The sequence below is a fragment of the Hibiscus syriacus genome, unplaced genomic scaffold, assembly GCF_006381635.1.
Source record: "Hibiscus syriacus cultivar Baekdansim isolate YM2019G1 unplaced genomic scaffold, ASM638163v2 tig00006365_pilon, whole genome shotgun sequence".
NCBI classification, from domain to species: Eukaryota; Viridiplantae; Streptophyta; class Magnoliopsida; order Malvales; family Malvaceae; genus Hibiscus; species Hibiscus syriacus.
Window position 1 is genome coordinate 112,856 of NW_024062093.1, and position 72,089 is coordinate 184,944.

Genomic DNA, 72,089 nt, shown 5'->3' on the forward strand with positions numbered 1-72,089 from the left:
TTAAAAATAACCTATGCACCACTGTGTTAAAATTAATTTTTAGAGTTTACAATAAAAAAGGTAAATTATGCATTTAGTACCTAAACTATTAGTTTTAGAGAATTTTAATATGTAAACTTTTATTTTTTTTTTCAAAACTATACTTAACGTTTAGTTTTTGTTTTATTTTGGTTCTCGCCGTTAAAAACTTAACCTGTTTATTATCTAAACTATCAATTTTGGTATATTTTAGTACCTAAATTTTCAATTCTGTTTAAAATTTAACATTAAATTTTGAACAAAGTATTAATGTCGGAACCGTCTTTCGGTTGGGCCCGGAATTGGGTTTCGACTTAGGAAAATAGATTAGGAGTCGCCACCGATCATTTATTTTTAAAGAAAATGAGTTGATCGGATACCTTATTTCTTACCTGATCTGCGTCTTACCAGAAATGTATCAGATTCAGGAGTCGGTTACAGTCAAGGAAGGGTTAGCACATTTGAACTTCCCTTTCGGTACTACGTAATTTTCAATTGTCTTTAATTAAGAAAGTTGTAAATTTAAATTAAAAGGTAAAATGACGATCCAAATTACTTACCTCTAACCGTTTTGAAAGTGTGCCCTTAAAGAATCAAGAAAAGCGTTAGAAAAACGAATGTGGTGCAGATAAATTGAAAATAAAGAAAGTAAAATAAAGAAGAGAAAAAAATAACAACAAATAAAATAAGGAAAAAAATCAAACAACATAATTAATATGGAGATAGTGAAACTGAAATGAACAAAAATAAAGACAAAATGGAATAAGATAAATAAAGAAACAAAGATAAATAAATAAAATACGAAAAAGTAAATTAATAAATAAAAAAATAAACAAAATAAACAAAAACAAGGGAAAAGAATATATATATATATATATATATATATATATATATATATATATATGTATATTAGCTTGTAGACTAAAAATAGAAAAAATATTAAAAAAATAAAATTATATATATATATATATATATAACATAACATATAAATAAAAATAAATAAATACTAATAATACATGTATGTAAAAATAAAATATAAAAAAATAATAATAATACTATAAAATATAAAAAAAAGATTTAAAATTAAAACTTAGAAAAATGACCAAATTATAAAAAAGGAAAAACGAGTGACAAAATTTAAAGCATTTCGAGGAGAATTTGAAATTTCAGGGGGTAAATTGAAAAGAAAGACGAATTGAGTGACCAAATTAGAACGAAATCGAGGTTTAAATATCGATTTAGGGTCAAAATAAAAGGCTTTGAAAACATAGGAGGACCAAAAGAGTGATTTACCCACTTTTATTAGAAAACACGCGGGTTTGGGGTGACAAATGGGTCAACACGCGGACTGTGAATGGGTTAATGGGTCAACTATTTAAGTTAAAATCTTTTAAACAAATCTCATTTCTCCTCTTAAAATCAAAACACCTTCCCCATTAACATGCTTTCCTCTCGCCCATTCAACCGTGTTCTTCATTTGAAGAACACGGCCACCACGAAATCTAGAAAACGGCCAATGGCCACTTCACGCCGCCTCGCCACCGCTTTTGATCGGCGTCAGTAGCCGATCACCGGCGGAAAAAATTGTTATTTTTTTCAATATCTCGAAAGCTCTTTCAAAATGGTTTCCAAAAATCAAAATGATTTTTATAAAAACTGCGCCTCGATGGCTAGATCTACGAGAGAAAATCTCGACCGAGCCCCCTCTGTTCATCGGCAAAAAAAACCTTTTCCTTTTTTTGAATCAAAAAAACGTCACAAAGACAAGCGGAGTCACATGCAAGCCAAGAATGCACCAAATAGAAGGTAAAGAAAAGAAAAGAAAAGAAAATACCTTTATTTGCTATGAAACATGTTACAAAAATGCCTAGGATACTCTTGTGTTTGCTTGTATTTTTGCAGTATTTCCTTGTGTTTTTTCAGTGTTCGATTACATTGAATATTTATAGCCTAAGATTTAACTGTTTGAGTTCTATTAAAACTCTAACTCTGTTATTTGTTGGTGTTGTCTTTCGAGATCCTTGCGCCGGAGGAATCGGAGTTGGTGGCGTGGGAGAAGCGTGAGGTCGTGGGGAGTTGAAAGGGAGAACAGAGCTAGAGTGAAGCATACTGCTAGGATTTCTGGAAACCCTAGCCCGCGTACATGTTTCTGTTGGGCTCTTTGGTCTGCGGATCTGGATCGGGTTGGAGTTGGACTAATGTTGGGCCACTAGGTCACATGTTTCATCTGCTGGGCCACTTGTAATATTTGGACCTGTAGAAAAAACAAAATGTAAATAAATATATGTATTATAATTTATAATATCATAATTTATAATTTCCACGGTCGAAATTAAGTGTCTTCAGCTGCCCCTCTTTGCTCATTATCGTAACGAAAATAGAGCAAAGATTAAAAGACACCAATTTCGGCCAAATCGAATGTCCTCTGTTGTATAGTTGAAACCCAATGCTGAAACTGGTTTGTCAATCACGAAATGACTCCCTTATCGTGAGGTTGAGTCGAAAATGGAAAATTTTGAGCCCAAAATCCTTCGGTATGAAGTTGAAATTGAACTCAAAGTATTAGGAAGTTGCTCATGGATCGTCTTCTAGCCCAAGACATTTCATCGTGAAGCTTAAACTTGACTTGAAGACTTCAATGTTGTTGTGTTACAGATGACTTATTCGTCGCGAAGTTGGGTCAATCTGTTGGGGTACGATACCCTTCGTTGTAAACTTGGAATTGTATATGGCCCCTTCGTCGTGAAGTTGAGCCTTGGAATTGGATATCCTTCGTCGTGATGTTGAAATCCAATGTAAGTTGTGTTGTTTCGAGGCCAATATCATTCACTGTGAAGTTGAAATTGACTCTGAAACTGGAAAGTTTATTGACAGACACTCCTTCTTTGTGTTGGATATCCTTCGTCGTTAAGCTGAAATCAAATCTAGAGATGAATGTTGCTTGTGTGCAAGATTCCCTTCATCGTGAAGTTGAAACCGCGGGCGGCCCCTCCGTCGTGAAGTTGAGCCTGGAATTGGATATCCTTTTTCGTGAAGTTGACATCCAAGTAAGTTGTATTGTTTTGAGTCCAATATCCTCTGTCGTGAAGTTGAAATTGGCTCTGAAACTGGGAAGCCCCTTCGTCGTGAAGTTGAGTCTCAAATGGCACGATATCCTCCATCGTGGAGTTGAAATCGTGTATATGTGGGTACGATATCCTCCGTTGTGGAGTTAAAATCGCAGATGGCCCCTTCATCGTGAAGTTGAGCCTTGACTTGAATATCCTTCATCGTGAAGTTGAAATCCAAGTATTATATGTTGCGGGTGGACACGATTCCCTTCGCTGTGAAGTTGAAACCGTGGATGACCCCCTTCATTGTGAAGTTTGGCTTCGAGCTAGATATCCTTCGTCGTGAAGTTGAAATCTATTATCGAGCAAATTGTGTCGTTTCGAGTCCAATCTCCTTCGCTGCGAAGTTGAAATTGGCTCTAGCTAAAACTTGCAAAGTGATGCATATATGCGATTGATGCAATGCTCTTAGGTATGCCTAAAATGCATATGCATCATATGTTATTTTGGGCTCTAGAGAGAAATCTCGATCTCTGGTTGCATGTCTGGAATCTTGAAGTTCTGATCCCTGATCTTGAATTCTTCAAATATTCAAATCTGATGTGCACATTCTATTTTTTCTTTGATTTGGGAAATGTTTCTCAACCATCTCAAGTATGTGCATGAGCCTTGATCAGCTTCCTGGTACCTGTACTTTTCAACGAATCTTTGTACAGTAATATGCGATTATCTTTTGCAAAATTAAATAAATCATTAGGTTTAAATTCAATCCAAGATGCTCAAAGGGAATTGATTTAAAGAAAAGAATTTCTTTATGCACAAGGAAAAAAGAACAAACGAATACATGACAAACATTATGAAAAATGAATACATGGTGAAGTATGAATGAATGTCTGAGATCTAGATAATGGGGGCACTTCTGAGCTGAAAAGTCATTAGGTGACCTTGAATGCAGCCTTTGTCAAGGAATCTTCGAAAATGCAACAACGTTCTGGGGAGTACAACCTTTCTCTGACTCTTTGAGTTTGTAGAAGATTCAGATGCTGGGATGTTTCCACTGTCTGAATTTCATGAATTATCCAAATCGCCCTTTCGGGTTTTCAACTTGGACCCATCCTTGGTTGTAATATACCCTTTTGGGGTTTTCATCTTGAACCCACCTTATTTTTTTCTCTTTTTTCTTTTTTTAATTTAGGGTGCCCTTTCGGGTTTTCACCCTAAACGTTTTTCTTTTTTTTGTTCTTTTCTTTTCTCTCTTTTTTTCTTTTTTTCGACTTAGGACATCCTCTCGGGTTTTCATCCTAAGCGAAGTATTTCTTGACTGCATCCGAATTGATGGGATGTGGCAGTTCAGGTCTGTCCATTTCAGCCAGGACAATGGCTCCTCTAGAAAAGGCCCTTTTCACGACATAAGGTCCTTCCCAATTTGGCATCCATTTTCCTCGGGAATCTTTCTGAACTGGCGAAATTCTCTTTAGCACCAGATCTCCTTCACAGAATATTCTCAGGTGCACCTTTTTTTCATGTGCTCAGATCATTCATTTCTGATAGATTTGACCATGATGAATGGCTTTTAGTCTATTTTCATCTATCAGGTTCAGTTGATCGTATCTGGATTGCACCCACTCTGCATCATCCAATTTGACTTTTGTCAAGACCCGGAGTGACGGAATCTCTACTTCAATGGGTAGCACTACTTCCATTCCATAATCTAGTGAAAATAGAGTTACCCCAGTCGAGGTTCGGTAAGCGAATAAAGCAAAAGGCAACTTTTCATGCCAGTCTTTGTAGGTCTTGGTCATTTTCTCCACTATCTTCTTAATGTTTTTTTGCTATTTCTACTGCTCCGTTCATCTTTAGTCTATATGCAGTAGAGTTGTGATACTTTATGTTGAATTGATCACAAGCAGCATCCATCATTTTGTTGTTCAAGTTTGTAGCATTATCAATAATGATCCTTTCAGGTAGACCATATCGACATATGATCTCTTTCTTCAGAAACTTGCAAATAGTGGACTGAGTAACACTGGCATACGATGCAAGTTTTACCCATTTTGTGAAGTAATCGATGGCTACAAGGATAAACCGGTGACCATTTGAAACCTTTGGATGTTTTTTCCCGATAACATCCATGCCCCACACAGAGAAAGACCATGGTGATGTCATCACATAAAGTGGATGAGGTGGAACCTTTATTTTATCTTCGTAAGTCTGACACTTATGACATCTTCTAGCATAGTTGATGCAATCACTTTCTAGTGTGAACCAAAAATAACCGTATATCATTATTTGCCTCGACATCATATGTCCATATGCATGTGTTCCGCAAACCCCATCATGAACTTCTTCCACTATCATCTTTGCTTCTTCAGCATCGACACACCTTAACAGGACTTGATTATGGCTTTTCTTGTACAAGACCTCCCCGTCAAGGACGTATCCAGCTGCCATCCTTCTAATGGTTCTTTTATCGGTTTCAGTGGCTTCCTCTGGATAACTTCGATGTTTGATATATTGAAGAATATAGTAGTACCAAGGTTTAATGTCTTTCACTTCTTCAATTTGGTAGCAATGAGCTGGGTACTCATATGACTGCATGCCAATTGCCATCATCTCAGATTCCCTGCTAGCCTTGAATGTAGCTACCAAGGTAGCTAAAGCGTCAGCCATTTGATTTTTTTCTCTAGGCACGTAGTGGAAGGTGACTTTATCAAACTCTTCGAGCAGATCCATTACTAGTTTTTGGTATTCTACCAGCTTTATATCCTTGGTTTCCCATTCTCCACGAAGCTGATAGATTACTAAGGTTGAGTCTTCGTATACCCGCAAGGTCTTTATATTTTGCCGCAACGCAGCCCGGATTCCCAAGACACAAGCTTCGTATTCTACCATATTATTGGTGCAATCAAAGTTCAGTCTTCTGGTAAATGGGTAGTGATTCCCTTATGAAGAGATCAGGATTGCCCTGATTCCATGTCCTAATGCATTTGATGCACCATCGAAATGCATTCTCCAGGAACTGTCTGTTGAAGTACTTGCTTCTTCTAAGGATATAGCCATTAAGTCTTCGTCTGGTAAATCAAAGTCCAATGCTTGTAATTCTCATCGGTTCTACTTGCTAAGAACCCTGATATAGAACTTCCTTTGATTGCTTTCTGGCTCACGTACTCGATGTCAAACTCAGACAAGAGCATCTTTCATTGGGCTAACCTTCCAGATAGAGTAGGTACACACATCATGTACTTTAAAGTATCTAACTTGGAAATCAACTAAGTAGTGTGATACAACATGTATTATCTGAGTCTTTTTGTAACCCAGACTAGAGCGCAGCAAACCTTCTCTATAGGAGGATATCTGACCTCGCAATTGGTGAACTTCTTGCTCAGATAATAGATGCCTCTTTCCTTCTTCCCGGATTTGTCATGTTGAACCGGTACACACCCCATTGAGTTCTCGAATATGGATAGGTACAAGAATAGAGGTTTGACTGGGATAGGGGACATCAGGATAGGAGTGTGAGATAAATACTCATTTACTTTTTTGAATGCAATCTGCTAGTTTTCATCCCATGTTCCTGGGTTGTTCTTTCAGAGAAGACGGAATATTGGGTCACATTTGTCAGTTAACTGAGATATGAACCGTGATATGTAGTTCAATCTGCCCAAAAAACCTCTGACCTATTTTTGTGTTCGTGGCAGAGGTAGACTCTAGATAGCCTTAACCTTATTGGGATTGACCTCGATGTATTTTCTGCTGACCACGAAGCCTAATAGCTTTCTGGATGTTACCCCAAAGGTACACTTACTAGGGTTCAATCGTAGCTGGAACTTCCTCAATCTCTGGAAGAGCTTTCTCAAGTTCTCGACATGTTCATTCTCGGTGTGTGCCTTGACAATCATGTTGTCGACATAAACCTTAATTTCTTTATGCATCATATTATGGAACATGGTCACCATAGCTCTCTGATATGTTACCCCAACATTCTTCAGTCCGAAGGGCATCACCTTGTAGCAGAAAGTTCCCCATATTGTGATGAACATGGTCTTCTCCAGTCTTCAGGATGCATCTTGATCTGGTTATATCCCGAAAATCCATCCATGAATGAAGAGAAAGTGTTCTCAGCTGTATTGTCCACCAATGTGTCAATGTGAGGTAGAGGGAAGTTATCTTTAGGGCTCGCCTTGTTAAGGTCCCGTTAATCGACGCACATGTGAACCTTCCCATCTTTCTTCGGAACTGGCACTATGTTGGCCACCCACTCCAGATACTTGGCCACTTGAAGGAAACTTGTATCGAATTGCTTCTTGACTTCTTCTTTAATTTTAAGGAGCATCTCAGGTCGCATCCTTCTCAGTTTCTGTTACACGAGTATGCACTCTGGCTTAATTGGCAGTTTATGAACTACCATATTTGTGTCTAGTCCCGGCATGTCTTGATATGACCAGGTGAACACATATGTGTACTCCTGAAGTAACACTATCAGGTTTTTTCTTGCTTCAGTCGAGAGAGTTGTGTCGATTTTAACCTCATTTCTGTCATCTTTAGTGCACAGATTCAAGATTTCGATCGCCTCCTCATGTGGCAATATTTTCTTTTCTTCTCTGTCTATCATTCTCAACAATTCGGTTAGTAAGTTTCAGTCCTCTTCACAGTCGCATTCATCAAATTCCTCGAGACAAATGACCGATTCAAAATCCACCTCCGGATCAGACTCATCAGTGCCTACATTATCGTTATCTGGGGACCTAAAGGAAGAGAAAAACGTGTATGCGTGAGAGGAAAATATCCCACACAGAACAGTCAAGAATTAAATTCGAAAGAAAATGGAAATGAAGTATTGAAATGAAGAAGATAGACAATGAATTCAAAAAGAAATAAAAGAAAATTTGTTTGCCATGGAAAGAGAAAAAGAATGTATCTTTTATTGAAATTAAACAAAATGTTTATTCACCCTTACAAAAGATCACCTATTGCCCCGAGTATAGGCAAATAGGGATAGTTTGAATATAACTCTTAAAGATTCTTGTAAACGACAAGTAATTCTTCCACCGACCAGCTACTAGGCACGAACCTAGGTGGTAGAGGGCATATCCCAGATCTATCTTCGTTGTCAACATCTTCTGTGGTCATGGAATTGATGCTCATATCTTCCAGAGATGCTTTTAAATCGGATGTGGTGGTCTCGAACACATAACCACCTCACTTTAATGTATGCTAAAGAGGCGAGAATGTCATAGGCTTCCATTGAAGTTCATTTCCAATCAAACTGGCTATCATTTTGTCCTAATTTTTCTGGACTTCCTTCCTCTTTTCTTGATAACTGGGCTGAAAACCAAGCCCAAATTGATCGAGTTTTGAAATAGAAAAGATAGGATTAATCCTTCCATACAAATATTTCCTAAAACCTCCCCCGATCCTGGCGCCTCTTCCCAAAGTATGTATGATCTCCATTCTGGTATACTTGGAAAGTCAGGGTTTAGGGATTCTTTTTCCTTTTGCCACGAATGTAGCATTCACAAACTCTAAGGAGTGGAATGAGCACTCCATCGCTTCCTCATCTACTTCGATGTATGGGACCTCCGTGGTCACACTTGCCACGATGTCTTTCTCGGCATTGATGATTACTAAGGCCCCGTCAATAACAAATTTAACCTTTTGATGCAGTGTGGACGGCATTGCACCTTCTTGATGAATCCATGGCCCCCCCAAAGATAGATGTAAGAAGGCATGATATCCATCACTATGAATTCGACATCATAAGTGGCATGTCTGATTGTCAATGGCACCTCGATCTTGCCAATAACCTCTCTCTTGGTCCCATCAAATGCTCAGACCACATTCTGGAAAGTTCTTATATGTGAGGTATCTATTGGCAGCCTTTTCAATGTGACTAAAGGCATTACGTTCAGGTCTGAGCCATTGTCGATTAAGACACTCGGTAAAGCGTGCCCCTGTTGAAAATATTTTGATGTTTCGATATAACAAATTAAGTTAAATGAATTTTAAGATTTTACAAAAGATTTTCTAAGTATATTTGATGTAATTATTCGAATATCAAAATATTACTCCAAGTTTTTCAAAGTTCATTTTAATCCTTACTAAAGTGTAAAATTGTGTTTTATACTTAAACGATTTTTAAACAATTTTACAAAGTATTTCGAGCCTTAATCGAGCCAAAAATATATTTTTTTAAAGGGTTTCAAGAAAAATCAGATTTTCCAGGGGGTACAGATTCCCCCCCAGGGGGTACCGATTTCCCCCCAGGGGGAACAGATTCCCCCCCAGAGGGTATCGATTCCCCCTGTCTAATGGTCGAAAAAAGATTGCACTTAGGGAACCGATTCCCCATGAGGGGGTACCGATTCCCCCCACGCTCCAAGCTGTTTTATTAATTATTTTTCATCTCCAAACGGCTCCAAAACATCCCCAACGACTATATATGACTTCAAACACATTCCAAGCTATAAATACAACCTAAGGACACTTGAAGATAAAATAGAACAACTATCAAAGCAATCAAACACAAGAGAAGAGTTTTTCATTCTTATTTCATCTTTCTCTTGTATATATTTAGTTCTTGTGAGCTCAATCTTGTAAACACCTACCTTAGAGAGGTTTTCTTGTTTATATTTCTTATCCTTTTATAAAGGGGAAAGGTTCTAGCTAATCCCGTGTAAAAGCTAGGGAAAGGTTCTAGTTTAGCCCGAAAAAACTAGGGAGTTTGTAAGGTTACTCTTTATCCTCAAAAGAAAGAACAAATTAGTGAATTTATTGGAAAATCCTTGGTGAGAAGCTAAGGTAGTGGACGTAGACTTTGATTGAGAAAGTCGAACCACTATAAATCGTTGTGCAATTCTCTATCTTTCAATCTCCTTACTCCCTAAACACAAAACCGTTCCGACCCCTCTTTGCAAACTGTTCCAGTTGTCGATTCAATCTTTCGAAAATCCTAACAATTGGTATCAGAGCCTAACTCGTTAAGAAGGTTTAACCACCTTGAGATGATCCTAGAAGAAGCTCTACCAATTCCCGACGCAACCGACAAAGAAATGACTTTTTCCTCCGGTGCTTATTATCTTGAAGAATATCCTATTATGGATTCACAACCGGTCAACAAGCCACCCTTCTTCAATGAAGCAAATTATGTACATTGGAAGAATAAGATGATGTACTTCATTCAATCATACAATCTAGGAGCTTGGTACTCAATCATGGACAACTACTCCTCTCCACCCGGCAAGTACAACGATTGGAGTAGAGAAGAGTAGAAAAATTTTCAGCTTAATTCTAAGGCTATACATATTCTATTTTATTCTTTAGGCCCAAATGAATATGGAAGAGTCTCATCTTGTTCCAGTGCCAAAGAGATTTGGGATAAGCTCCAATTCACTCATGAAGGAACCGACGAAAGTGAGGGAATCAAAGAAAAGTCTTCTCAACCATAGCTACGAGAACTTCAAGATGAAACCCGATAAAGACATCAAAGCTATGACGAATAGATTTTTCATGATTGTCAACGGTCTCAAGGGATATGGAGAAGTAATCCCAAATGAGAAGCTTGTGAGGAATATGATTTACTCTCTTCCAAAGGAGTGGCAATCAACGAAGACGGTCATTATCGAAGCAAGAAACCTAAAGTCTCTCACTCTCGACGAGCTAATTGGTTCCCTTCTCACTCATGAGATAATGGTGAAGGAAGATGAAGAAAGGGAACAGAAGAAAAACAAGAAGAAGAAGAAGAATTAGGACGTAGGCATCAATGAAAGTTATTAAGATTCAAGTGATGAGGTGGATGAAGACGATGATGAACAAAAAAAAAGAGATGGTCAAGCCCTTGAAGGAACTCAAGAGATTCATGATTTCCAAGGAAGTGAAACATGAATCAACCAAGAAGAAAAGTCCCCCGGTATGTTTCGATTGTCAAAGAAAGGGGCATGTCATGTATGAATGTCCTCTTCTAAAGAAAAAGGGGTAGAAGGCATTTGTTGCATCTTGGAGTGAAGAAGATGATTCCAATGATGAAGATGAAGTAGTCAACCTATGCCTCATGACCACTCAAGAAGAATTCGAGGTATCTTCTAACTCAAATGAATTTAATTTATTTACTTTTGATGAGTTACAAGATGCTTATAATAGGTTGTATTTGGGATTTGAGACCATGAATTCCAAATATACAAAATTAATTTCAAAACTCAAAAATAAAGATAATTTGATTTTGAAAGCAAAAGTTGATTTTGAAAAATCAAAATGAAATTTTGAAAAATAATTTAGAGCTTTCAAAAATCAAAATAAATGATTTAGAAAAAGAAAATTTTGAGTTAGGTGTTAAGTTTGAAAGCTTAATAAAAGAAAAAAGAATTAATTTCTAAAAACAACCTATTATATTTAAATATGGCAAAATGCTCACATTGTCATTATCATGGTCATATGGAACATACTTGTCCTTTGAAGAAAGGAAAACATTTTAAAATTAGGCAAGTATGGGTTCCAAAAGGAACAAGGGGCATTGTAACTAACGTTCAAGGATCCAAATCAATTTGGATACCAAAATCTACTTAAATGTCTCTTGTAGGTGTGTGGAAGCAATTGCGATGAAAATGATGATATTCAAGATGCTCTAGCCACACATGAAAAAGTATTGGGTAACCTCTAAGCTTAATACTTTTAATTTTGGATTATTTGGTTGCTCATTTGATTTTAAGCATGCATGAGTTTTGGTTTTAAATGATTATGCATCATTGTTTTAATCTCATGTATGTTGAAAAGATGATTATGATGAACATTTTAAAGTTGTAATGATTTTTTAGAATTTTTAGTTCATCATAATAAAATTTTGGTCAAAATTTGTTTTAATGCAAATGATATCTCTCTAACAATTGATATCAACTTTTCAAATACTTTGATTTTATAAATCTTTAAAAATTTGACCTAAATTTGAATGTTTATGCATGTGGTTTAAATAAAAATGATATCTCTCTAATAATTGATATCAAAAATTTTCAAATGCATAACATTTTTAGAAAACTTTATGCATATGATCTTAAATTCAACAATTGGTATTGCATAAAGTATTTTAGTCTTGGAAATATTGAATTTCATATTCTACTAACATGTTTGTTATTCTTTGTTGAAATTCAATTTTTGTTTAAGTGTCAAGATCCTAAAAGTAAAATTCTATTTGGAATGCATTTATTGAGGGGGAGCTTTGATTTTTTCAAATGATTTTTAAAATGTCAAATTTAGTACTTACTCTCCAAAGTTATTTGGAACTTCAAAGATTAGAGTTTCTTTGATTTAACAAAAAGGGGGAGAAGTGTTAAGGTGTTAAATGGGAGAAATGTTAAGGTGTTAAAGGGGAGACAAATGGGTCAACACGCGAGTTGTGAATGGGTTAGTGGGTCGACTATTTAAGTTAAAATATTTTAAACAAATCTCATTTCTCCTCTTAAAATCAAAACTCCTTCCCCATTAACATGTTTTCCTCTCTCCCATTCAACCGTGTTCTTCATGAAGAACACGGCCACCACGGAATCCAAAAAACGTCCAATGGCCACCCCACGCTGCCTCGCCGGCACCGATCAGTCATCGGCGGCAAAAATTGTTATTTTTATTTCTTTCAAAATCTCGAAAGCTCTTTCAAAATGGTTTCCAAAAATCAAAATGATTTTTATAAAAACCGCGCCTCGGGGGCTACATCTACGAGAGAAGATCTCGACCGAGCCCCCTCTATTCATCGGCGCAAAGAACCTTTTCCTTTTTTCGAATAAAAAACAACGTCACAAAGCCAAGCGGAGTCACATGCAAGCCAAGAAGGCACCAAATCGAAGGTAAAGAAAAGAAAAGAAAGAAAAAAAATACCTTTATTTGCTACTAAACTTGTTACAAAATGCATAGGATACTCTTGTGTTTGCTTGTATTTTCGCGGCATTTCCTTGTGTTTTTCATTGTTCGATTACATCGAATATTTATAGCCTAAGATTTAAGTGTTTGAGTTCTATTAAAACTCTAACTTCGTTATTTGTAGGTGGTGTCTTGCGAGATCCTTGCGTCGGAGGAATCGAAGTTGGTGGCGTGGGAGAAGCGTGCGGTCGTGGGAAGTTGAAGGGGAGAACGACGCTAGAGTGAAGCATACTGCTAGGGTTTTTGGAAACCCTAGCCCGCGTACATGTTTCTGCTAGGCTCTTTGGTCTACGCATCTGGATCATGTTGGAGTTGGACCAATGTTGGGCCACATGTTTCATTTGCTGGGTCACTTGTAATATTTGGACCGATAGAAAAAACAAAATGTAAATAAATATATGTATTATAATTTATAATATCATAATTTATAATTTCTACGGTTAAAATTAAGTGTCTTCAATTAAAATAAAACAATAATTTAATTTAATTATTAAAATAAATCAAAACTGATAATTTAATATAATTTACCCTTAAAAACAATAATATGATTAAAAAAATCACCAAAAACGTCAGGTGGGTCATTTTTGAACCGACCTAAAAGGGCCAAAAATCCAAGCGTGAGAAGGAAATGAAAGCGGTGGAACCAACAAAGCCACCATCGTAACCTAACCATAGTTAAGACCCTTTCTTTTTCTCTCCACTAACGCGTTAAAAGACGGGAAAACAAGGCACTTGGCAGCCACGTGTTGGAACCAGAGAGCGCCAAGATTTTAGAACTTGTTCTCTGACCCAAACACGTGGACTCACATATCGTAGCCAGTGTACTAGAAAAGAAGACGGGCCCCACGTATTGAGTGTTATTGGTGTAATATTTTTCTCATAAAATGGATGTTTCCTTGTTACACAAGGCAAATATACTACTACTGTAAACTCAAAAATAAATACTAAATCTTGTACATTATTTTTTTAAAATATTAATTATCATTAATAGGTATAATCTTTAAAATTAGTAAATGAATCAAAAATATATTTTTTATTAAATATAAAAATATTAAATTTTAAGATAAATATCAAGATTTGAATTTACATAAAATAAAATAATAAAAAAAATTAAATAAAAATGAAAAATATATATTTAAAATGAATAATAATAATAAAACATTTAAGATTAGAAAAGTTTTGGGTAAAAAGACTTTCATGTATTTAACCCTTAAATAAACGGAAAGTGTTAAATGGCTAATCCTAATTCTAGTCCCTTTATTATGCCAAATCTGAAATTAACCTCTTTACATAATTTGAAATCTCAAATTTTTATTATATTATTTATAGGTTTAAATTAGTAAATAATGATTAGATGATGCGATGAATCTTTTTACTGTTTTTCTGTTGTATAGTCTAAAATCGCATGGAAATAAAATCAATCATGTTACGCAAATAATAAATTCATATAAAAATTTCTTGTTTGAAATTTTAATATAGTTAATTTGAATCTATATTATCAGTTTGATGCTTTTGACAAAAAAAATGATTTTTCATAGAGTAAGTAATGCCAGACACTTAAAAATTGATTTAAAATTATCATTGAAAAAATAATTTTCAATCTAATCTCAATGACTCAATTTTTTAACTTTTATTGTATAAAATCATTTTTGGAGTGAAATTATATTTTTATCTTCAATTATCTAATTTGAATTTATAATACACTATCTAAAATGAACATTTTATCTTTTTAAATTACTTTTCAATTGTAATATTAAATAATTAAATTTTAAATTATATTAAAAAATACTTTTTTACAGTACTTTCTAATATCACTTTTCCAAAAAAAAAAGTCAAACTGGATTGTAAGAATAGAGGTCCGAACTATATTAAATTAGAATAGAAAAATTGAATCCCGAATAGTTTACAGAGTAAAGTGACCCAACCTGAAACTAGACCTAAAAAATCTTTCTACGTACAAAGAAAGAAATCTCTCCAAAATCAAGCTAATTAGTAATTGGGGGAATCATAATAAAATAATCCGTATTTTGCCGTTAATTAATAATTTGTATCAGTGTCACGTCACTGTTGAGAACCGAGGCAAATTCGGCCACTGAAATTGGGGCAATTGAGAACAGGCACCTTCCATTTCCTTTTTTTAAACCGCTGGGCCCACTGTCACACTACCCGTCTTCGCCGTTGATGCTATAAGTATGGCAACGAGGAAAGCCTCTTTTTCTCAAAACCCTCTTTTTAAAAATTCTAGATTCTTTACTTTTATGCTCTATTGATCTTTTGCATAATCTTCATAGTAAAGGACCTGCTTAGATTCTATACGTTCTTCACGTTTGTTTTCTTTTAAAGCTCTTTGGCACTTCGTGATCTACCGTCTACCGCTAATTTCAGGTATTCTCCTCTATATTAACGTTCTTACTTTCAATTTTCTTTACATTTTCAATGATTATTGCATTCTGTGAGTCTCTCTATGTCTCTTACTTTTCAGTTCTATTTGTTTTCCTTCTCTACGAGTCTTATGTGCATGATTTTGTGTGTTTTTCATTTTGAACTTTTGTTCCTGTTAATTTTGAAGTCCTCTCTCATGCTTTTGGTTGTGATCAAGTAATATTTGCGTTTCAGGCTCTGTTTTTTTTTCACTGAAATTTTCTACTACCTTTTACCTGTCCGTAGAATAATGGAACACTTTCAAAACGACGATCTTGAATATGTTGTCGATGACTTTTACGACTTCGATGATTTTGAACACGATGATTCCTTCTCTGGACCTGATCCTCTGCGGGACACCGCTGATTTTGACACGTGTGACTCCGACTTTGAAGACAATTTCGAATCAGTACGTTTTTTTGAAGGAAAAATCTTTCACGATTAAGCTTTGATTCTCTCGGTTTAGATTTTAGAATCTCTTTAACCTTCTGTATATACATGGGCATTCACTTGGAAACAGAACAAGCCAAAAACTGATACATCAGCTATGGAAGCAAGAAATGGGAAAGATATACAAGGAATACCTTGGGAGAGGCTTAATTTTACTAGGGATAAGTATCGTGAGTCGAGATTGAAACAGTATAAAAACTACGAGAGCCTTGGTGGTTCTAGTGAAGGAATGGAAACGGTCAGTTTCTGACTTTCTAGCCGAATCTAAAGCGCTAATTCTATTTCTGGCTTGGAATATGATTTTGAAAAAGCTTTTACTAATATTAATCGCCAACTTTGTATTCACGGCATAGATTTGTTTCCAAAAGGTTTCTTCTAAATGTTTAATAATCCATTTTGTGTTGACAGGAGTGCTTACAAGTAGAGAAGGGAAAAGACTTTTATGCCTTTCAGTTTAACACGAGGCTCGTCAAATCTACAATCGTGCACTTTCAGGTAGAGAATTTGCTGTAATTTCGATCCCATGTTATGCATCACATTGTTTTCTTTGTGTTGACGTTTCTGCTATTTGTCTTTTATGACAATTCTATTCAAGAGAGTTGCTTTCTTTTTAAGGTGCCATGGTTCAATTCTTTGAACGCATATAAATTTAATTTCATTATGCAGGCAACTTTTCTTTACTTTTTTGTTCTATTTTGTTGTGGTTTTAATGTGGAATGCGCTCTACTAGATGTGACATCATCGAGTACTTTCCCCCCTTTTTTTGTTTTTGTGTTAATTTTATATTTAGAGGTGTTTTCCTTCTTCAAATTTTCATAGGGTTTTACATCATCAAAACTTTGGTTTTGGTAGTTTACGTTGTCATCCTTTACATATTGTTTGATCTTCAATTTATTTGCATATCCCCTCATAGTTTTGCAGGTCCTGTTTTTGTTTCATAGCATTTTGTCCATGCCATTTTATTTGTCTGTTGGCAACTTCTCTTCCGTTTGTTTCAAATATTTTATGTACCCCAATTGAGGCATCAAGATGGAGGTTTGTATTCTTCAAACGAATACTTTACGTGCAGATTTTTTAAGGATACTTTAGTTTATAACATGCTTACTGTTGTCAAATTAAAAAAAAATCAAGAGCACAATTTTGCGTCTTGATAATGGATATTGATGCTTCATGGCTGTGGTACGACTTTGGGGCTTTTGAAATTTTACTAGCAATTTATGGGCGTAGAACCTTACATTTGTAGTCATTACATACATGCACTGATTTATGCACTACGAAGATGCACTAACAGTTCTTTCTTCTAAATACCTACACATGCCACTGATCCGGTATCATTAACTGTGAGGCTCATATCGATGATGAATTTTTTGAACTACTTCCTCCATGTCTAGAATTGCCATAGGATTTACATTTATCTAGACTCATCTGGACAAGGTTCTTAGACATCTAACATCATTCTTGTTAATATAGGCGTTGATTAATCCCTTTTGCGACCCTTCAATGTAGTTTTTATTTGCATTTGTTGATATTATGATCTTAGCTTAGGCATTTGGATTTAATGTTTATTTTTTGGTTTTTGTGTAATTTGTGGGTTAGGATTGTTCTACTTCCGACTGTTAATTATATTGATTTAACCTGTGGCATTCAGGATGCCAATTCTATCTTATTTCATCATACGCAGGTGAGCACGGTAAAGAGGCATTACTTTTATGGTATGACAGGAAGCATTCAAGAGGCCCCTATAATGATTAGTCTAGTTTTAGTAGAGAAATAATATGTCCCACACTATAAGGGCAAATTAACACTTCATTTGCATTTCATACTCCTGGATTAATTGTAAATTGTTAAATGCATTTATAGCTATCGTACAGTGTTACTTCATTATTGCCTTGTTGGATGATCTGCATGCATAATTCAATTTCCATTTACTTGATTTACCATTCACGGGTATCATCTGCATGAGTTTCCAATTGCATTGCTATGATTGATTTGCTGTCCCGTATTCTTAAATGTTTTCTTGATGCGCATGCCGAAGTTTCCCCTTTCTCAGATTTGCTTTTGCACGAGCCTTCTGTAATCAAGTTATATATATATATATATATTACATCTTGTGAATGGCTTTGTAATTTTTTTTATTGTTGCAGCTGCTGTGATTTCATTGTTGTTTTTGTATTTCCGTGGTTTTGTGTGTGTTTTTCCCCTTCAAAAAATATAGCATCGGAGGTCTGGAGCTGTAGGTGTTTTCTAAAAACTTCATTTAGGTTATTGAATGGATGTCGGGTTACGTTCTGATATATATTTCACACAGAGTGGGTCCTTGGAAGGCCAGCATCACTGTGTTGTAATCTGAATGCCTTACGCATCATTGCATTTAGTATATTGATTCAAGTGAATTCATTTTATATCACTTTTGCATGTCATTGTGTTGTAATATTTTCAAGTAACGACGGGGAGTCTTAAATCTTTTACCATTCTTTTGGTGTGGAGTTCTCATAATTCATGGTGTGGTGTCATACCTTCATAGCTAAAGTGGGATGATCCTGATCACAAAGCCACCCTGAATTGTGTGTGCGTCTTTCTGTCATTTAATTAGTTCTCGTGTAATTTTCTACTGCTGATATTTCTTTCTTTAATGTGAATTTTCTTTCCAATTTCTTTAATGGGTGTTTAGAGGGAAGTGAATTGGGGCTTTGGATTTTCTATGGAACAATGTAAATAGAGGATAGGTTGATTGTTTTTACGTACGGTTCACATTTTTCCACCTTTGCAGATTCAAAATATTCTAAACTTATTTGATTGCATTAATATTTTTTTAATGTAGCAAAAATCTCTCATGCATTGCCCACAACCTGTGAATTTGTTTTTCCTTTTTGTTAATGGATTATGTGTAAGAGTACGGCCATTTGTGTCTACACTAGGGGTGTAAACGAGCCGTGTCGAACTCGAATATTGTTGAACTCGACTCGAAAACTCGCGAGCTAAAAATTATGAAACTCGAACTCGAAATATATTATTGAAACGACTCGAACTCGAAAATGTTCGAACTCAAAAAAAAATTAAGAGCTTGATTCAAGCTCGAACTCAAACTCGAATTTGAACCTACAAAAATCTTATATTACATTTAAAATATATAAATAATTTTCCCTTTAACCAACCATCACCAATACATTATAATATGAATGTATGAACTATAAAAAATCTAAAAAATAAAAATACAATTACAAGAAATTTAGGATAATTAATATAAGCTTTGAAATTTTTAAAACTTCAAATGTATTGAAAGTTTACAAAATATGACAACAAAATGGGAATTCATTTAATTTACCCTTACATACAAAAGGTGGAAATAAAATCTAGACCACATGCTACTTCAACCATTTATTTAATAATATTCATTTACTTTCAAATAACTCAAAGTAGAAATGAGAAGGATCCAGATGAATTTTTTATCTACTCTTCACAATCTTGTGTCATTCTTGATAAGGCATTCTTTAATCGATCTAGGAATAAAAAAAATTAGGAAAATGCAGAAATGAGAAGTGAATACATAATTTAAAGACAAATCAATTGATATATAAATTTCCCGTGTATTGAATGGAAACTAACTTACAATTAAGAGATTCAGTTGAAGTGTTTGCACTTGAATTCATGTTTTGCAGACCAAATGTTTCAAATATATAATGGAAAAACAACTCAAATAATTGGCATATGCCCTACAACAATGTACCGGGAAAAATAATTTAATAAGAAAAGGAAAATTAATGTTCAGATTGTATGCGCATCTGAGAATGTAGAGCTTAGGAAAGGAGAGGTTTAACCAGTACACACCTTAAAAAATAATGATACATCATCCATTTGATAACCAAACCGAACAAAAATGAACCGGTGAGAAGGCAACCACAACTTGTTTGAAGAGGCTTAAAACAAATAAAATAATTTAACGATAATACGTTTTGAGGTTATCATATATGAAAAAACAATGCATAAATCATCTAGAAAGTTGAAATCAATGACTTCATACATGCATCAGGTATCAAGAACAAGGGGCAGAGAATAAATAACTGACAGTTAAATAGCCTTCTTCTTTAAACTCCTGACAAACTCTTAACAAGAGAGAATCCAACTTTTAAAGGAATATTTATTTAAAGATAAACAAACTCATAAACAAACTCACCAGAGGGGAAAGGTATTGTTCGGTCGTGGGAGGTATACGTGAGCAACGAGGAAACTATAATGGTCAGTTTTAAATGACAATTAACCACTGGGGAAAAGGAGATCACATACAAAAAAAAGAGGAATGAGCCGAGGGACAAAAACAAGTAACCGAGAAAACAGAAGCAGAAAAAAAACTGCCCCCATTGATTTTTTTTTACAGAGAATAGCAAAACATAAGGAATGAATTTGCACTGTATTTTCTTGCTATTTGAGGATTAAAAGAAACAGAGAAGCATTTTTTTTTTCATCGAACCCAAGCAATACACAGAATCAAAAGGGTATTTTTTTTAGTTTCTATTCTCCATTGCTTTCTTAATTTTCTTGTGTGTGCATATGTTTTGAATCTAAACCAAGTCAAAGGCATAAAGGAGATAGCTTAAACGTTTACCTTAGTTGTAGTTCATCCCGCTTTGCCTCCTAGCCGTTCGAGCCTCACTGTCAAAATAAGGGGTTGTGTTAGTCAAAAATAAGTTCATTATAAAATAAGAAGAGGTGGGTCTTGATAGTTTACCATGCAGTGCGTCGGAGTTTAGAGTCTAACTCGTCGACCTTGGAAGTTGGGGGTCGTTGCATGTAGTCTTAGTGTTTGGGGGTTTTAAAATAATGAAGATAGGAGAGTTTAGGGTTGGGTTAGGCTCATGTTTGGGTTAACCAACCGTCGCTAATGGTGGTCGAAGTGCTTGGTTCTGAGTTTTCACGGCGGCATTGCTAGTGACGAGGAGAGGGTTCTGTTTTCATGGTGGCTGTGGGTTTTGAGAGGGTCTCGGCTGAACCTTCAAGCTAATAACTAGGGCCATTATTCATTTTAATCTCTATTGAGATGTTCGCTTTTATTCAAGAGACTAATGTGTACAAAGCAATAAGCAATGAAAGACAACAGACAACAGAGCAAAATATATCTAAGTGTCACTATCTCATAGACAATGTCAAACCATGTTAAAATATCTAGGGAAAGAGAAATGACTGTACATACCTTCAAATCCCCAATCACAGCTTTAAGCTGCTCATTCTCATTCATTAGCTTTGCAATTTCATCAGCTTTTGCCTGAAAATGAAACAAATTGAAACTGGAAATTCAAGAACCATAAAACTTTAACAAGAAAGGATAATGATAAAACAAGATTTCATTTCTTTTGTGCCACACATATTAGACACATGTGGCATAAGATACCATGATTAAATGCATAAATAAATAGTAAAGTTCATAGCCAAATAAATCAGAGGAATATAAGATACCTTCTAAATTTAGCAGTAAAAACATCTTCAAATAAGAGGAAATGGCTGAAACCTAAAGTTTAATCACAGAAAATCCATGTTGCAGAGAATGACCTAAAGTTCAAATAGTGAAGATATGAGAGTTTAGGGTCGGGTTAGGCTCGTGTTTGGGTTAACCAGCCAGTGGAGGCCACAGGGCCTTTGGGGTCTCGGTTGATTGAAGAGTGGAAGAGTCGAGAGGTGGCTGCGTGGGTTTGGAGGAGATGAGAGGGCGGGAGAGGAGAGTTTGAGAGTTAGAAGAAGAGAACGGCACAACATTGTGTTCAATTCTTCAAATAGGATTAGGGTAAAAGTCTACCCTAAAATGTTAATTTTAAACATTTTATATTTAGCTATCAAACTCTACGCGTATTCCATGTTGGTCCCTATCATTAGTTAATTTAAATTTTAACTTATTTATCCATTGACATGCCATCTTTGAAACTTTGTATTTTAACACTGTGTATGCGTATGGTGTATTACCAATTTTGAGGTTTATAATGTTATTTGGATTACGTGAATTTAATCATCATTCTAAAGTTAGTATATTTAGCTTAAATTATTCCTCACATTTAGGTTTCTCTTAATTTAGTCCCTATTTAGGATTGGATGTCCCTTTAATTAGTTGTGTATATTTATTTTGCATGTTGATATGTTTATGTATATGTGAATGATTTATTTAGGAGCCACATAACATCATTTTGCATAATTTGTATATTACCTTAATGTGCATAACTTAACCCTTATCACATAATTGAATTTAGGATTTAGGGTTTAGTATTTAGGGTTTAGTGTTTAGGTTTTAGGGTTTATTGCAAAGACATTAATTAATCGACTTGGTATCGATTTATGAGATAAGTACAATATAGTATCTTGATATTAAATGCTCAAACCCTTGATATTTATGATGTTTGAACCCGAAACCTCAAAATATAACAACAATTTAAAAAATTAGTTATTAAAAATATTATCATTAGAAATATATTAAATATTTGTCATTAGATAAATATTTTTTTATTAATTTAAAATAAATATAAGAAAATTTATTCAAAAATAATTTTTAACCATTTTTAATTTTTCTATTGTTTGTCTGTTTTTTCTTATTTTTTATTTTATTTTTCTACGTTGTCAAGTACTTATACAGTAAAAAGTTAAAAAAGAAAGAAAAAAATCAACCAAACACATGTAATCTAACATGTGCTTAATTAAATAGACTTTTATTTTTCTTTTAATAATATACAATGTAACAATTGGACTTGGGCTGGTTAATTAAAAAAATTAAAATTTGAGGGTAGTTGTATTATAGAATTTTTAATATATTTTTAAAATTTTATAATTATCAATAATGTATTTTTAATATATTTTTAATAATGTAATTTTAAAAAATATAAAATTATAATATAACATTTTTTTCGACCTGCTCACGAGCTTTTCGAGTCGAATATCGAGTCGAGTCCATTCGATCCGAGTATTTATCGAGCCTTGATCGAGTCGATCTCGAGTAGCTCGCGATCTGTCTCGTCTAATTTACAGCCTTAGTATACACTAGTTTAAGAGTTCCGCTTCAGTTTACTTTCCATGGTACGTGGAAGAATGTTGGTATCGGAGTTTAATTTATTTTATCCTGCAGCTGAGGAATCTGTTGTGGGCTACATCAAAGCACGATGTGTACCTGATGCAAAATTATTCATTAATGCATTGGTCATCACTGCTACGCAAAAGCAAAGAAGTGCTGAATGTAGCTAAGCCAATCGTTCCCAGCGTGGTTAGTTAATATGGCCATGATTCATTCGACTTCCGCTACTAACCTTGTTCCAGGGGCTCTCATATCAAGTTCTTTATTTTGATGTTTGTAGGAACGTTGTGGGTTGCTATCTCAGCAACTCTCCAGGGTGCAGATTAGCACTATGGCAGTTAAAGATAATTTAATGGTGGCAAGTGGCTTTCAGGGGGAGCTTATTTGCAAGGTTTGTCTTTGTTGGTTCGACCGATGTTTATCGATATATTTGCGATTTGGTTCATGTTTTGCGTATTCTTCTTCCCTGTTTTGGCAGTATTTAAATCAACCTGGTGTAGCATTCTCCACAAAATTAACCACTGATGATAATGCGATCACTAATGCGGTGGATGTGTATTGCTCTTCTAGGTGAGACATTATATTCTCTGAAAATTTTAACAATTTTTTATGAGATTTTCAAAGGAAACTGAAAATTTTCTATGTATCTACAGCGGTGCAAAGAGAATTATGGCTGCAAATAATGATGCTCAAATCAGAATATTTGATGCTGAAACTTTTTCAAGCCTTAACCTTTTCTCATTCGACTGGTCTGTGAATGTATGCAAGGAGTCTTTACGTCTTCTATAGAATTCCATTTTTTTCCTTTTTCTTTTGGGTAAAGTGCAGAAATGTCTTCCGTTGTTTTGTTGACTTTCACAACTGTTAAAAGTTAATGTCCCTTGATCATAGGTGGTGTTTTGTTGAGTCTTTAACTATTAAAAATTATAAAACTGTCATCATTCATGTTTCAAAACCAAAATCTTCATTTTTCACTGAAATAGTGATGTTCGTTTGAGTTACATTAAACAGTTGATCGAGATATAATAAGAACACATATGAATAGTCATATGATCATTTTATAACTTTTCAATAATTGAGAAATTAGTAAAGTATTATCTTATAGTTAAGTGATCATACTGTAATTTTTAATAGTTGTGGGATTTAATAGAGTAACCTCTTATAGTTGAGGACCATTTGTGTATTTTACTTTTTTTCATTTGTATTTTCATCTCACTTGTTTTTTTGTCTTCTCTGGACAGAGTACCTCAGTAAGCCCAGATGGCAAGTTGGTCGCAATCCTCGGAGATAGCGCAGAGTGTCTAGTTGCCGATGCTAATTCTGGCAAAGTACGTGGCTCATGCTGTGGATCTAAATAGTGGTTGCATTATGAGTTGTTTATAACGTCTAATGTTGCTTGTGCAATGCAGGTAAGTGCCACCTTAAAGGGGCATTTGGACTACTCTTTTGCTTCGGTATGGCACCCTGATGGGAACATTGTTGCTACCGGGAATCAAGACACGACTTGTCGATTGTGGTGTTAGGAAATAAACCAAGTACAAGTAATTTTCCTATAACCAGATTAGTGAGAATGCAAAATAAAAGCGGAAAAATAATACCCGAAATTGATAATGGAGTTCAGCCAATTGTGCTTACGTCTCCGGACTGCTGCAGATCTTTTACTAAGAGAGAAAATTTACAGGTGTTTACAAAACACTTACTACTTACAAGAAAACTCTCTAGTATTGGGAGAAAGAAATGATTTTTGGGATGATTTTGAAGCTAAATGAGCTAGGGTATTTATAGTTGAAGCTTAGGACTAATCTTGTAAATACCCTAAAGTATGCAATGACTAAAAAAGTAATTAACCCATTTACAAATTTAATTAAAAAATTGGGGCACCGAACGGTGCCCCCCTTTGTTGAAAATGTGATCAATTGTGCTCCCATTTTCTGCCCACACGAAATGAAAATTTTCATTTACAGGCGGTGCCCATCGCCCACCATTATTGACTTCCAACAATCTCCCACTTGAAGACTGATTTTAATCCGTCTTCACACCTCGATCAATGCAACAGCTTTTCTAGTCTTATTAGTCTAGCATGCCAACTGAAGCTGAACACAACTTCAGTTTTTCCGTGGTCACCGTCTTTGTCAACATGTCTGCAGGATTTTGAGCTCCACTAATATTTTCAAGTTTCAAAATCCCATCTTCCAGAAGAGACCGGATAAAATGATATCTCAATTGTATGTGTTTTTTCCTGGAATGAAAAAATGGATTCTTTGCTAGATGGATAGCACTTTGACTGTCGCAATACAAGACATTGTTTTCTTGTTTCTTGCCTAACTCTTCCAAGAAACTTTGGAGCCAAACCATCTCCTTGCTGGCTTTCGTAACAGCGACATATTCTGCTTCAGTTGTGGAGAGAGCAACTATCTTCTGTAGTTGAGAAACCCAACTCACTGCAGTACCTCCTAGAGTATAGACATACCCTGTAGTGCTCTTTCTGATGTCAACATTTTCGGCTAAGTCAGCATCTACATAGCCTGTCAGTATCGTATCTCCACCTTTGAAACAAAGTGCTTTGTTTGTAGTACCCCGCAGATATCTGAGGATCCATTTGACAGCTTCCCAGTGTACCTTGCCTGGATTATTCATGTACCTGCTAACAGCTCCCACTGCATGAGAAATATCTGGTCTGGTACAAACCATGGCATACATCAGACTTCCAATTACTGAGGCATACGACACCTTCACCATGTGTGCACGTTCTTCCTCCGTCTTTGGTGATTGGTCTTTGGAGAGTCTGAAATGAACACCTAAAGGTGTACTTACTGGTTTAGCATCTTGCATGTTGAACCTGGAGAGTACTTTGTTGATGTACTCAGCCTGTGATAACATCAAAGTCCCCGACTTTGTGTCTCTCTTGATCCTCATCCCAAGAATCTGCTTTGCAGCTCCCAGATCCTTCATAGCAAACTGCTTCGACAATTTTTGCTTCAAGTGTATAATCTCTTGCATGTTTGATCCTGCAACGAGCATGTCATAAACGTACAATAATAAAATAATGAAGCTATTGTCGAACCTCTTGATGTAGCAACAATGATCTGCTTGGCATCTGGTAAAACCATTGCTACTCATGAAACTATCGAACTTTCTGTACCACTGTCTAGGAGCTTGTTTTAAACCATACAAGCTCTTCTTCAACCTGCATACCAGGTTTTTCTTGCCTGCCTCTATGAAGCCTTCTGGCTGCCTCATATAGATTTCTTCCTCCAAATCACCATGAAGGAAAGCTGTCTTTACATCTAACTGCTCAAGATGTAAATTCTCTGCAGCTATAATTTTCAACACCAGTCTGATTGTAGAAAGTTTTACGACTGGAGAGAAAATTTCATTGTAGTCAATACCTTCGTTTTGCTGAAAGCCTTTGACAACCAATCTTGCTTTGTAGCGTTTTCTCCCATCGTGCTCTTCTTTGATCCTGTAAATCCACTTGTTATGGAGCGCTTTCTTTTCTGGTGGTAATTCAGCTAATTCCCACGTCTGATTTGACATAAGCGAGTCCATCTCATCTTTCATGGAAGACTCCCACTTGACTGAATCATCCACCTGCATCGCTTCATCATAGCACTCTGGTTCACCATTGTCAGTCAGCAACAAGTAGTACAAAGAAGGCGAATACCGTTGGGTTGGTTTAGGAATTCTGGAGGAGCGTCTCAGTTCTTGTGTGCCTGGTTCTTCCTCTTGAACTGCTTCAGGACTGATCTGAACATCATTTCCAGAAATCTCCTCGAACTCAGCAAATTCCTTTGTTTCAGCTTCGGTATTACTTGATTCTGCGGTTGACCTGTCTTTGTACATCACATTTTCATTGAAAATGACGTCTCTGCTTCTGATGATCTTTCGATTTTCGTAGTCCCAAAACCGGTAACCGAACTCATCACCACCGTAACCAACAAAGACGCATTTGTTGGACTTAGCATCAAGTTTACTTCTTTCAGCAGAGTTTATGTGTACATAAGAAATACAACCAAACACTCTTAAGTGTGAAAGGTTTATTTCTTTCTTGCTCCAAGCTTCCTCTGGTATTCTGCCATCCAAAGGAACTGAGGGCCCACGGTTGATCAGGTAAGCTATAGTGTTGATAGCTTCAGCCCATAGAAATTTGGGCAATCCGGCATGTATCCTCATGCTTCTGGAACGTTCATTCAGAGTTATGTTCATGCGCTCTGCTACGCCATTCTGTTGCGGTGTTATGGGAACTGTTTTCTCCATCTTGATCCCATTGTTTGCGCAGAAATCTCTGAATCTACTATCTCTTTACTCTCCTCCATTGTCAGACCTCAACCGCTTGACTTTTAAACCAGTCTCATTTTCCACCATGGCCTTCCATTTTCTGAAGGTATCGAAGACTTCTGATTTCTTCTTCAGAAAATAAACCCACACCTTCCTTGTTGAATCATCGATGAAGGTGACATAATTTAGTGAGCCTGCAAGAGATGGAACTGGGGATGGTCCCCATATATCAGTATGAACCAATTCTAACCTTTCTGCCTTGGGTGTCTTGCCAATCTTTGCAAAACTGACTTTCTTTTGTTTGCCAAAGATGCAATCTCGCATAGTCCGATATCTACATTCTTTAGATCAGACAGCTTCCCTTTTGACAGAAGTATCTTCATTCCTTTCTCGCTCATATGGCCAAGCCTTTGGTGCCATAGGTTTGATTTTCCATCAACATCTGCTATTGCAATGATATTCTCTAAATTTGAGGTTACATAGAGAGTACCAGTCTTCTTACCACGAGCAATGACGAGTGCTCCTTTGGTAATCTTCCATTCACAGCCTGAAAAGGTTGTACTGTATCCTTCTCCATCAAGCTGTCCTACAGAAATCAAATTTCTTTTGAGATAAGGAATATGTCTCACTCCTGTCAGCTTCTAGGTGGTCTGGTTTGGCAGCTTTAGTCGGATGTCTCCTTTTCCGACGATCTTCAAGGTTTCATCATCAGCAAGATGAACCTTCCCAAAATCACCACTGACATAGTTCTCCATGATTTCTTGGCATGGCGTGGAGTGGAAAGATGCCCCTGAATCCAAAATCCATGATTCAATCGGACTGTTGACGCTTAAAATCATGGAATCACCTGTCTCCTCAGTCATGTTGGCAGATTCCTGTGCGCCGGTATTTTTCTTCGGTGCTCGGCAATCTCTTTTGAAGTGGCCCTTCTTGCCGCAATTATAACAGATAAAATCTTTATTTACTGTTCTTGATTTTCCCCTTCTGGATTTCGATCTACCACGATTTGAATTTATTTCTGAAGTTCTCCCTCTAGACTCTGTGTGCAAGGCTGAGGAGGTTGATGCTTCACCCGATTCTCTCCGTCGAATTTCTTCGCTCAGTACCAGATCCCGAACATCGTTGAATTTTAATTTGTTGTTTCCTGACGAACTGCTGACTGCTGTAACAGTAGCATTCCAATTGTCTGGTAAAGATGATAAGAGAATTAAAGCTCGAACTTCATCATCAAATTCAATTTCCACTGAACTCAACTGGGTTGTGATTGTGTTGAGTTCATTTAGGTGTTGTGCCATCGATGCCCCTTCCGTCATCTGCAAATTGAATAATCGCCTCATCAAATGAACTTTGTTTGAGGCCGATGGCTTCTCATACATACTGGAGAGAGTCGTCATAAGACCCGCCGTGGTCTTTTCCTTTGCTATATTGAAAGCAACATTGCGGGATAACGTCAGTCGGATAACTCCGAGGGCTTGTCTGTCGAGAAGAGCTCAGTCTTCATTCTTCATGCCCTCTGGTTGTTTTCCTGAGAGGGGTTGATATAGATTTTTCTGGTATAGAAAATCTTCAATTTGCATCTTCCAAAATCCAAAGTCCGCACCATCGAACTTTTCAATTTTCACCTTCCCTTCGTCTGTAGCCATCGCTCCCACTCGAATCTGGCTTCGTTTGGATCGTTTCTGACAATTTTTGCGAACCGTCGTGATTAGAACACCTCCGTCGATAAACTCGTATCGCCGACCGAATTTCACTATTCACGAAATTCACTATTCATGTGAATAGTAACCCGAATAGTAACCTCGCAAAAAATTGACAAAATTCACAACCCAAAAGATCTGATTACCAGTTGTTAGGAAATAAACCAAGTACAAGTAATTTCCCTATAACCAGATTAGTGAGAATGCAAAATAAAAGCGGAAAAATAATACCCGAAATTGATAACGGAGTTCAGCCAATTGTGCTTACGTCTCCGGACTGCTGCAGATCTTTTACTAAGAGAGAAAATTTATAGGTGTTTACAAAACACTCACTACTTACAAGAAAACTCTGTAGTATTGGGTGAAAGAAATGATTTTTGGGATGATTTTGAAGCTAAATGAGGTAGGGTATTTATAGTTGAAGCTTAGGACTAATCTTGTAAATATCCTAAAGTATACAATGGCTAAAAAAGTAATTAACCCATTTACAAATTTAATTAAAAAATTGGGGCACCGAATGGTGCCCCTTTGTTGAAAATGTGATCAATTGTGCTCTCATTTTCTGCCCACACAAAATGAAAATTTTCATTTCCAGGCGGTGCCCACCGCCCACCATTAGTGACTTCCAACATGTGGGACATAAGAAACCCATCCAAGTCCCTTGCTGTATTAAAGGGAAGAATGGGAGCAATCAGAGCTCTCAAGTTCACATCGGATGGTCGATTTCTCGCCATGGCTGAGCCAGCAGACTTCGTTCATGTGTTTGTCGCGGAGTCTGGTTACATCAAGTGCCAAGAAATTGATTTCTTTGGTGAGATTGCTGGAATATCATTCAGTCCAGATACCGAATCTCTCTTTGTTGGCGTTGGGGATCGAACGTACGGCAGCTTGTTAGAGTTCAACCACAGGCGACATAACAGATATCTAGATTCTATATTGTAAGAGAATAAAATGAGCTAATGTCTGTGTGAGACGACTATTGTGAATATCTAGAGCGGAATTTTGGGTAGTTTACAAAATTGCGTGGATGATTGGGGGTTTGTTTTATTTATATTCCCTTTTCGGGCGAGAAGAACAGAGTTAGTTTTAAACTGGCGCAAGGCAGAGATGATGCAAAATTTGGCAGTCGTGTGTGAACAAATGCTTTGTATATCAGGCCGGCGTATGCTCCGTTTGGTGTATACAGTTTGTTGATCATATGTTTTATGTGCTTTGTTGTTTATTATGACTGGAAAAATCAAATTGGAAATTGAATTAGTTACATTTTATCTTGCTGTGTGCTTATTACTGTATTTGGGATTGCTTTTTCTTCCGAAGAGATTGTAGACAAACGTGTACACTTGATAAAAGACTTATTTGATTTATTAATCGAATTTTAAAATCTATGTAACTTCTGGAATTTAGTTGAATAAATTTGAAGTTGAATTAGAAAATTCTTTTCGATAATATGATTATTAGATTTTGAATAAATAAATTACAATTTCAAAAACTCTTTAAAAGAAGCCGTAAAAGATAAAATTATGATTTGATCATTCATGTGATATTGGCTTTATTGTTCGAAAAGAATAAAAAAAACTAAGAATTTAATATTTTTATGTATATATCATATAAAATCAAAATTTTAATATTTTTATAATTTTAATTAGGAAGGATAAATTTGTATATTAACAATTCATTGAAGTTTAAGAATATTTAGTAGTCTTTATTCAATATTTACGGTTTTGAATTGACTTGGTCATTTTTAATTGTATTGATTATAAATAATATCTTCTATTCAAAAAGGTTTTGAGGATGGCAAAGAAAAACGATACGAAATGGACAAAAATAATTGTGCAATCGTTGTCGGCAATTGCACAGTAATCCATTATTCCAAGTTTATGAATTATCAACTGGGGGTATATGTTACGGTAAAGGTGTAATATCTATTTAAAGATAAATATCTAATTTTTTATAATTTGAGATAAATATAAGGTAATATCTATTTAAAGATAGCTCTCAACTATTTGATATTAAACGCTTATACTCTTAATGTCGACACCGTTTTTCGCCCGGACGGGAAAAGACCGATACCGACTCGGAGTGTTTTCTCTTTGAAAAGTTTTTTTGAAATGTGAGGAGTCACCACCAATTATTTAATGTGCGATTGGAACACCGTAAAAACCGGGTGATTTTAATATAAAATTTTATTTTTATCAAAATACTGAGTTTTAGGGTTTGCGAAAATCCAAAAAATTAGTTCGGGAGTCGGTTACGCGTGGGGAAGGATTATCACCCTCACAAGCGCCCAAAAATTGGTACCTAGTTGATTACCCTATATTTAAAATCGAAAATTTGGATTTCGATCTTTATTTAATTTGAAAATCATTACGAATACAAAGTTGAAAAATGTATTCGTTTATTGAGACCGATAGCATTTGCACCAAAGCGTAAATGTGAGAGATCAGCTATTGTGTTTAATAATCGAATATTGTCTCATTTTTAGAAATCATGATGTGGTCTTTGAAAAGGATGTCGACCTATTTCAGGAATCACCAGTAGTCACCCCTGAGCATACTTGCGGGAGATGCACTATTAATTCCATAACAAGTGAACATTGTCTTAGATTTAAAAATAAAACGCAATTAAACAAATTTTTATTTAAATCAATTACGCTAAGGCAAATTAAAGGCTTTTTCTAACTTAAGGTGTCAAATTATGAAAATTAAGGAACCTAAAGGGCTAAACCTAAATGTTGGCTCTAATATTTACCCTATTTGATTTTAATAAATTATCGAATCAAATAATCGAAATGGTTCCTCGAGCATTTAGGCGAGGGCCAACTCGTCTTATTCCCTAAATTTAAAGACTAATTTGAAATCTAACCTAGAGTGGAAGCTCTATTTAACCTATTTAATTATGTAAATATTAAAAGTCTAATCGAAGTTCGAGGACTAAATATCAAAATCTAAAATTTCGAGTTCTAAAAGAATTAAAAGCTTAAGTACCTAAATTAATAATTTCTAAAGTTGAGGACTAAATCTAAACTAAAACCTAATTATTATCTAAATTATTAAACTAAAGTATTTTTTAGAAAGTATTAATTATTGATAAATTTTAAAAGTCGAGCAATCGATTTGAGTAATCGGGCATCTATTGCGAAAACTCGACTCGAATTGCTCCCTAATTAAAACTAATGTGAAATCCTAATTTCTAAGCTTGTTTCGAATATTAATCTAAATTAAAACTAAATCTAAGAAATAAAGCTACGAAATACCCAAAACAATTAATAAACATTGCTAAAATAAATAAAATAACTATAATAAAATAAAAAATATTAAAAACAAACTAGAATAAGAAAATAAAATAAACACCAGTACAAGGACCTAATTGCATAAATTTAAAATTACTAAACTAAAATTAAACATACAAATGGGATAAATTAAAATAAATCAATATTTAAAGCATAATTCGAAATAAAATAAAAACAAATAGACTAGTGACTAAAATACAAAACACACGTAATTTACAAGGACCTAAGAGCAATTTTTCATTTTTATTTAAGCCTAAAAAATAACCTGTTAAATAAAAAGGTAAAACTACATAACCAATCCACATACATTTAAAAAAATAATTAGTCACTACACATGACTAAAATGCAAAAACATGCATAACTTATAGGGACCTAAAGGAAATTAACCCTATAAAACCAAAACAGGCATAAAAGGGATAAATAAAAAACAGTCCCTACAGGACTAAAATACAAAAATGCGCTAAAATAACAGGGACCATAACATGAATAAACCATAAATTTAAAGTATGCATAACGAAAAGGTTAAATAATAGTTTTGTCCCCTTAGGGACCAAAATGCAAAAACATGAAAAATGTTTAGGGGGTAAATGCAATTATACCGGAAATGTTTTCTATAAATACCAAGTTTTGGGTTTTTTTTTCATTTGAACCGAAAAATAGAAATTTTTTTAGAGTTATCTCTTCTCCCCCTCAGCTGACCCACTCCTGGCTACCTTCCCCGCCCCTGGCCGTCGCACATGGTGGTCGAAAATCCCATAATGACCCAAAACGCTCCCCAAGCATAGATCTACTAGCCTAGAACTTTACTTAGGGCTAGAACCATCGAAAAAGGCCTAAAAACACCCTAAATCGCCTCGACTCTTCGATTTCTTCTCACTCCAACCACCACGACTTGGGTTCATCCCCCACCAGGTAAACACTCACTCTTATCTCTCTTTCTTTCTCTATTTACTGTAAACAGTAGATAACTATATTTTTTTTTCTGGTTTTTGTTCTTTATTCAAAAGAAAAATAAAAATAAACCTCAAAATTTAATCTTTGTATTGTTTCTAAAAACGGGGGCAAAGAGAGCTCCCTCTTTTACATTTGTTTCGGGATTTATAACTGAAAAATACATAGGCCTAGAATAATAAAAAAATTTCTAGATCTACTGTTGAACTCTGTGTATGATGTGTTTATATTTTAATGCCATAGATTTTTGGGGTTTATTGGATTTGGCATTGATTTTCCTCTTTTTTTATGTCTCTGAGATGATGTTTGACACAGTGAAAGTGGCAAGCCTCTTGGATGACGGCGGTGACTGAATGAATGATATATTAGGGTTAGGGTTAGGTTAAGTTTTGAATCGGGTTTGGGCCTGTAATTGGGTGAAAGGTTTGGGTACGGGTTTGGGTTTTATTTGGGTTTTAGTTTAGGGTATGTTTTAGGTTTTGGGGTTTTGGTTTGGTTTAGGCCCATAGAGAAAAATGGTGCTTACAACTGCCCCTCTTTGTTCATTACTGTGGAATAGGAATGAAGCAAAGATATAAAGCACCATTTTTCGGCTTAAACATTATTCTTCAAACTGCGAGTTCTTCTCGTTATGAACTCTTAGATGGGGATGTCGATCCATCTTCTTTTGTGATGAAATTGAACCCAGGTTGAACAAGTTCATCTCTTTATGAACTTCTTCTCCCATGTTGGATGAGTTCTTTTCATTATGAACTCTCCTCTAGAAATGTTGATCTACCTCCTTCTGTGATGGAATTGAACTAAGATTGAACAAGTTCTTTTCATTTTGAACTTCTTGTCCCTCGTTGGATGAGTTCTTCTCATTATGAACTCCCCACTAGAAATGTTGAGCCAAGGTTGAACAAATTCTTCTCATTATGAACTTCTTCTTCCTCATTGGATGAGTTCTTCTCATTATGAACTCTCTAATGTTTATCTAAGGTTGAACAAATTCTTCTCATTATGAACTTCTTCTTCCTCATTGGATGAGTTATTCTCATTATGAACTCTCCAATTTTGAGCCAAGGTTGAACAAGTTCTTCTCATTATAAACTTCTTCTCCCTCATCGGATGAGTTATTTTCATTATGAACTCTCCACTGGAAATGTTGAGCCAAGGTTGAACAAATTCTTCTCATTATGAATTTCTTCTCCCTCGTTGGATGAGTTCTTCTCATTATGAACTTTCCTCTGGAAATGTTGAGTGGTTTATCTTCTCTTTGAAGATTTAAACCTGTAAAAAATTATCATATGTCAGTGATTTGATGTTTAAAGTACCCGATGGTATTGATTCAAAGGTCTTCGAATTTTGTTGAGATCCACTTCTTTCAAAATGAAGACGTGAATTGATTATTTTCTAAAATCTTGTTCTTCAACATGAAATTGTGAAATCTTTGCTAACTTTGGAATTCTTCCAAGTGATGATTTTTCTGTGGAATAGGCTCCTCTGTTCTTGAGACTCTGCCACTCCAAAATTTATTTTTTCTTTTTTCTTTTTAGATTTGGATTGTGATTTTCTCTTCTCGAGGTCAAAAATCCTTTTCTTTCTTTGGGAGATCTGTAAAGGATCATGTATTTATTTATGAAGATATGAATGCAATTAAACGTGTCTAAACGTAATGCATTTCCTGTGCAAAAAATGTTTTCATTGATGCAGAAATGTTATTTTATTTTATTTTTGGCTTCAAAATGGAGAACTCGATCTTCCTACACTTAGCCAATCTCGGCTAGAGCCTACTACACCATTAGAGCGGAAACTTGTCTAATTCAAGCAAGTGTTCTCTTTTTTGGAAGAATAATCTGATCAGCTCGTCTCAATTTGTCTATTATCCCCTCTTGTTTTTGTTTCTTCATGAAAATCTTAGAAAAAATGCTCTCTCTAATTCTTGTTGTGGTCAAATATATGATCTTGACGCTTTTTGTGTCTGACCCAATTGTTCTATCATAGTTGTTTCTTCAAGACTTTTCTGTTAATTGAAGCATGAATGGTTTATTTCTCAAAGTAAGCTTCTTTTGTCTCTAATTTCTGCCCCTGATACTCCAACCAGTGAGGTTCATTCTCAACACATTCTTGATTTGACTCTTGTTGTCCTAACATGATTTGGGTTTCTATCCATGCCATAATGTGGGTAGTTTCATGTCTCATATTTATTTGAATACTGAAATTTCAACTCTAAATGGTCTTACTCTCGCATCATCCATAAAAAATTACATCTTGTCATCCAAATAAACATTGTCATTGGCTTCTTATAAAGCTTTTGAACGTCAATGCCAACTTCAATTGTGGAAAAGATTTCTTATTTTCATGGCCATTCAGAAGGTTGATCCATGTGCCTGATACATGAGTGCCTTGAATCTTTGTTACAATCAGAAAAATCTCCAAATAACCATGTCCCTTTCTCATTAAGGCAAATGTCTACTTTGTGATCATGTTTGATGATGTCACAAAGAAATATGAAAAGATTCATTCTTGAGTCTCCTGATCTGTCATCTTTTATTATTCCAAGGATTGGAGAATGTATCCCTTGCATGTTATAAGCCTCATCAGCTTCTTGAGAAATCATCTTTTTTATTTACCCCTGATCAAAACAACTTGAAAAAAATGTCTTTGATGGGGATTGAATAGTTATCCTTATGAATTCAGCTCATACATACATTCTTTCACGAGTGTCAATGTTTTGGGCTACTGTGGATTCCCTGCATTTAAAGATTAGTTCAAAGTAATACCAATAAGTCTTTTACTTTCTTTTGAACTATGTTAATCTACTTATAAGATGTTTGTAAAATAAATTCGGGCTTGACATGAGAAAATTGGAATTTTTATAAATTCATGGAAATCATGGAAAGGATAAAATCAAGAAATAAAGTCAAATGCCTCAAGCATTATTAGCATGAATGTTTCTGAACCAATCCACTTGATATAATTTGGAGCACTGAGGTAAGCTTCTGTTTAGAAGATCTCAAAGGTTGTCAAAATGTCTATATATGTGAAACTCTTTTTAAAATATTAGGCTCTTATAAATCAATCAACTGAGTACAGTCCCGAAGCGTAGAGGTGAGCTTATATCTATAGGACTTTTAAAAATAGCCAAAATGTTTGCAAACGTGAAACTCATCCCAAAAAAACTAGATACTTTAGAGGGTTTTATTTGTCAGATGCCTAATATCAAAATGTATTTGAAATCATTCCTTTGGTTTCAAGACGATTTTTTGCGGATTCTCGTCATCAACCCCTTTCAAAAAATTTCTTTTTTCTTTTCTTTTTCTTTTTTCTTTTTCTTCTTTTTTTTTCTTTTTTTCTTTTTTCTTTTTTTTTTCTTTTCCTTTTTTCTTTTTTCTTTTTTCTTTTTTCTTTTTTTCTATTTTTCTATTTTCCTACTTTTCTCTTTTTATTTTTCTCTCTTTTTTTATTTTTTCCTTTCTTTTTCTTTTCTTCTCTTCAAAACAAAAGAATAAATAATAGCCATTTCACATGATAAAACTAAAAGCAAGCCACTGGAGAAGAAGGCTATGGCTAATCAACAACTATTCACGTCTATCAATAACGTTGGCAAAACCCCAAAAAAGGCTCGAACATACGTCTACTTCGAAGATAACTTAAATAAGTCTTGAGTTGCAAAAGCCTACGCAAAATGATGGTTCAAAAGTGGCTCTTTTTCAACAAAATAACATAGAGCAACTGTCATTTTCCTTTAATCTAGACAGCTGATGGACGACAAAAGTTCCGGGAATAGTAACACTACCATGACTCGACGATGTCTCAGAGGCATCCTCAAGCTTCATAAATTGCCCCCACTGCGAAATTGCCAAGTGGGCATAGAAAATAAGAGCAATGATAGAGATGGCGGTGGTGCTCTTTTTGTACACAAATGACAGAGAATGAACTGGTTCCTAGAGATCATCAGCCGAAAACCCAATATGATCTAACAAAATATGATAATGGGTATACTTTATGGTTCTAATCATTCCCGCATGAGCAAAAAGATAGAAGTCATTGTTCTTTGGATGACATATTTTGTTATCTATAAGAGTGCCATGTGAGACATAGTCAGGAGATTCCTGCTGGAAAAACTTGGCAGGATGGTTTTCTTGAGCAACGATGACCACAAACTCCTGGTTCCAACTCTCGTCAAGAAATTTGCAAGCCTCAATGACTTGATCCAGTTTTTTTTTCAAAGTCTGATTGAACTGAGAACTATTAACCTTACCCCTAAACATGATTATCCGATCATGATTCCTATTCCTGAACTTGTATAGAAGTCCAAGAGAACCTCCCTAATGATAGTCTCATTCTCCTTGTCAGACACTCTTTTGAATATAGAATCTATCACTTCAAGCTTAGGTGACTGTGTCCATACAAATGTCTAGGTAAAACACAAAAGATGAGCTATGGAGCTCTAGGAAGTTTAGATTGGATGTCTTTAAACATTTTATCCACTCTAACAATGGGAGAACAACGTTTGTTCTGATTTGTCTTTTGAAACACATCAAAGGGAGAGTCTATGCTAATTCCTTTCATGTCTTCTAATCAGAACTCAAACAAGGTTATTTGTATCACATCGTGCCAAGAAATTAACAACATCCCATCGTTTAATCATAGTTGCGTTCATTAGTTTTTGTTGTTAAAATTTCATTACCCATTTCGTGGAAAGAATCCTCATAATTCCTCGCTTTTAACCTTGGTGCAAGCAAAACACGACCTTCCACTTGGGTGAAATTTGTGTTGATAGAAGTGCCACATGAATGTAGCATTGTCTCAACACCATAATTGCTCCTATGTAAAGAACTAAACAAGACAATTATTCTTTCCAGAGGCTTCTGTCTTGATTTTTTCAACCAGCAAAGCCCCCTGGAAAGTGGTGTTTAGAGCTTTTGTATATCGATACAAATACACCAAAGAGAAAAACTCAATGGGAACATAAGGTGACGTTTTGGCTTGCCAACATTAATACATAGGAAATCACAAGAATAACACAACTGTATGTTACGATAGTTGACAAAATAATCTCTATTGTCTCTTCTTCTTTCAAAATCTCGATTTCTTCATAGCGAGATAAGATTTTTCATCCTCATTTTCCCCCAGCCTCAATAACTTGTCAGAAATATCCCACTCTTACTTATTTTTGCACTAATAGGGTTTTACTAAACAGAGGCCGCTCAAAATTTATCTCATGAATAAAATTCAGAAACATTCATGCTATGAATGATTAGGGCACCTGTAAAGAAAATTTGGAATGAATATATAAATTCGAGAAGTGATAGTTATTTGTATGGAATGAATGAAAGAATAAAATAGGAAATAAAAGAATGTAAAGAATGATAAAGAATATGAAAATGTATAAAATGATTGCCACTTGAGAAATGAAGGAAAACATCTTCAATTACAAACAAAGTAAGATTAACATAACAACCCCTCACAAAAGATTCTTTAATGCTCGCGGGCAAAAGCATAAGTGTTAATTCTGTGTATTACTTTAAGTTTCATTTAAAAACTACAAGGAGATCCTCTATAGTCCACTTGTTCAATTGTCCTTCAGGGAAACATGGTCAGATTTCAGCACGAATTTTCCAACCTCAGAATCTTCAGGTATTTTGCTGACATGCAGCTCTTGATCTTTCTTCTTCGCTTCTTCATTAGTTACTTCCACCAAATGTGATTCAACATCAATTTTCTCAAACTTCAAAGTATTCTTCATATGCCCCCATAGAATATCACCTTCTTTCAGGTTGACCTCTTTCCCTTTTTTCTTGTTTAGCTCTTTCTTACTTGGTTGGAAATTGGGCCCAATTTTTATATCCAAAACAATTTTCTTTCAGGATAATAGTCTTGGTTAGGTTTTGAGCAACAGTTGCTGCAATGATTGGTGGAGTATCTGTCAGACTCTTTAAAATGTCTAATGCCCCACTTGTCATCAGAAAATCTGATATAGGCATCTGCGATTCTTTAAAGCTTTCATCTGACCAATTCGTTCTCAATCCTATAGGCCAGTCTCGGACTACATCCATTGAAACCTTCTTTTTTGGATTTCTTTTCTCATTCTCTTATGCTATGTAATCCATATGGGACTTACTGCATTAATCTTTGTTGGGAAAGAAATGCTTGGGTATTGAATTCTAAGTTTTTGATTTTCTGCCTGGATCTCTGAATTGCTTGCTCTAGAGGATCCTGTAATTTTCCTTCAAGGTTTTTAGAAACTTTAGTTGAACATCCTGAGGTTTCAGTATGTTTTACCCAAGGAACCTCCTTATAAGACCATTTCTCGTTCGGAGGCCACTGTGGCTGGGCATAACGCGGTACAATCAGCCCTGCCTTAAGCATTTCAAAATATGATTTTTCGCACGAAAAATGGAAATGAGGGAACTGAAAACTATGTGATTTCTTTTTACTATCATCCCACTCTCCTGATGGAAGATTATATTGTGTTGTCTTTAGAGATAGAGTATGGTAATCCTGATTTGATGGTTGAAAGGGGCTAAAGCATTGAATCATGGGATTTTGGCTTTTTTTTTCTTGGCCAGCATTCAATCTCTTTCCATGGCCCTCTTCTTTGAGTGGGGCTCATTTCATAAAATGAAACTTTCATCTTTCCCTGGTTCTTTATTCCCCACCAATTCAGCAATGCCCCCGGGGCCACATCCAAATCTTGTAGCTGACTTGAGTTACCATGTTTTTAAGAAGTCCCTGATCATGTGTTGGTGTCACATAGTCCCCCATCATTAACGTTTAGAGTCTCATTCATAGCCTTCACAGCAGGATCCTCTAGTGGTGTCTCTCTATGAATCAAGACAATCACCATGTGCATCAATTTAGACATATGCTCTATGGATTCGCCCTAAAACTTCTTTGCCTGATCAATCATCTCTTGCTGAGTCTTAACAAGCTGCTCTTGGAGTTTCTCAATTTTACCAACTCGTGCTAAAATCTCATTCATGGCTTTTATCTTTCTCTAGGAAGACCAAGTTGGCTCCACTTTGCTTTTCTAGAATTTCTGTCATGGAATGCTCCACGAATTATTCCCCAAATTTTCATGATTGAATACATGTAGAAAAGTTTGAAACAAACAAAATGTGAATGTGTAATGCAAATAAAAAAATAAAGATGCAAAAGTGTGAATGCAAAATGCAAATGCAACAAGGAATTGATCCCAAAAGTAATTGTTCCTTGAACAATTCTTGAAAAACCGACAATGTCTCGGTATACTAGGGAAGTGAAAATATGGTCCATCTGTAAGTTTCTAGCTCTTGTGAGCATCTGGGTATTGCATTTTCTCTAAAGCTTCTACTTCATCTCCTACTTCCAGAAATCTTTCGAGCTGGTTCTTGATCTTCAACTGTTGACTTCAGCGTTGAATCGTCTCGAGTCTAACTTGTTATCTCAGCATGCAGATGTCTGGCTCGTATCCTTGGTAGGTAGACTTCCTCGTGATGCTACTCGATCTACGTAGAGCATCCTTGAAATCATACCGATCCCAGCGAAAGGCATTATTGTGGCATTATTTTCAAGAACCTTCTAAACGATAAGTTATTTAAGGATCAATACCTTTCAATGATATGTTATGTTCATGCAAAAATACAACAAGATCAGACAAAAGGAAATCAATGTTAGTATAAATAAGAGAAAAAGAATCAAGTTAGTTGAAATGATTAGTCAAAAAATGTAATCTTAGCAGAAATAATTAAATTCGACCCAAAGTTGAGACTGAAAAATAAATCATATAAAAGAAACTAATAGTCCTAACCGCATGCGTTCTAGTTCTCTTAGGTTATCCACATGGCTCTAGCGGGGTAGGTTTACTAAATTCTCTACATGAGGCTGAGTTATAACAATGGGTTCCCAAGCCATCTTTACAACCCGCTAAGGTTACCCCCAATTCTGGACCATTACAGACTTGCGAATCAGATTCTTCTTAGGGGATCACACCACTAAAAGCGTACCTCAGTTCTGATATATGGATATACAACTTAGGATGCTTTCCAGAGATACTTTGTTAGACCCACACTAGGAAGTCCAATGCTCCTCATGTGGTGTAATGTTTCTCCCTACTTAGGTAAACCGGGTTTGAGCCCGAGTTTAAAGCTATGATATACGACAATCCTAAATAAATTCATAGAAATATAAGCATTGACTAGAGAGAAAATCTCTTTTCCTATTGAAAAATCATAATGAACTGTAAATTAAAATAAGATCGAACTAATAATTTCCAAAATAGTAAATATAGGGTAACTAACTCGTGGCTCAACTCTCAATTTGTTTAAAAAACAAGTCCCCAGTGGAGTCGCCAAACTGTAAACACTGTTTTTCGCCCGGGTGGGGAAAATACCAATACCGACTCGGGGGTTTTCTCTTTGAAAAGATTTTTCAAAATGTGAAGAGTTGCCACCAATCATTTAAGGTGCGATTGGAACACCGTAAAAATTGGGTGATTTTAATAAAACATTTTATTTTTATCAAAATATCGAGTTTTAGGGTCTGTGAAAATCTAGAAATTGGGTTCGGGAGTTAGTTACGCATGGGGAAGGATTAGCACCCCCACAAGTACCCAAAAATTGGTACCTAGTTGATTACGCTATATTTAAAATTGAAAATTTGGAGTTCGGTCTTTAATTAATTTGAAAATCAATACGGATGCAAAGTTGAAAAGGGTATTCGTTTATTGAGACCGATAGCATTCGCTCCCAAGCGTAAATGCAGGAGATCAACTATTGTGCCTAATAATGGAATATCGCCTCATTTTTAGAAATCATGATGTTGTCTTTGAAAAGGATGTTGACCTATTTCAGGAATCACCAGTATTTACCCCTTGAGCATACTTGCGGGAAATGTACCATTAATTCCATAATAGGTGAACATTGCCTTAGATTTAAAAATAAAATGCAATCAAACAAGTTTTTATTTAATTCTAATTACGCTAAGGTAAATTAAAGGTTTTTTCTAACTTAAGGTGTCAAATTATGAAAATTAAGGAACCTAGGAGACTAAACCTAAATATAGGCTCTAATATTTACCTTATTTGATTTTAATAAATTATCGAATCGAATAATCAAAATGGTTCATTGAGCATTTAGGCGAGGGACAACTCATATTATTCCCTAAATTTAAAAACTAAATTGAAATCTAACCTAAAGTGGAGGCTCTATTTAACCTATTTAATTATTTCAATATTAAAGGTCTAATCGAAGTTCGGGGACTAAATGTCAAAATCTAAAATATTGAGTTCTAAAAGAATTAAAAGCTTAGGTACCTAAATTAATAATTTCTAAAGTTGAGGACTAAATCTAAACTAAAACCTAATTATTATCTAAATTATTAAACCTAAAGTATTTTTTAGAAAGTACTAATTATTGATAAATTTTAAAAGTTGAGCAATCGATTCGAGTAATCGAGCATCTATTGCAAAAACTTGACTCATATTGCTCCCTAATTAAAACTAATGTGAAATCCTAATTTCTAAGCTTTATTCAAATGTTAATCTAATTTAAAACTAAATCTAAGAAATAAAGCTACGAAATACCCAAAACAATTAATAAACATAGCTAAAATAATAAAATAACTTTAAAAAAACAAAAAAAACAATAAAACAAACTAGAATAAGAAAATAAAATAAACACCAATACAAGGACCTAATTGCATAAATTTAAAATTACTAAACTAAAATTAAACATACAAATGGGCTAAATTAAAATAAATTAATATTTAAAGCCTAATTCGAAACAAAACAAAACAAATAGACTAGTGACTAAAATACAAAACACGCGTAATTTACAAGGACCTAGGAGCAATTTTTCATTTTTATTTAAGCCTAAAAAATAAATTGTTAAACAAAAAGGTAAAATTACATAATCAATCCACATACATTTAAAAAAAATAGTCACTACACATGACTAAAATGCAAAAACATGCATAACTTGTAGGGACCTAAAGGAAATTAACCCTAAAAAAGGCATAAAAGGGATAAATCACAAAACAGTCCCTACAGGACTAAAATGCAAAAACGTGCTAAAATAATAGGGACCATAACATGAATAAACCATAAATTTAAAGCATGCATAACAAAAAGGTTAAATAACAGTTTTGGTCCTTCAGGGACCAAAATACAAAAACACAGAAAATGTTCAGGAGGTAAATGCAATTATACCTGAATGTTTTTCTCTAAATACCAAGTTTTGGTTTTTTCATTTGAACCGAAAAATAGAATTTTTTTTAGAGTTCTCTATATTCTCCCTCGGCCGGCCCACTGCTAGTTGCCTTCCCCGCCCCTGGCCGCTGCACATGGTGGCTGAAAATCTCATAATGATCCAAAACGCTCCCCTAGCATAGATATACTAACCTAGAAATTTACTTAGGGCTAGAACCACCGAAAAAAGCCTAAAAACCACCCTAAATCGCCTCGACTCTTCGATTTCTTCTCACTCCGACCACCACGGTTCGGGTTTATCCCCTCACCAGGTAAATACTCACTCTTATCTCTCTTTCTTTCTCTGAAGGACCAAAATACAAAAACACAACAAATGTTCAGGAGGTAAATGCAATTATACCTGAAAGTTTTTCTATAAATACCAAGTTTTGGTTTTTTCATTTGAACCGAAAAATAGAATTTTTTTTAGAGTTCTCTCTATTCTCCCTCGGCCGGCCCACTGCTAGTTGCCTTCCCCGCCCCTGGCCGCTGCACATGGTGGCTGAAAATCTCATAATGATTCAAAACGCTCCCCTAGCATAGATATACTAACCTAGAAATTTACTTAGCGCTAGAACCACCGAAAAAAGCCTAAAAACCACCCTAAATCGCCTCGACTCTTCAATTTCTTCTCACTCCGACCACCACGGCTCGGGTTTATCCCCTCACCAGGTAAATACTCACTCTTATCTCTCTTTCTTTCTCTATTTATTGTAAACAATAAATAACTATATATATATTTTTTTGATTTTTGTGCTTTATTCGAAAGAAAAAACAAAAATATACCTCAAAACTTAATCTTTGTATTGTTTCTGAAAACTGGGGGAAAAGAGAGCTCCCTCTTTTACATTTGGTTCGGGATTTATACAAAAAATACATAGGCCTAGAATAATAAAAAAAATTCTTGATCTACTGTTGAACTATGTGTGTATGTGATGTGTTTAATGTCCCAAATTTTTGGGGTTTGTTGGATTTGACATTGATTTTCCTATTTTTTATGTCTCTGAGACGATGTTTGACACAGTGAAAGTGGCAGGCCTCTTGGACGACGACGACGGCTGAATGAATGATACATTAGGGTTAGGGTTATGTTAGGTTAGGGTTTGGATATGGGTTTGGGCCTATAATTGGGTTGGAAGGTTTGGGTACAAGTTGGAGTTTTATTTGGGGTTTAGTTTAGGGTCTATTTTAGGTTTTGGGTTTTTATTTTGGGGTTTTGGTTTGGTTTGGGCCTAGAGAGAAAAATGGTGCTTACACTTAACATCCTTGATGCTCAAACCTGGAATTATAAGGAATAACAACTATTTAAAAGGTTAGGAATGTGATTCAAATAAACTAATTGGCCCACTTTCATGATCAGATTAATATTAAGATTGTTTTTTAAACTAGTTATAGTTTTTCTTTTTTAAAGGTAGACCACTTAACAAGACTTTTCACTCTAGCATGCAACTACGCCTTTCGCTAGGTATTTGGTTGCCAACGGAGAGGGATAAACCCTTCATTTCGTTGAACTCTTGTATTTTTTAAAATATATTTTTCAAATTTACACATAAAATTTAGTTAAATATACTATGAATATTTATTTGCGAAATTATTTGTATCAAATTTTAGTTTTATTCAATTTCCAGAAATCATCAAAATCATCATTGGTGAATGTCATTTTAACATATTATTATACTTTTATAATATGAAAATAAATTGATGAATTTATTTCTATAAAATGTGTATAATTTTGTATAATTGAATCAAAGTCAAATTTAATACGTACAAGTGAACCAAAATCAAAAGTTTCATGTGTATAATTACACAAATCAAGTTTATATATCACATTACATATGAAATCAGGGGCATATACTTGTCACGTACTTGGAGATTTCAACTCGATAACGTGTGGTTGTCATGTTCTTGAAGCCCCGAAACGTGCAACCTTAACACTCCTTGACGATACTTCATCGGTTCTGAGTCTAAGTAAACGTTACACTACGACTTATGAGCACACAAACTCAACCAAGGCCGACACCTAACCCTCAAAGCTTCGAGGATATGAAAGCTTTAATACAATGTGGCCACTCAAGTCAAACATTCTTTTGGAAGTGTAAACACCACGGGACTACTCAAACACCAATATCTATAATGTTTTGCTTTAATCCCCAGATTATTAATTGCCCAAAATGCATCAAAAAGTGAAAAAAAATCCAGTTGAAGCTATTACGGTAATACAAGTTCATCATTTCTGGAAAACCCAAAACCGAACGATCACATGATCATATCAAACAAAAGTATCAAGAAAAAATCACCCCATAAAGCAAAATATAATATAAATCCAAGAAGGGGTATCTACCTCCATGGTGAAGAAGAGAGAATTACAGGTGAGAAGAAGATTGGAGCTGGGAAGTTTCGGATTGTTAAAGGAAGAACTGAATACAGAAGAAAGAGTGTGTGGTTGAAGATGGAGATGATGATTTGTGCAGTTTAAGAGTTGCTTTATTGGTCCATGGTCTATTACTATGGAGGATATATTTATCTTTCTTAACATTTATTTTTCTCTCTTCGTCTTGGACTTTCGATCACTTTCCATTCATCGTATATTTCTATTTCCAGTGCGAATTCACACTTGTCGGGATCTGTTGTTCTTTCGGTGGGTGTTTCCGAATATCCAACAGTTTCCACGTTCGTGCGTTATATTATATGGCTATTTTTAGTGATGAATCTGAAAAAAAAACAGTTAGGTGACTAAAATAGAATTGTGAAAATAATTGAATGACTAGATATACGGTTTATCTATATCTTTTTAAATGGAGTAAATGATTTGAGGTAAACTGGATAATGAACAAAATATCACGAAAAAAATACTTTAGAGGTAATTCGATACAAATAATATAATTTAAAGAATAATTATACATTTAAACTAAAATATAATTTTATAAATTTTCATCAGTAAAATTTTTAAAATTCGACCGCATAGATTATAAATTTTACTAGTAGGGCCGTAATGTGCTCCCTCAAATGTGTATCGCTATCGCACCTATAGAAAATAGTAAAATAATATATTTTAAGTTTTATGTTACAGTTGCCCCTCAAATTTAAAAGTCTCTACTTTTTTAAAAGATTTAGATCGTTATATTTTTCTTTCTTTTTCCATGAATTTGTTATTTATCTTAAAATTTTGTTAGTTTTTTTTTTCCTGATTTTGTTATTCATCTTAAAAAAGTGTTAGCTATATTTGATATTTTTGTGATTTTGTTGTTCATCTTAAAATATATTGACCATTTAAGCCCTTTCCCCAACTACATTTGACATGGCCCCTGGATTATACACTGATAAAACTTTAATAAGGGATTAAGGTAATTAATTTGCAGTAAATTACAAAAATTAAATTATGCGTTCTCATATTTATTTTTTATTATACGAAATGTATATTAAAATTTAGTGAGGACCGCTAAATTTATTTTTTATCTATAGATAAAGCTGTAAATAAAGGGATCATAAAACTCGAAGTTGCACTACACACCAAATTTACAACATAACTACTTTTAATTTATCAGCATACTGTGACACATACAACCTATCTTTAATGTATTAGCATGTGACAGACACAACACCCACATTCAGCGGTGCTCAAACGCTCGGTTCTGTCATTGATCGAATTAATTTTCTAAAATTTAATTAGTCAATTTTTTTAAAAGTTAATTGAAATATTATTTAAAATCATTAATCATATCGAACAAAATTTAGTTAATTCTTTTTTTATAATTTCTTTTAGTTAGATTAATTTAAAATTAATAGAGAAAATATTTTTAGTTGAGTTAAAATTTAATTATGTCCTTACAATTTAAGGGTCTAATATGATTATAAACTAGTTTGATCTTACTTCTTAATAAGATGGAGCTTAAAACATGTATTTAATATGTATAATATATTAAATATTTGATTTTTTTATTAATTCATTTACTAAACTGATTTCCTACTGAATTAACTGTTAATTAAATATTAAAAAGAAATTAACAGTCCTCTTACCGAACTAATTTCGATGCCAACCGTCTAAACTAATTAATTCAATTCAATCGGTTAATTTAATTAAAATCGAGAAGTGAACACCTCTACTCTATCTAGGTCAAGCTAATAAATCGTCTTGTCATCTTTTGGGACCATCCGGAAAATTAAAGGGTTAAAATGGCAAGATGTAAACGGCCAAGAACTTCGGGATTTAACGAGCTTAAAGATGAATGAAAAGTTCGTTTAGAATCCCTTCACCAAATAAAAATGAAAATAGAAGAATGGCTATCCCAACAAACCAGCAATGAAATGAGGCATGCCAGTACTCTCTCTCACACAAAACACTCTAAAAATAGGATTCCCAATCCCCCCAGATCTTTTTGGCGGTTCAGATTTCACTCTTTACATGCCTCTCACTTCTCCACCTTTTTCCTCATTTCACAATCTCTTGCAAACCTCTTTGCTTCTTCCTTGTACTTGAATCTCTTTGTTGATCTCATTTCGCAATCTCTTTGTTGAATCTCGGAGAAAGATCCACCAATTCTTATATATGATTTTGCATGATGGAATCGATTTCATTTTTAATAGCTTCATATCATAAGGTGTCATGAAATACCACAAAAATTTGGATAGTGACGAAAATGAAAATTTTAAAAATTTGTTGGTCAAAGTAGAAAATTGGGAAAATTTTAAGGATCTAAGTGATAATTTTCTCAAAAATAATTTTATTTATAAATGGATTTAGTGAGTGACCAAATTATAAATTTTTAAAGCTTTGTGACCAAAGTATAAATTTTATAAAATTTAGGGACTAAAATGATTATTTTGAAAAGTTACATATTGGCCCTGTAAATCTCAAGAATAGTGTTTATGTGGGAATCATAATGTTAATACGAGTTTTGTAATAAAAGTTATAGAGCAAGGAAGTTGAGGAAAAATTCGGTAAATCGGATCGAATAGAAAATTCATGAAATCTGAAGGATGATACATTAGACCTGAAAAATATTATTTTCACATTTTTAAATGTTGGAAAATAAAATAAATCTTGAGATTTAAGGGTTTAATTCAATGTTTAATTTGGATCGTTGGATTAAAGTGGCAAGATTGTGATTCTTGGAAAAAGACAAGGGCAAATCAGTAAACTAAGATCTTATTTGTTCATCTTTGACTTATGGGAGATGATAAGGTTGAGGTGTTTTGGTTTAATGGTGATTATGAAGTTTCATTAAGGGTAAATTGGTAATTTCCTAATTTAATAAATTTAATATTCATTAAAAATAGATAAGCATGACCATTAAAAATAGATAAGCATGAAAATAATCAAAAGTTTCATGCCAACTTATTCATCTTCTTCTCCAAAGTGATGTGAGTTTCCTAAGGTAAGGAAAAATATTTGTTTTCCATTTTTAAGCCATTTCCTATGAAATTCAAGTTATGCCGTGAAATAGGAAAGTGATATAGTCGAAAAACACTATCTTTTGGTACCAATTATGCTTGCTCAACTTGCTTGATTTCAAAGATCCCAAAACGTAGGGTTTATGTTCATGCTAGAGTTCATGAAATTGATGATGAATATTGATGTTTTTGAGGTTGTAGATTCATTTTCAAGCATGAATTATGATTAAAACATGTCCAAACTTCCTAGAAATGATTCTATAATTTTCGATCAAATGAAGAAATTATAGAACTTGGTGTTTTGATGAGAGTTGATTAGGGATTTGATTGTAGTGATGTTGTAAGGTTGATTGGAAGTTGATTTCATGCTTGAATCGAGCAAAATCATGAAAACATAGTTTTTAAGGATAAAGTATTCGCCCATGGGTTAATTGAGTGAGAAAAATTATGGAAAAATTATATAAGGGCTGAAAATGATGTAAGAAGTATTCTACAAGCCTTAGAAAAATTTGGGGACCATTCTATAAACTTTAAAAAGTTGGGGGACAAATTCAAAAATTTTGGAAAAGTTGTGAATGGTTGTATAATTTCCTAATAGTTGATGTACTATGCTGGAAATTACTGTTTTGGAATTTTAAATGAGTGTTTAGATGTGAAATATGACTATTTTGGGTGTTTGAAAATATTGGTGATTTAAGTGCAATATTTGCATAATTGGGGGTTCTTGAATGTAATTGTGCATTTGTAAAAGCATTTGAATGGTAATAATTTCAATGCTGGAATTTTTTGTATTAAGAATCTAAGTGATAAAATGATGAAGGACCATTTTGTGTAAATTGAAAAAGTTGGTGCCAATATTAAAAGGAATTATTAAGTGTTAATTATGTTGGTAGAAAATGAGTTTAAAGTATATTATGGATTTTGTTTTGGAGATGTGTTTATGTTAGTACAATACTAACATATGTATTGTTATGAAATTGTGATTTATACAGATCGTGATTGATTTGTGATCGACACAAGTGAAGTATAAAAGGGTTTATTGTGGATCATAGTGAGGCACATCTTTTGGAAATATAAAGTGTCAAGGTGAGTGCAATACATGCATGATATTGTACATAGATGTTCTATACATCATCAGGAAGACTTACGATAAGTCTACCTTGTTTATGTTGACATGATATTTATGTCATTTATCATATATTTGACATATTTTAAATATGTCAAAGGTTGAATATAAAATGCATGAATCATTGATTGTTACTGTAACACCCAAACCCGTACCCGACCCGGATACGAGTTCGAGATATCACATTGACTTTTTAAAACTGTGTTCTTACAAAATAACAACACATTTGAACTTATATTAATAAAATACGATAATATATTGTTGAATTATGTTCGTTATAACAAATTTGAAAAAAATATGTTTTCATGAACACTAATATACAATATGAACAATACCGTTAACAGTAATGAACAATAATGTGAACAGTGAACAATGTACCGATGAACTGCTACAGTAACGTAGAGATGTTCAACCGCTCGAGAATAAATTCTATTGATATCAAAAAGTTATATGGATTATCTTAAGAATGAATTAAGGAATTCTAAAGTAGAGATGTTCAATTCGACTGATAACAAGTGTTATTATAATGGAAGACCTATGGGTCATGATGCATGTGTGTTAGTCAGACAGATAATAAATGTTCGATAAAGGTTTAGGAGCTTATGTTCCTGATGAATCCGATAGAATTATTTAACGAGTTTTAGATCATATTAAGCAAGGATTGGGCGTCTTTGCACTAAGGTTGTGTTGATGGTCGCAAAAAGCTATTAATTTAGAAAGATGTGGATAAATTGGAAATTTTAGTGATTGATGAAAAAGTGAAATCATCACTAAATTGATATCAACATGAGTATGATTAAAATGATATAAAAAGGATGCATAGCTTTTCTAGCTAAGGTAATAGATACTCAAGTATCTAAAGTAAGATCGTATGATGTTTCCACAACTCGAAAATTTTCAGATGTCTTTTTAGATTGATTATTTATGTTACCTCCAGATTGAGAGGTGAAATTCAAGAATTATGATTTCTAGGGCTTTGATTATGTTTATATGGTTTAATATCAAATGGATGAAATTGAGTTAAGAGAATAAAGGTTCAATAGCAAGAGTTGCTAGATCGAGGAACTAAGTATTTTAACCTTACTTGGATTAGTTTGTGGTTGTATTTATTAAAGATATTCTGGTGTATACGAAGACAAAGATAGAGCATGATGTTTATCTCTGTATTGTGCTTGAGATAATTAAGAGAAAAAGTTTTATGCCAAACTGTCAAAGGGTGAGTTTTGGCTGTCAGAAGTTGTTTTTCTTGGTCATGTTGTCTCGGCAGAAGGCATAAGAGTTTATCCCAAGAAGTTCAAGCAATATTGGAGTGGAAACCTCCGAAGAATGGCATTTGTTTATGACATTAAATTTCATGCATGAGTGGTATTGCACTATTTATTGTTTTAAATTACCTCACTAAGTATATACTTAGAGTGTGATGATTTTTCACGCGTAGGTAAAAAGCCAAGAATAGAGTAAAGTGTACAGAGCACTCCAGACATCAAGGAATATACTACAATATCAGTAAGACATCATATGATGTGATTTTGACTGTTAGTGGCATGTACTTATCAATGTCCTAGTTGCTCTGTTGAAATGTTTTGAAATTGGTTTGTAATGACTAAACTACACTGTTTTACTCTATTTCCGTATGGATAACATAAATCCATATTAATATATGTTTTAAGTAGTATGTGATAGTTTGATGTGATATGATATTTTTATATTATCAGTTACCATTTTAAGAAAATAAATTTTAAACCACCTTCTAAATTGGGAAAATGTTTTTAGAAAATCATGTGACATCTATAATTTGAATAGGTATATTATACGGGTTTTAGGTGTTACATGTCATACGAAGATCGTATAGCATCGCTATAAATTTAAGGTTAAGCCTCTAACATAAAGTTTAGAAAATCTAATCCAAATGATCTTTCTACTCTTAGTTGTTTATTCTTTATTGACTCTATTTTAGTTTCAATATCTTGTTGATCATTTGGAATATCTTCATTATAAGTCTAAAGAGCATTTTATTAAATTTTGATCAATCACCCTAGACTTGTAAGGGAATACATCTTCAAAGAATAATGCATTCTTTGATTCCATTTTTGTGTTCTTGTGAATCTCATGATTCTTTTTTTCATACACAAGAAATTGATATGCATTTCTATGTTGTGCATAGCCAGTGAAATATAATAAATAGTTTTAGGACCTTTTTTCATTTGATTTGGTAATGGGGCCATTACCTTGGCAAGACAACCCTACATTTTCAAGTGTTTGTAAGAAGGTTTTCGACATTTCCATAACTCATATGGTGTCTAGTCCTTTTTTTGGGTACCTTATTTTAAAAGTACTTAGCTAAGTGAATAACTTCCTCCCATATGTTATGTGATAATCTAGAGCTTCCTTACACAACATTCATCATTTCTTTTAGAGTCCGATTTTTCTGTTTGGCTACTCTATTAGGTTGAGGAGAATATGGTGAAGTTACTTCGTGAACAATACCATGTTGTAAACAAAATTCCATGTTGTAAACAAAATTCACCAAATGGTTCAAAATATTCACCACCACGATCACTTCTCTTCATCTTAATCATTTTATTAAGTTGGTTTTTGTTTGCTTATATAGAGTTTAATTTTCTCTATAGCTTGGTCTTTGTTGTTAAGAAAATATACACAGTAGTACTTTGTACTATCGTCAATAAAAGTAATAAAATATTTATTTCATCCTCTCGTTTGAATAAATTTTAAGCCACAAATGTCGCTGTGTATTAGATCAAGCAGTTTAGTATTTCGTTTAATAGTTTGAAAAGATGATCTTGCTAATTTTTCCTCAACACATGTTTCCCATTTATGATTATAATTAAGGTGAAACGAAGGGATGTGATCCAAGTTAATTAGCCAATGCATAGTATCATAATTACCATGTCCAAGCCTACTACGTCACAAATTAACTAATCCAAGCTTATAAACAGAAGAAAAAACGATTCTTATTTATACTTTTAGCTTTTACAGAGATAGCATTGATTTTCCATATATCATTCAATACATATCTTCTACCCACAAATATTCCCCCTAAGACAAAATTAGTTTTTGGGATTCAAACATCATCCTAAACCCATGAACATTTTAGAGTGTCCCAAAATAAGATTTTTTTTCATCTGTATCAACTTAGAAAAGGAATCATTGTCGCAACACTCTAAAATTAGCATTGCCCATATATAGAACTTATCCCCGTTATCGCAAGGTATCGACTCAGAAAATGAATCCTTATCGCAACAAATATGGCATGCGGCTCTAGTATCAAGCCATCATTTTACTGGGTTAAATTCAACCATGTTGACTTCAGAGATCACAACACATAGATCAAAGTCCTCCGCGTTCTTGACAATTCCTTCCACAACATTTTTCTCATGTGCTTTGACTTTTTTTGTATGTCTGCATTTAGTAGAGTTGTACCCCATCTTTCCACAATTTTAGCATTTTCCTTAGAATTTTTCTTCTTGGAAATTTCACCCTTAGGTTACAGCTTTGACCTATTATTGAGTTGTTTTCCCTTCTTGAAGTCCTTGACTTCTACCACATTTACCTTAGCCTCTTTGAAGGTTTCATTGTTGAGATTTTTGGCATTCAATCTATTGTTCTCTTCTATTCAAAGTTTAAAAATCATTGCCTCCACGATCATTTCCATCCTTTTATTCTTCAGATAATTCTTGAAGACATTCCATCTAGGGGGTAGCTTTTCAATAATAGCTTCCACATTGAATGATTCTCTTATGACTATTCTTTCAACAAGAACCCAATTAATAATCAGTTGGAGCTCCTCCACTTGATTACTACTTGTTTGGAATCAACCATATTATACTTCAAGAATTTGGCAATAAAAACTTTTTAGCTCTAGCATCTTCAGATTGATAGTTATGGTCCAATGCCTCCCACAATTTTTTTTTTTTATAATTAGAGTGCATTGGATGCAATGTATCCTGTAAACTATTTTAGGACATAGTTTTGGCATATGAAGTTAGAATGCTTCCAAGCTTAAATCATATTGAAGGTGGTAATATTATCTACCTCCTATTCTCCTTCTCCCTCTTTAAAAACAAAAAGGATCGTCCTTCAAGAACACAACATAGTTCACTATGGTTAGATATAACCGTATCTTTTGTTGCCATGTGTTAAAATTTTGCCCACAAAATTACGTTAGCCTCTCGCTATGATTAGCTTCCACTAATGGTTTATTTTGGTATCCACGCTAGGTAACCTGGTAGAGTATGTTGTCTCTATTATTATATAAAAGAAATAGTAATTATTAATAATTCAAAGAAACATAAAATTAATTCTTGTTTATTTACGATTTTGTTATCGAACAAAATCAACAAAAGCTGTAACGAATGTTACTTCAACAAAAATTTCTGTTAAAATAGATTTATTCACTTTAAGCAAACCTGCTAAAATGGCAGGATGAATCTTGAAAATGAATTAATTTGCTTTTCATAATTTTCTTAAGATTTTTGAATCGTCTCTAATGATTTTAGAAAGGTAAAAGATAGATTATGTCTTAATATTGTTACAACAATCCAAGACAAAAAAGAAAAATAGATTTTTATTAATAAATAAAGAATATAGTTTAGAATAAAAAATCCGAACGTTGACATAATAACGATTTAGATACTAGTTGAGGCATGTGTCTACATAGTTTCCTTAAGATAGTGTTGGCTCATACGATCAACCGAAAACCGCCAAGAGGGGGTGAATTGACCTTTAAGAATCTTTGGTGTGGAAGCAATAAAAGATAAGAATTAGATGCAAGATTTATAGTGGTTCAACTTTCTCAACCAAAGTCTACATCCACTGTCTTTGCTCTACACTAAGGATTTCAACAAATTCACTAATTTGTTATTTCTTTTTCTAGGCTTAAGAGTAACCTCTACAATTCTCTAGTTTTTCACGGCTAAACTATAATCACCCCCTTTTACATAAGATAAGATATGTAAACAAGAAACCTCACAAGGTAGGTGTTTACAAAGATTTAAGCTCACAAGAATAACAACAAAAGATATTCAATTAAGCTCTATACACTTATGTTCAAGAGAAAATGAAGGAATAGGAATGAAAACTCTTTTCTCTTGATCTCAAAGATTGGATAGATGTAGTAACCTTCTTCAAGTGTCCATGGAGTGTTTTTATTGTGTGGAATGAGTTGCTAGTCGTTTATGACCGTTGGGGATGAGTTATAGCCGTTGGGAAGCTTAAAAACATGTAATAAAGGCAACTGCACATGCAGTTTCGAAACTTTGATGAAAGTTTTGAAACTCTTACTTAAAAATATGACCGTTGAAGAAAATTGGGCCGTTAAAACAGTTTCTGGGTGCAAAGTTTCGAAACTCTTACTTAAAAATATGATCGTTAAAGAAAATCGGTTCGTTAAGACAATTTATAGGTGCAAAGTTTCGAAACTTCTGTAAATTTTCAAAACTCTTAATGAAAGTTTCAAAACTCTTACAAAGTTTTCAACCTATGAACAATACCCGTGTATGAACAATGTCATGAACAATGTCAAATAGTGTCTGAATAGTGTTTTTCATAATTAAAAAGCTTTAAACACATTTTAAATACTTTAATCATATTTTAATTAACTCAAAAATATTTCATATATATAAAGCAATTAAGAACACATATTTTTCAAGTTATTTTGGACTTTAAATTATTTTTGAAAAATTTGACTAAGTCCAAAATCAATTTTACAAATATTTGTTATATCAAAATATAAGTTCAACAGACATATTTTTTTTGCCTCTCATTGGTGCTTGAGATCTCTAGTCGTCTGACTCTTAGGATACAACAACGAGCTGATTAGAGTACACTAGCATATATGCAAATATCACAAATTGTATCTTACATGATGCTATCACCGAAAACTAGAGAAGAATAAAAGAGTTTTTGAGTTGTGTTTAACCTAGTAAGTCTACACATTATTTGTAGAATTTCTCATAGGAGAAGAATTAAAAAACTATATTCTGAAAAGTAAGGTCATTAATGAGTATCCGAATAAATTTGAAAGTAATCGATTAATACTCTATTTAATAGAATATATTCGTGAATGACAAGATATGCCATATTAATATTAGAATTAAAGGAAATCATATATAATATCCCTTTAATTTTAAATATTCAAAAATATATGTCACATTTTTATATAAAATATATTTTTTGAAAAAAAGGACCTCATTAAAAACTCCTCTTACCCAACACTAAAATGTTGGTCTTACGAGGGGAAAAGAGTGTCCAAGCTATATTGAATTAAATAAACCGTACATCGTTCAATGCTTCCAAAGAAAATCAAATATTATTTTAAAATTAGATTTAAATCAAATTAATTGAATACTTTTAATATCTTATATTATTTTAAAAATCATATTTTAATCAAATTAATTGAATAATTTTGATATCAGAAGCCATTTAATTTGTTAAAAAAATTAAAGAATTAATGGAGAAAGTAAAAATCAATTAATTCAATGGATCAGATTTTAATATCACAATTTTGATATATTACGATTCTCCTTCAACAAAATATTGTACACATTATAACTCTCCCTTAAGACTCTTATGAATCAATCACCATAATAATGATAAGTAGTAGTATAAATCGAACCACCACCATTTTGGGCATCTAAGCCAAGTGTCTCAACCCTATGATTATTCCTTTTTTTTTTCTTTCTAAAATGAAACCTTAACGAAAAATTTTATATCTAATAAATTTTGCCAAAATTTCCTGTAACTTCCAAATAATGATATAGGTGCACTCATCAGTGATGAGCTTAATTTGGAAGGACCAGTTGGTGTCCATCTTTAAAAGCTCTGATAATTACCACCAAAGAGCTAATTCCCAACCATATGGTACGACAGAACCACTTGAGATGTTTCACGTCCGCTTGTTTTATTGAATTAAAAAAAAGGTCAAAATAAAGATGACTCTTCCCGACAAGGACAAATAATGAATTATTTTCTCCTCAAAATGTCCACGCAACACAAAAATATTGTTCGAATCAATACTAAAAAATTTAAAATTATCATATATTTTTTATTTTTATTAAAAATATATTTTCTTCCTTTTCAAAATTTTAATTCGTTTATAAAATAAAATTTTATGTCCGTCCTTGTTTTTATTCTTTATCACGTTCCAATGAATGTGTCTTCCTAATCAAAGCTTTTTATGGGGTGGTTTTCTTAATAAATATCGTCTTCCCAACCATGCTCCATGGATGTTATTGATGTCCCACATACTTAATTATAAAATAATGGCAGAATCACTCAAATAATGAAATGGAAAAAAGTTCCTTAAATAAGAACTATTAGATTTTATTTTCTTAAGTAGGGTGATCTTCAAAATGGATAGAGGAAGACACAGACTTGATGTCTTCATGAAGATGCATGAAATATTTGGAATCTTTACTTGAGTCATGTAAAAAGAATTTAAATATTAAAAAATATTTCATCTAATAGTATTTTGGTTTATGTAAAAGTAAGAATTTAAATTTAAAAAATATGATAATTTATTAAATATTTAATCAAGTAGGGGTCAAACTAAAGAAGGATAATCCCATGTTATCAAATGTTTTAGTTTAATAACAATTCAGATCATTGTAAGATTAAAGATTGAATAAATTAGGCATTGTCTTCTGAATTCAAGTTTAAATATCTAATAAATTATTGCATTTTTCTTAAAAACTTCAATATTTTGGCACTGTCAATATTTAATTCTAACTCCATCCCTACTTAGGGTGAACTTACTTGGATTGTTGTTGGAGCAGATGGCGTGGGAGCTAGTGGGCACCATTAATGGAGACTGGAATTGGAAGAAGACAAGCACCGAAGCTAATGTAAGAAGATGTCATGTCTTATGTGCGTCTTTCTTTGAAGATGTCATATCTTTCGTGTGTCTTCCTAAAGATGTCAAATGATTCACACGACTTCTTATTAGTAATATAACATTCATCCTATTTTAAAAAAAATCTACACTACCCCATATAAACAAATTTATTTTTCAACTGCTTTACACCAACAAATTTGTCCAAAAAAAAATCATTCCACAAAATTTATTATCTAATAAAAATATTTATTTACTAAATATACTTAATCATCAAATATATCAAACCACTAAAATTATTAATAAAATTAAATTTTAATTATTAGTTAAAATTTAAGTTAATACATAATAATCTTTTTCTTGACATAAATATTTTTAAATAATTAACCTCAAATATGTATGAAAGCATCATTGGATCAGTTGATAATTATCTTGGCACATCTGAAAATTAATTATAACAAAACCCTTGCATATCTCCAATCTTATTAAGACAACCCATAACAACAAATTTTCTTGAAACTGAATTTTTCGTGATAACATTATCATGTGTCTCTAATCTCGATTGACAATGTTACTTATTAAAAATTAAGAGACGAGATTTAAAGTGATTCACCCATTATATTATCAACATTCTTTTAATATCCTTACAAAATCATCATCAAATGACAAAAGGATTACTTCTCCCAATAATCATCTCTTTCATAATTTGGAGATTAATAAAGTAAATACTTATCATCAATAAACTTTATTTTATGATACTTCCTATTTAATAAATATTTAATTTTTAAAAATAAATTTAATTTATAATTTACTTATCCTAAATTTTGAATTCAACTTTAATTATTATTCAAATTTTAAATCAATATCTAATTTAAGTCCACATTTTACTAATTTTCATTTTCTCGTCCAATAACTAAAGATTCTCAAATTGTATGATTTTCCCGATCTTGATAAAAGGGTGCTAAGTGGATGAAAATTACCATTTTATTATGCATCAATGCAGTATTGATCACTGATTAATTATTTTTAAAATTATAAAAAAAAGAACATAAGATTTATAATATTTTTGTCCAATGCGTAATTACTTTCAAAAACTTATTATTGCTATACACTGATATTATTTTCATTAAACGTAAAACAAACCTAAATGAAAACGGGGTGATTACAAACGAACAATCATCACGAACAAGCTTATGCGTTTTGATATTTGATATATCTCCTATATGATTCCTTTGTTGCCTGCCAATATCATGTACTTGTCTTTCCTTGTAAGATCCGTACGGTCGAATCCTAAAGCTGTTGCAATTTGACCCTGCACATGATTGGCAACTTCAAATCTTGATTTCCCTCCAGCATTATGTGTTTCCCAACATGGTAACTTGTTTAGAAACATGATCATGCATGAAGGATTTGGATTCATTAGGTGAAATGTTGAATCTAAACATTTGAATCCGCTCGCCGTTGATCCGTAGAACATGCTGACCTGCAATTTTATAGCTACGGGAACGATTTCATCGGTCAGCTCTGTGAACAATGGACTAAATCTCAGCAGATAGGGCTCCCTGCAAGTGGTTCCTTCAGGGCAAACCACTAGGTCCCCTTTGCTCAACATCTTCTTCATCACTTCTCTATCTTTCTCTCGGTTTCGTGTTAACCGAACGGTCTTGATAGGGGAAATTACCTCACTGAACCAACTAAGGCTGTAGGTGACAGCAGAGACAGACTTCATCAGAGCAATGGTTATATAAACTGGGTCTAGCAATGTTCTATGGTTGCACACATAGAGCACCCCTCTCGGTTTTCCCTCGGTTTTGAGCAGACCGACTCGAGATTCGAATTTCGTATTTATCATGCCGGAGAAGGCCAACAGAGGTATAGAGAACTTGAAAGGTAATGAAGTGAAAACCATAATTCTGATGATGTGTAGGAGGAAACCAAATGGAAGCCAAAGGAACATAGCTAAGGCCTTCAATGGGGTTGGCCTAAATGCCAACCTTCCGTCATGAAAGATCAAAGGCTTTATATATTTCTCCCTTGGAAGAACTTGCCAATTGTACTTTTCTGCCTCAGTCACCAAGTAAATTTCCTGTTCAGAATCTTTCAATAAATAAATATACTAATAAAAGGATCAGTCAATGAGAGACACAAACAAATAAAAGAACAAGCGATAGCATTACCTTGCAATGTAAGAAAAAATTCTGGTTATGGAATTTTCTGAAGCAGCCTAAGCCAATATTATGAGTACTAATTTTCTGGTTTATAGCTTGAGCAGCATCAATATTTTCCTCCATTAAACCCAAGAAGTAGCCATGGAATTCCTTCAAGTTTCTTGCAATGATAGCATCGGTTCCCAAATATTCTCTTAAGAAACATTCGACCATGATTCTAGGCATTCCGGTGACTGCCACCTTTCTTCCATACTTCATCACTATATCAAACCCTACAGCACCAACATCGTCCAGGAAGAACTTGGGCAAAATTGCACTCCCAACTCTAAACTTATCCTTTTTAATGCCAACAAAACTGACAAAAACCAGAAGTCTGAGTCCAAGCTCATGGCCGAGTAAGCAAGCCAGAGGGTACAGGAGAAGCAAGATGAGAGCTCTAATGGGCCCACCAGCTTCAAAAGCCACCAGCATGAAGTAAGGGAACTGTGAATATGACTTCAAAACTGCACCCTCCAAATGAAAAACCAATGTATGATCTGAAACCTCAACTGTAAACGAAGAGTTATTGACAAACTTGAATTGCTTTGCAGGGGTGTCATTGCTCGCCTTGAACCTTAGATAAGGCAATTTCCCTGATGTGTTAATCAGGTTTTCAAACAGTAAGGAGAAAGCTTTCAGTGGAAAGAACATCTTAATTCTTGCCATATTTTTGTTTTGATTTTTTGTCTTGGAATGTGACAAAGGGCGACAATTTATACTGGATGAGTATTGGTGTTCGTTAGTTATCATTTGTTTAAGAAAGAGAATGGCTCATTAATTCCTACAATCGTTGCCGTTGTTGATTCTTTGATAGCTTACTGACAAAGTTTAGTTAATATATGGGGTTATATTGAAGTAATCTAACAAAACTTGCCCCACGACGCTTACCGGTCATTAGTAACCTTTGAAATTGATATAAACCTGCCAACAGTCACTTCTCTTAGATCGAAGTCAGGATCGAATATTAAAATGGATTAAATTATTAAACTTCGAAAATACAAGAATATTTACTTTCAAAATTTAGGAGTAAGACCTAATTATGTAATATTTAAACTTATAAAATATAAATTTATATTAGACCAAAAACATTTAAGAATTACGTATGCTTCTTCACCTTTAGATTCACCACAACTTTTCATAGGGTTGTAAATGAGACGAGACAAATCACGAACTACTCGAGATCGACTCGATCAAGGCTTGATAAATACTCGGATCGAATGAACAACTCGAGCTCGAGCTCGACTCGAGTTTTTAACGAGACGAAACGAGCTACTTGATACTTGACTTGAAAAGCTCGCGAGCAGCTCGAAAATATAATATATTAAGATTTTATTTTAAAAAATAAATTATTAATAATATTAACTTTTTTGTATTGATTTTTTTTAAAAATATAGTAAGATTTTCATGTATTTAGGGTTTAAGTTCAAGTTTGAGTCTTCAATCGAGTTCAGTTTAAGAATATATATTTTTCATTTCGAACTTTTTTTAGATGCTCATGAGCTTTAGTTCAAAATTTCGAGTTCAAGTCGAGCTTGAAAATTTTAAGTTTGTGAGTTTTCGAGTCGAGTCGAGCTCCGCAATACCCGAGCTCTACTCGGCTCGTTTACACCCCTACCGTTTCCGGACAAACTTCAAACACAGACTAATTATATTTTTTTTCTTTGAGGAAAATGTATTCATGTCGTTGATTTTGCAATTATTCAATTTTTTTAAAGTTTAGTGTTATTAAAATAAGTATTTGTTCATAATCTTTCGCAGTTATTGACAACAAACATATATCCGCAGACACAAATATTTGAATTATTGACTTCTAGGAAGAACAACATTCTCTATAACCATTAAAATTACTCAGTATTTTTTTTATTTTTTGTTTTAAAATATCATCCAAAGTTTTATACAAAAATTTAATTCAAAGTGTTTTTGATTTTATTAAGTGATATTAGTCATAACATATACTATTTATCCAAAAAATTATAACTTGTAATATAAAAATCTATCAATAAAGTACTTAAAAGATGTCTTACTTGAGAAAATTGTTGCATGATGTTTTCCTACCACAACATTTATGATCTCCATCAATTATAATCATCCATCTCAACTAAGGGTGTTTAAAAATGTCCAACCCATCGAGCCGCCGACCCGATTGAAAATTATTGAGTGTTTATATAGAAAATATTTGAATTTTTAGATCGAATAATTGACTCGCTAATTTTTTTAAATTTTTAGGTCAGACTGGAGTCATAAAATATTCTTTATAGGTACTCGTAAATCAAGAGGATATAACTAAACTAAAACTAACAAAGTTAAAAATGCAATTTACAGTTTTTGACAAAGACAAAAATCGTAAAAGATGAAATTGAGGTGCAAATTATAGTTTTTGGGTTCCAATTAGAACAGCTTGAAAAAGTTTCAACGCTCGAGTTTAATTTCGAAGCTGGGTTTCAAATCTCTATTCAAAGCTGATTCCATTACAGTCGGGTCACTGATGGAATAAGAAAGGAAAAGAACAATGAAACGCTAAACACTACAGTCATCAAGAAAACGAGCAATAATGGGCAAATCAGTGTAGTAGTAGAGAAAAATACAGAAACAAGAGTGAAAACATAAACCCATAAAAATTGAACAATGAAACAAATTGAAATATCAACGCCAAGGATCAAATAAAAATATTGAAAATATTGATGCCAGAAACAAATACCTAAAAGGGAGATGGGAGACTAATTTACCAGAAGCAAATCTGAACGCCAAATCGAAGAAGAAACAGATTTTCTTTCAGCCAGAACCAAGCGGGGAGAAGGTATTTTAGACAAGGGGACCGGGAATAAACAAATACCTAAGAGAGAAGGGGGACTGATATTCTCGGGAAAATAGGAAAAAAATACCACTGTTGGTATTCATTCATTACCTGCACTTGGGAATGTAACCCCATCCAAACATGGGTATTGTTACCCGGAAAAAAACATTCCTCCCAGGAATGAAAGATGACGTAAACCAAACGGGGCCTTAGTATATTTTATTAAAAATTTAAAACACTTGGCAGGAAACAGTTTCACGGCATTTTTCCCAAAAAATAATCTTTTTAATTTGATATTCCCAATTAGGCACCAGTTAGACTATATTTCCCGATCTAACACCCTTTGCAGTAAGGAGCGCCCCCTACGACGTGCCTTATGCTGACATGGATACACGTGTGAACGGGCGAGGGTAGGTTGGTAATTAAGGGTATGACGCGGCGCAGGGGCCGCACCTTACCTGTGATTCTGACACGCGTCAGAAAGGCGTAGGCCCTGCCCCGTGCTATACCCTTAATTACCAAATTACCCCCGCCCGTTCACACCCATCCGTCCCTATAAATACCCCAATTCTCAATCACTTTTATCACACCAAATCCTCTCAACTTCTCTCAAATACTCTTATATTATATTATTAAGGTATATTTTATTATATTTAGTATTTTTTTAGTAATTTATTTAATTATTTTAATTGCTTAATATTTTATTTAATTAATTTTTTTTACAGATATAAAATAGAAGGAGGTCTACTTTGGTTGGATGAAAATCTTATATCTCGACACTTTGCTGATACGGTAACATTTTAACGTTTTAATTTAATTAATTAATTTATTTAATGCATGTTTATTAGTTTAAAAATTAATTTGTGTAATTATTTATTTTAGGAGAGAGACCGTATATTAGATCCTTTTATTAGGAACCTTAAGTTAGTTATACCTACTCGTGTAATATCGTATTTAGTAGAGGCTGGATTCGGTCACCTAGGTAGATATCAGGGTCACTGTAAGATAGAACCAGACCTTATTTCTGCCTTAGTAGATCAGTGGAGGCCGGAGACTCACACATTCCATCTTCCATGCGGAGAGTTCACGATCATGCTTGAGGTTGTTTCTATGCACCTGGGGTTTTCGGTGGATGGAGGTATGATATCAGGGATAGCTTCCGATTCTTGGACTACTTTGTGTTGGGTTAGTCTAGTACGTGTCCCGGAAAACTTTAATGGTGGACGGATACCGTTAAATTGGTTAGATGCCAATTTTTGGGAGTTGAGTGAGGACGCGTCTGACGATGAAGTTAAACAGTATGCACGGGCATGCATACTGTAGTTGATAGGAGGGTTGTTGATGCCAGACAAATCGCGCAACCAAGTTCATTGTATGTGTTTGCAGCATCTTGGCGACTTTCATCTGGTCGGATCACTCAGTTGGGGCTCGACAGTTTTGGCTTACCTATACAGGGAGATGTGTCAAGCCATTGACTACAGGCGTAATGCTATTAGCGGATGTCTCCTACTGATGCAGTCTTGGGCATGGTATCGATTGTCCTTTTTATGTCCCGTTGTCAAGAACCCATTCGTATTTCTGCTACTCCTGAGGTAATTATAAAACTGATTTTGTATATTAATAATTTTATACAGTGAATAAGAAATTATTTTTCTTGAATAGGTGGTCTATTGATAGGAAAAATCATCAGGAGCTACCTGATGATTTAGAAAAAATGAGGGTGTTAATCGATAAGATGGCTGTCACACAGGTATGAATTTTAATGTTTAAAAATCGATTTTAGATTATAGTTATATAATTAGATTAATATTTTGATAAAATTATATATATTTGTTTTAGTTTGAATGGGTGTCATATTCTACTGATGATGTGAGGGCGGTGATCCCACATGAGTTGAGGGGCCCATCAGATGTTTGGATGGCGATGATCCCCTTGATCTGTTATGCGACCGTCGAGTGGCACTCCACTGATCGCGTGTTCCGGCAATTTGGTCATTTTCAACCAATTCCAGAAGCACCTCACAATATGGACGAGTTACATAGCACAAATAGACGTGGCAAGACAGATACAAATTGGCTGGTGAGGCATCATGCGTGGGTCGTGTTGTGGGAGGATCGACATTGGTGCCTTCCCCATAGAGAGCCCATTTTACTTGACCTCTTGATGGTTGCTGATGGTTATTACGAGTGGTTCAACAGTAACGGAAAACCATTTCTGCTTCCTGAGGATGTACGAGGGCAGACCTTTCTGCGACGTCGATAGAGACGTTCACGGACATAGCACCATCGTCCCCCGACTCGTGGACGGAGAACAGGTGCATCTGGTTCATCCTCAGCTGTACCAGCAGGACATTCACAGCAGCCACCGTATCCAGCGACTTACATACCACAACCATAAATTATGCCACCACCACCTTTCCATTACCAGATGTCACCGCCGCTGCCTTCACATGCTTTTATGACCCTGTTGCCGTCACCGTCACAGATGACCCCTCCTGGAGGCTATTATGGATCTATGTTTGTAGATCCGACTTAGGGTTCATATGTTGGATATTTGGCGGGTTTAGCCTCATCACCCATGGCCACAACACAAACACCTCCTGTACAGTTTTCACACTCAGCGATGTCTGAGTTTTATGAGTTTTCCCAGTTTTCGTAGGCCGGTGGGATAGTCAGTCATACACCTTCAGGGTCCTTATTCTATGGAGGTGCTTCATCGTCTTCAGCTCCTCATCAACCTAATGTACCTACTCAGGATGACTACGATGACGACGATGATGGTGGTGATGATGATGACAGCGAGGAGTCATAACCAGTGATACGAAGAAATTCTCCTCGAGACCGACAGCCACCGCCCTGCAGAACACATTCGCGTCGCAGACATCAATAGATTTTGTTTTTTATTATATTTTATTTAGTTTATTGAACTTTTTAATTGTAATTTTTTATTATTTCTCATTTAATTCTTACTTTATTTTGTTAAATTTGTTTGACTTTTTTTAATGTATTTCAATTAATTTTGTTTATTACCATTTAATATTAGTTATTGTAATTTGGTTATCATTTACCATTTAATACTTATTGAAAGTTTGTTGTATTTAAAATTATTTTGAAATATCAAATTGTTCGATAACTTTCTTAAGTTTGTCACTTATTATCTCTTTTATTATAATCACATATAACGCAAACGTCCAATCTCGTATTATTGTATCGTTTTTTAATCTTCATCAGTGATTATCGAATGACATTAACTTGAAGTAAATGCAAATCAAAGTACAAGAATTATTATTTGATAAACAAATACATCATTTCCTCATCAATTGTTACTTGATGGTAACAGAAGTGGACATGTTTTTCTAGTGTGTCATGGGTTTCTACAATGCCCACATCATCTGTCTTGTCTAGATCTTTCTCGAATATCCATATCACAATGAATTCGATTGGATTTTGGACGACCACGCTCCCTCAATAAACTCGGATTTGGTACAATCGAAAGCCAATCTTGAACCTTATCAGGGTCTTTGTCATTACCTATTGGGGAAAACTCAAATTCGTATACCTTAAAAACTTCAGATAGTAGGTATACGGTATCCACAAAATGGTTATAGTCTTGACGTGTATGCGAGCAAGCTGCTATCACATGAGAGCATGGATACTTAAGAGCTTGAAAAAACCCGCAGTCGCACATTCTGTCCCTTAGATTTACTCTTAATGACACAACTTCAATACCTTGAAGAGGTTGCGGCAACTCTGTGACACGAAACATTTCATGCCTTCTAGAGAAGCTTGATACAGACATTCCATTTGATGCAGAATTTTTTTCTTTAGATCTGCAACTAATCTAGGGTGATAGACATGACTGCCTTGCATTCAGGTTTGAGCTTGTCCCCCGAGCTTCGCAAAAAACACCCCAAACAAAAATATGTAGTCTTTACCAAAGCCGCTACTGGTAAGTGACGTGCACCCTTTAAACTTGAATTGATTGCCTCTGCCAAGTTGGTCGTCATGTGTCCATATCGATATCCACCATCATATGCGTTCATCCACATTTCTTTATCGATGAGGCTGATGTAATCGTATCCTTCCTCGTTCTTCGCCTGTAAATCTTGAAGCATTGATTCAAACGTTCGAGAAAGTAGTTCGTAACCTGATAAAAAAATGTATAACTTACTAACTTGCTTTCTTTGCAAAATTAAAACGATCGAAAGAAAACAAACTACATCAGTGTCACTTACCCATGCACACAATTAATTGACGCTCATCATTCTTCTTGTACCTTCCATGGTAGTTCGCAGCAATGTGTCGGAGACAATACCTATGTTGGATAAAGGATGGTTGCCAAATTGGACCCAAAGACTCCATTACTGCTTTGATCCCAGCTCTGCGATCTGAAATAACACAGATGTTTTCCCTCGTTTTCGCTTCGGGCACAGTAGCATACATATTTTTCCGATCGACTCTGGACTGAATAGAATTACAGATATTGTAAATTTTGATAGCCATCATCGCTTCTTCCTTGCTTGAAAACTCCATACCTAAAGATAACTCACCATTATTTATTGATGAGTAATATCCATAGTCACCGAGATGAGGCATATCCGCAAATCCTGGCCCGTACATTGCATCATAATCAGCTTCATACATGTGTGTTGGAGGGTCAGTTTATGACACATTTACTGGAACTTCATCTATATCATCATCACCAACGGAGTTGAATTATGGTGATTCTGGGTGAATGAATAGTCTAGTCTCAGCACCATCCGCACCAGGCTCACGAAGCTGTTCTTCTGGTGGAGATGATGGTTCCTCCATGCCCTCCAGATTTAGGTCGAAGAACCTACTACTGACACGCCTTCCCCTTGAACTAGAAGGCATATCTGGATTGAGATCGAAAAAGCTCGCAGTCGAATGCCTCCCCCTGGAGCTTGAAGCCATCGTGTCAAATGGAAACTGCACAGATTGTTACGTCGATGGCATCTCCATATTAAGGTCAAAGAAATTTGCAGATGAAGGCCTTCCCCTCGAACTGGACGCGATGTTGCCACACGGATTGTTCGTGGACCCACCTCGGTACATATCGTAAGGAGTTGTGGATGAATGTCTCCCCATTGAAGTTGATGTGCCGGCACCATGATGTGGATTTCCCATTATGGCATTAAAATCATTACACATTACTGTAGTCGGGCTGTCAACTTGATCAACTTGTTCAGCCAGCCCATAATGTGAGCTTAATGGCTGACCCCGAACAGCACGCACTTGAACAAACTTTGCATACATCTCAATATCGCCATCTGAATAATTACTTTGAGAATCAGCAATCATTTCAATATCATCATTGTTCGATAGTTCGAACGCTGTATAAATTAATGACAACAATGATGTTGGAAATCTGTATTGCAACGACGACATTCTTTTACTACTTCCAACATGAACCTTCCTCGAAATCTTCGTTATCAGCTCCTCAAGAGTTATGTTTCTCTTGAATGATATTTTAACACGCTCATTTGATACGAATACTACACCGGTTTCATCTTCTCGAATTTCTCCAACATAATAAACAATAGATGAAAGTCGCGTCATTCTTAGAGTTTAAAAGTGCAACAATATTATATCTGCAAAAAAAAAAAAAAACAACTGAAACAAACTTGATTAAATAAATAATATATGACCAAAAATATAAAAGAATAATTTTTTTACACATAAACGTAAATAATTTAAATAATATAATTTTATATTATTACCTGCACTACAAAAATATTTCGACGTATGCTCCCACTCTCTAATTCTACAAACACAGAAATTAATTGAAAACAATTAGTATAATATTTTTTCAAATAATTATATATAACTATAAAATAAATATTATAACAAAATTACTTTATAACGAAAGATCGAGCAAACTTCTGAATCAAATATAAGATGATTGTCGGATGTTATTTACTTATTCAAAGGATTATTGGTGAGAGAGTTTACGGGAGACGACTATTTATAGCCGAGAGAGGATGCCTTAAAGCCGAGAAGTTTGGGAAAATAATGCAAGGCGCAGTCCTTGCACCGTGCCTTGCATTATGCATGTTTGATAATTGAGATAATTGAATAGCGCGGCCCTTGCCCCGCGCTATATCTTACGTGGCGTAAGACGCGGCCCCTGCCCCGCGCCATACACACGTGTATCATGCCAGCATAAGGCGCGCCTTACCCCACGTGACGCCAAATCAACGTATAGCGCGGTACAAGGGGCGCGCCTTACTACAAAGGGTATTAGATCGGGAAATATAGTCTGACCGGTGCCTGATCGGAAATATTAAATTAAAAAGATGATTTTTCGGAAAAAACGCCCATTTTCACGCATGAGAATCCCCTTTTCCCAATCCTAAATTAAAAATTTTCAATCCCTAACCCTTCGACTCTTAGTCTCACAAGCCACCGTTCACACACGATCGTCGGATGATCAAGCGACCGGTCAGGCAAACAAACACTACTTCGGTGCTTCCATTTCATCGTCACTCACCAATCAGTCCATCACTCGGTGTTTCCACTTCATCAACCAGTCAAGTAGGTGAGAAACCCAAACCGTTAAGTGTAACTCATTTCCCTCTTTTTTTAATTGTTGTAAACATTTGTGTCGTCTTTCCCAGTTTATTTGCTGTAAAAACTGTGAAGATGAGAAATAGAGGGAAAGGAAGAGACCGGGGGGGGGGGGAGTGTAACTAAAATGAAATTTCCTTTGGTCATTTTAGGATTAGGAGGGAATTAGAAGGATTAAATATGGAGGAACAAATGTACAATGATTTTATGCGTGTAAATATACTCCAATAACTGTAATTTAGATTGAGAGGTTTAGTTTAGCACCTGTTATTTCCATGTTAGATGAACGAGTCTGTCCTTTGACTGCAACTCCAGTTGCTCGGAATGAATCTGTTATAATTTCGATATCAGTCCTCTGGATTTTTTGTGGTGAGTTTGCATGTATTGATTACTGGTTTTTACATTACATTGAACCGGAGGACCCTAGATTCTTCCCTTCTAATTTTGTATTCATCTTGGACGTTCTTAGTGTGAAGAGGAAGCAACAATTATCATTGATGAGACGAATGAAGTTTCGGAGGAATGAAATATATTTATATTCTCGTTAGTTGCCTTTTTTTAAGCTTTCAACATTTAAGATATTTGGATGATGCAATTTAAATTTTTAAACTTTATGTCTGAATTATGTTATTCGGATTTTTAAGTGTTTAATTTTTCAGAAAAACTAGTGCATTTTTTTATATTTTAATGAAGGATACCGGGTACCCTATTACCTGAACCAACGGGTACCCTAATTATGCGGATACTCGACTTGTTGGTGTACCTTGATATTATGGACCAAGTCATAGGCCGATTTTTTAGTACTCGAACAGCTCGGGTATCCGGTTTTGAATACCCCTAATATCAACCTTCTTCTTTATATTATTATTTTTTATGGGTGTGTAATTATTTAAAAGTTATAATTTAGTTATATTAATGACATGTAATAATAATAATAAATCAACTTGTGCTAATGATGCGACGAGAGAGGCCATGAAATGACTGTTCTCTAATTATGAGGGGTTCAAATTCTTTTATAGTTCTTTTGAGTCGGGAACAAGTTAGTGTATTAAAAGTGTAACACCTTAGACTTGATCTGTATAAACGGTGGGATATAGATATCACATTTAGGCCTAACAGAGACTAAATACAGCATCCCATGAAAATTTACATATTTCAAGCTTCGAAATTCCATTTCAAAATAAACATCGTATATAAGATCTTCCTAAAACAATTCGATACAAAACATGGAACTCTGATTTATAAATGTTTAACAAAAATAATCAAACCATTTAAACGATTAAGACTCTATACTAAACATAACACTAGTATACATGGATATACATGCCTCTACTAAAATTTAGTATTGTACTATGAATAAGTTGATGATGAAATTCCTTAGCAACGATACTCTTTGGATCTGCTATCAACTTCTTAACAGTAAACAATAGAGGAGTGAGCAACGAGAGCTTAATAACACACAATTATTCTAAATAATTCATATGATACATAAATATACACAAATAAGTGGAAATATGTATAATGAATAAAGCATATAAAACTTTTCTTAATAAAGTCAATATTCTCATAAGTTAGTCATGGACATTTTATTTACCATTTACCATGTTTCGTTCTTTGTTCTCTTTCTAGTTTAGGCATCTTCACATGATCTCTTATGTTCATTTGTGTATCCAGTATGTCGTATCGCCACTCATGGGCCCTATGCAATAATAGCACGGTATTTCACCAGTGGACTGATGACCAATAGTTAGATTTATTTAGATTATAGAGGATATGCTCTATTTTTGTATTATTGGCTTCAAGGGCAGACGAGAATAAAATCTTCCGCTAGTCAAGTTTGCCTACAACAATAGTTATCAGTCTAGTATTCATATGGCTCTATTTGAGGCTTGTATGGGTGCAAGTTTCAAACTTCTTTATGTTAGACTGAGCTTATAGAGGAAAGCTTACGGGGCATGATTTAATCTGTGAAACTAAAGAACAGGTTTGCTTGATTAGGCTAAGTTAATGGAGGTATTTGACCAACAGAAGTCTTATGTTGGTCTTAAGTGTAAGGACATAGACTTTAAAGTTAGGGATAAGGTTTTCCTAAAATTTTCACTGTGGAAGCGAGTTCTACGTTCTGGACGCAACAGAAAATAAAGTCCTCATTTCATTGGTTCTTATAAGGTTCTTGAGAGGATTGGGTTGACGGCATATAATTTGGTTTTACCACCTGAGATGGAGTGGATCCATAATGTTTTTTCATGTGTCTATGTTGAGAAGATACCTTTCAAACCCATACACCATTTCGATAAAGCAGATCGAAGCTAGTCTTAATTTGAACTGCGAAGAGGAACTGATAAGAATTTTATCTCGAGAAGTTAAGGAGCTCAAGAAAAGGGAATTCCACCTGTTAAAGATTTGATAAGAAACCAGGGGTAGAAGAAGCCACATGAAAACTAGAGAAGTTGATACAAGTTCAGTATCCACATTTGTTTCCATTAAGTAAATTTCAATGATAAAATTTTCTTTAAGGGAGAGTGGAAACAATCCAAAAATCTAGAGTTACAATTTCAGAGTTGACTCAGATTGGGTTTGGGGTGACATATTTTTAAATTGGACCATTTAGGTTTGTTAGACATAGAATGAACCCAACTGAGTTTAAAAGATGGAGGAAATTTGAGAATCCTAGAGTATAAGGACCTAGCGTGTGAATAACCCTTTCGAAACTTTATTTTTTTTTGCAAGAAAGATGAGCCTCATTAAAAACTTCTCTTAAATCCTACGAGGGGAAAATAATGCCTAGAAACCTTGTATTACTAAAACTAATATCCCACGATA

General features: G+C 34.4%; 2 protein-coding genes, 1 long non-coding RNA gene and 1 pseudogene across 3 annotated transcripts; 1 reads left to right on the plus strand and 3 right to left on the minus strand.

Annotated features, from left to right (window-relative positions):
- Window positions 1–15,184: 15,184 nt before the first annotated feature.
- On the plus strand, window positions 15,185–29,801 carry LOC120200649 (uncharacterized WD repeat-containing protein C2A9.03-like). The gene is made up of 11 exons (XM_039201431.1): window positions 15,185–15,353; window positions 15,636–15,798; window positions 15,910–16,077; window positions 16,248–16,334; window positions 22,939–23,073; window positions 23,165–23,275; window positions 23,363–23,454; window positions 23,538–23,643; window positions 24,126–24,212; window positions 24,294–24,402; window positions 29,455–29,801. The coding sequence occupies exons 2-11, from the start codon at window positions 15,640–15,642 to the stop codon at window positions 29,799–29,801; spliced, it is 1,401 nt and encodes a 466-aa protein (XP_039057362.1). The 5' UTR covers window positions 15,185–15,353; window positions 15,636–15,639.
- Window positions 19,763–21,585, minus strand: LOC120200654. Its single transcript, XR_005523587.1, has 3 exons — window positions 21,291–21,585; window positions 21,028–21,099; window positions 19,763–20,489 (listed from the first exon to the last, which is right to left on the minus strand). It is a non-coding gene; the product is annotated as an uncharacterized LOC120200654 (long non-coding RNA).
- Window positions 29,802–36,794: 6,993 nt separating the features above from the next.
- LOC120200650 lies at window positions 36,795–39,456 on the minus strand (annotated as a pseudogene).
- A 19,426-nt stretch (window positions 39,457–58,882) lies between these two features.
- LOC120200655 (probable glycerol-3-phosphate acyltransferase 3) lies at window positions 58,883–60,593 on the minus strand. The gene is made up of 2 exons (XM_039201435.1): window positions 59,856–60,593; window positions 58,883–59,764 (listed from the first exon to the last, which is right to left on the minus strand). The coding sequence occupies exons 1-2, from the start codon at window positions 60,549–60,551 to the stop codon at window positions 58,898–58,900; spliced, it is 1,563 nt and encodes a 520-aa protein (XP_039057366.1). The 5' UTR covers window positions 60,552–60,593; the 3' UTR covers window positions 58,883–58,897.
- Window positions 60,594–72,089: the final 11,496 nt, after the last annotated feature.

What these genes read in the sequence shown, in the direction of transcription:
- LOC120200655 (XM_039201435.1), bottom strand. Translation starts at nt 60,551, where the DNA reads ATGGCAAGAATTAAGATGTTCTTTCCACTGAAAGCTTTCTCCTTACTG. An exon ending in ATTTTTTCTTACATTGCAAG is followed by an intron (nt 59,765 to 59,855) that starts GTAATGCTATCG and finishes GATTCTGAACAG; the next exon opens with GAAATTTACTTGGTGACTGA.
- LOC120200649 (XM_039201431.1), top strand. Translation starts at nt 15,640, where the DNA reads ATGGAACACTTTCAAAACGACGATCTTGAATATGTTGTCGATGACTTT. An exon ending in TTGAAGACAATTTCGAATCA is followed by an intron (nt 15,799 to 15,909) that starts GTACGTTTTTTT and finishes ACTTGGAAACAG; the next exon opens with AACAAGCCAAAAACTGATAC. An exon ending in CTAGTGAAGGAATGGAAACG is followed by an intron (nt 16,078 to 16,247) that starts GTCAGTTTCTGA and finishes TTGTGTTGACAG; the next exon opens with GAGTGCTTACAAGTAGAGAA.